The sequence below is a fragment of the Cavia porcellus genome, unplaced genomic scaffold, assembly GCF_034190915.1.
Source record: "Cavia porcellus strain 051 isolate PalLab524CR breed Dunkin Hartley unplaced genomic scaffold, mCavPor4.1 scaffold_6, whole genome shotgun sequence".
In the NCBI taxonomy this organism is placed as follows: domain Eukaryota; kingdom Metazoa; phylum Chordata; class Mammalia; order Rodentia; family Caviidae; genus Cavia; species Cavia porcellus.
The window spans coordinates 27,015,019-27,071,302 of NW_026947489.1; the positions used below are offsets into that span (position 1 = coordinate 27,015,019).

The following is a 56,284-nucleotide window of genomic DNA, read 5'->3' on the forward strand; positions in this document are numbered from 1 at the left end:
AGAGACACCCCCGATCCCATGGGCAAGGCACCCCCGGGGTGGCGATCTCTCTGTGGAACACGTGGAGTGGAGGTATATAAGTAGCCTAGGTTTGGGGTGGAACCTCAGGGGGCATTAGGGATGCACAGGTAGCCCATTGGTCTTTGTTTGGCGCCATAGGTAAATTCCTAGGGGCAGGGAAGATGGAGTCACAGGTAAATTCCTAGGGGTGGGGGAGATAGGAGCTCCTTGGTTCTTCCTCTAAGGCTTCACCAGCTACAGGGTCCTGCTGGGCCAAAACTCTTTCAGTTGGCAATAATCCTCAAGTGGGCCTTCCATACCCAGCACCATCCAGATTTAGTTCAGCTGGTTGTTATAAGTTGACCATTGGTTAATTCACCAAGATTCATACCTGGCCAGCTTGATGAGCAGACATTTCTTTAAACCATAGTCTCCAGATACAAAGATACGTTTATAATTACAGCTATCATGTTATAACTTTCCTGTGTGTAAACAGAAACTAATTCCCTCACCAAAACAGAAGATAAGTTTTCTATGGGTTCCTTTATCATTTTGTAACTTGAACATTACAACACCAGTTTAATAATCCTTAAGAACCAGTATTAAGTTATCAATGTTATATTAAAGTAGAAATATATTAGAAGGAATACCACATTTATAATATCTTCTTGACCTTGGGGTCATAGCTGGTATTTAGAACTACTGTCTTCTACTAGCCATTCTGTGTTCCCTTGGCTTTAAGAGAGCACCTCAGCAGGCCTTGGTTCTTTCCCTGGGGGGGGGGGTGACTCACGGATTAGGTTTTTGTAGTTTCCCAACGACTTTAATAACAGGGCATGGCAACATTAATAGATGCCCCAAGGGAGCTCCTGCATTTCTAATGCACTCTTCCCTTTTAGTGAAAGGCTTTAGGTCACTTTTCATTGTCCTGTTTCTTCTCAACAATCATGTTCTCCTCTGTTTCATCCTTGGAATCTACAGCTCCACTGGAGCCTTCCCTCTTCAAATCACCCTGCTGGCTCTCCACTCTCAATTTTGAACATAGATCTGGCCAAAAGCTCTCAACAGTAACCATAACACTATCCCAACAGTAGACTGAAATTTTTCAGCTACCCAGGCAATATCTCTAAACACAAGTAAAGTACAGGCCAATTTCCTGCCAAAGCACAACATAAACTACCTTTGATCCAGTAGCCTCACAGCAATGATCTCACTCTCATGATATCAGTTAAGACTGAGATTAAGGGTGGTGGCCACTTCATGTTGCAAAATGATGGTAGCATAGAGAATTCATTCTTTGGAATAGGATCAAGGCACTTGACTCCAACAGCCAAGAGAGAAGGAAGCTTGGCTACTGCTCCAGCTGGCAGCAGACCTTGGCATCCTTCATGTAGTAATGGTGTTAGGTGCATGTAGAATAGAAAAGTTGTCAAGGTAGGAAGCCTTCCACCCAGATTTTAGATGGTCTGGGAGGACAGGCAGTGTGTCCCTAAAGAGGGCAGTATATAAAGCTGTGAGTGTGAAACCAAAGATGCAGAAGTTTGGAGAAGCCAGGAATGTGCATTGTCTGAGGAAAACTGCAAGAAGGGAGCACAATAGGCCCAAGCAAGAAGCCATGGGAGCTACAAACATCAGCAGTGCTGTAGGAGAGGAGCCATCCAAGCTATTTGGAGCTCACATCTTGTCACAGATTACCTCAGATGTTTCACATGGAACTACAGGACTTAATGTTTGCCCTGCTGGATTTTGTGTGGGGAACCACAGAGATGACTCTCCTTGAAAAGAAGAGCAACTATCTCCATTTTAGATAAACTTGGCCCTATCTCCATGCATTGATATGTACAGAGCTGGCCAGGCTATTCCTTTGGCCCTTCAGTTAACTTTCAGCAATGTAAATGGGGCTGGCCGAGGAGCTGATGTGCAATCTCTGAAGCAAGGGGACAGGTCAGTGTTAACCCACCCAGTGACTCCCCAGATACATGATTGAGCCTGGTGGGATGGAGAGCCACGCTCCACACTGTCAGCTGGGACTGAGTCTCAAGAAAGAGGTTATGACTTCCCAGGGCAAAAAAGGATTATATGTCAGAACCATGATGCACCTACTGCAAATTATTAGCTACTACCTCATTTGTCATGAAGATTGCTCTCTCTGCATTCCTTGCCCTCTGCATATCACAGAGGTGATCTCAGATAGTAGTCACATATTTCCTACCACTCTCACTGTCACTTTGAGCCACTCCCCTCATGGAAAATTAATAAAACCTGGGAAGGGCTCTGGGTTGAGGCCTTTGTTCCGGTGAGCCACCATCTTGGCTGGACTTAGGACCCTTTGGCTCCCCACAACTGTATATATGTCTCAGTGTTTTTCTTCTCACCATGGGTTGTACTGGAAGTGGTATTGGAATTCCAATGACTTCTCTTTGGGATTACCATTATAAACCTTCCTAGACCTAGACAGGTCAGAAAAGTGTTCTCTATATTTGGTGCTCAACTCTATATTTTGGACTTACTTTGGTCCTGTTCCTTTGTATTTCCTGTTTGTAACTTTTGGAATGGAAATGTCTATCTTATGCCATTGAGTTTTTTTTTTTTTTTTTTGTACCAAGAATTGAACTCAAGGCCTTGTGTTTTCCAGGCAGCCATTGAATGCGGGAAATATTTAACTTTTGTTTTCATTTGTACAGGGACTCACAGCACCTTAAGGTACAGGTGCCTTAAATCTCAGAGGAGACTTGGGGCTTGGACTTTTCAGCAATGCCAAAACTGTTAGGACTTTGGCAACTCTTAGAGACGGACTACATAGCTATATATATATATATCTTTGAGGAGGCCTGGATGGAATCTTATGGTTTGTGTTTATATGTCCCCTCAAGCCTCATGCAGTTTTAGATGCAGCTTTTTTGGAGGTAGCTGAATCTAGAGCATGTGATTGCTTTGTAGTGCAATAGTAGGATTAAGGGTGTGAATGCTACATCTGCCCTCAGGCAGGTAGCCTGCATATAGTATAAGGGACAGAAAGAGGTTTGAACATCATGAACTGTTGCCCCTCTATCATGTGACATTCTGCCCTGGAGTCAGCTGATTATGGACTGAAACCTCTACAAATTGTGAGCTAAATAAACGTTCCCCTCTTTAACTTTGGGTGTTAGGTATTTTGTCCTGGCAATGAGAAAAAAGTAACTAAAACAGCCAGCCTGAACTTCATAGTGAGACCCTGGTTCCAAAAATAAAATAAAATAAAATATGGTAATCAGGGTGTCCTCATTGAAAAGGTAACATGTGAACAAGGACTTGAAGTTGGGGAAGGGACTTTCATGTGGGTATCTCTGGAAATGTCAGAGGCAGAGGAAGAGATGGTGATATATGAAAAATGTAATTCTAGACATGTTAGATGTCAGATGAGCCTAGCTTGCAGTTTCATAATATTGAGGAATGAAGTTATGAGTCAAAGGAGGAAATTAAGAGAGTTTTTTTTTTTGTTTTGTTTTGTTTTTTTTTTTGTTTTTTCATTTTTATCGGTACCAGGGATCGAACTCACGACTGCCTGCTTTCAAGGCAGGTGCTTATGCCGCTGAGCTAAACCTCCAGCCCCAAGAGAGTTTTATTGGAAATAAGGAAAAGAAGAATAATGCCTGGATTTCTAGGAGAGGACCTGAATGGGTAGCCACCAAGGCTCTTTGTGAGGGATAATAAATATGTCAAAATCACAAAGTGAATACAACATGGGTCAAACTATAATCAACCTATAGAATTGCAACTATAGTGGCTTAGCTAATATTAATCCAATAGGGAAATGAGTCATGTAGGAAGGGTACATGGGAAGAATAAAAGCATTTTGGTTAAGAGATGGGTCTAGATGCTCTATTCACCCACCTGGGCATTTGATGCATAACTGGATGTATTGCTTCAGGTGGTGCTAATCACAGTATAATCTCAAGTTGCTGTTTATCTCTTAGGGAAACATGCAGGCCTGGCCACTTTAACTTCATCTTTAGGTCTACTTCCAGCCCAATTCTGATGTCTCTATATCTGTGCTGTCTTAAGAGTGTAACCCCTCAAGGACTGTACACAAATTTCTGTCTAATTTAGCTGTCTATAATACTAGTACAATAGTCCTAAATTGGAAGCTTGCCTGCTGTGTTTGAGAAATAGCAGGGACACCATTGCGCCTGAAACAGAAAGAGATAGGGAATGGTGACAGCAGACGAGGTCAGCAAAGAGTGGAACAGAGACCTGATTTTGTAGAACTGGAACTTAAGCCTTTACTTAGAGGGAAATGGGAAGCAAACCAAGGGGGTGACAGGAAATGTCTTACATTGAAAAGAATTACTAAACGAGTCAGGCTTGGTGGCGCACAGTTGGAACTCCAGCGCCCTGGGAATCAGACGGAAGGATTTGAAGTTCCAGCCCAGCAAGATCTTGTCTCAAAAATAAAGAAAATAGGGGCTGGGGATTTAGCTCAGCGGCATAAGCTCCTGACTTGCAAGCAGGCAGTCGTGAGTTCGATCCCTGGTACCAATAAAAATGAAAAAGACAAAAAAAAAAAAAATTATAAAGAAAAAATAAAGAAAATAAAGTGAGTGTGGAGGGGTTTGGACTGTAGCTCAGTGCAAGAAATGGGTTCAATCCACAGTATCTTTCTGTGTTGAGACCCAGCTATAAAAGAATGAGAGAAGGGCAAGAAATGTCAGTACTCAAGAGACTGAGGCAAGAGAATCACAAAGCTAGCCTGAGCTACATAATGAATTTGAGACCAGTCTGGGCTATCTAGCAAGACCCTACTAAAAAAAAAAAAAAAAAAGGTCAAGGGAAGTATTAGATCAGCAAGGAGCCATGCTGCTGTCCAGAAGAGATTATGAAACTCGGAGACCAGTATCATACCAGTGAATTAGAGAGAAAAAATGTATTTTTTCTGTTTGATTTGTTTTGAGAGAGGGTCTCACTATGGAGCTCAGGCTGGCCTCAAAGTGACAGCAATCCTGATTGTCACCAGAGCTGAATCTAAGAGGTTCCTGAAGCTGCAATAAGGAACCTATTCCACTCTTTTAAAATAAATTTGGAACCAGGCATGGTGGCACATACCTGTACTCCTAGCACTCGGGAGACAGAAAGATCATTACAAGTTCAAAACCAGCCTGGTCTATAAAGTGAGTTCAAGGCCAGTCTGAACTGCATAGCAAGACCCTGTCTCAAACAGATAAATAAATAAATAAAGTTGGAGATTCATTGGTTCCCAGTGTACAAAAAGAATTTTCAGTATTTTTTAAAAAGAGGCATGAGTAGGGTCTATTAGGCAGAGATTGAAGGGCACGCTGAAGAATAGTGTTCAGAGAAGTGAGACAGGTCACAAGCCGGGATGGGGTACACCTCAAGGGAGTCTTTAAGATGATGATCTAGACTGTCAGGTTACAGTACAAGCTGTCTGCATGTCTGAAGTTGAGACCTGCTGCCACCAGTGTTGCTGCTCCTTGGTAGAAAAAGCAGGATTTAGAGATACAAAGGACAGATCTACCTTTGGGGGTGGAGGATGTGCAATTTACAGGTGAAAAAGACACTTAGGAATTTTTTTTTTTTTTGAGTGAGTTTCCGGAAAAAGGATTGCCTAGAGGCTGCAGTTCCTCTTTCTTTGGGGGGGTGGGGCGCAGGTATCAGAAATTGAACTCAGGACCTCACACTTGCCAGGCAAGCATTGTATGACTGAGCTAAAGCCCCAGTACAGTTCTTAATTTTAAAATCACAGTTATCTTTTCTTTTTTTCTATATACTTTCTATTTCTTCTATCCTACTTAACTCCTGCCACAGGTTCCCAAATGCTGGGATTACAAGCACGTGCCACTCCATGAGGCTGAAAAGATGTATTTTGTTTTATTATTTATTTATTTTATTTTAAAGATAGTAACATCCAACAAAACAAGACATAACAAAGCCAATCAAAACAATGCAGCAAAATTGCTACAGAACTTCAAAGCAGGATACCAGGAAAACAACAATAGCTATCATAGTATATCTTGTTATCTTCACAATAGATGTCCATTCCATTAAATAGAGCAAAATCAAACAAAAAACAAAACATAATGAAGCCAGTCAAAACAGACTAGTGAATAAAACAATCAGAACAAAGCATAACAGTGAAAACAATATTGGATTTCAAAGACAAGATAGAAGGAAATCCACCATATTTGCTATATTGCATACCACCATCCTCCCAAGAGATGCTCAGACCGCTGGCCCCAGGCCTGCAAAATCAGCCAGAAAATGCAAGCATGTAGTTGCTTTATGTACCTTAGTTGGCTATCAACTCAGCCTGTCCTCCAAACCATCTGGCTGCTTGAAGGAAGGGGGACGTGGACAGTGTTTGATTCTCATCCTATGTGCTGGGAGGCTCATAGGAGGTGCCATCTGACTTTTCTCTCCCTGGAACCCACACAGCTTTGCACAGCTTACCAGAAAGGCTGGCTAGTTAATTTCTTGATTGGTTCCCCAAGTCCCAGCATGGCCGATTCTTGGGAGATGCTGACTTTTCTCTCCTAAAAAGCTGTATTTTGGGGCTGGGGATTTAGCTCAGTGGCATAAGCACCTGCCTTGCAAGCAGGTGGTCGTGAGTTCAATCCCCAGTACTGATAAAAAAAAAAAAAAAAAAAAAAAAAAAGCTGTATTCTGAAGACAGAGCCAACAGGGTGTCTTGGACTGGATGTGGAAGGAAGAAAATAATTAAGAATGACATAAGGAGCCGGGCATGGTAGCTCATGCCTGTAATCCCAGCACTTGGGAGGCTGAGGCAGGAGGATCGTTGCGAGTTCGAGACCAGCCTGGGCTACAAAGTGAGCTCAAGGCCAGCCTGAATTGCATGGCACGAGACCCTGTCTCAAAAAAGACGAAAAAAAAAAAAAAAAAAAGAATGACATAAGGGATGAGGTTGGAAGTGCTTAATTTTAGAGTGTGGGATTCATTTGGCCTTTATACCTTTAAATCCCAGCTTTAGGAGATGGCCAAGACCAGGACTAGAATAATGAATGAACTAGTCAGATCTTGTAAAGGTGTTTGAAAAAGTAAAAATTTTCCTTTTATTGTTGGAGAAGTTAGTCCACAAAAGGATATCTTTGGACTTTGCAGAAGTTTCTGAAAAAGAGTCTAATAAACACGGTTCTGCTCAAAAGGAGCTGACAGTGTCTTCCAAAACAATAAGAGTCCTTGACAAAAATAAGAGTGAGCAACCTGCCTGCTCTCTGGGTAAGCAGCTGTGGCTTGAGCGAGCAGTGGGCAAGCCAGGAAGAGAACGGGTCAGCGTCCCCTGAGATTCAGCGATGTTGGAACTTAGGGCACTGAACAACTGTGGCTCCAGCGATCGACAAGTGAGCCAGAAAGAGAACCAATCAGCGTCTTCCATGAGCCCTCCACGGAGCTGAGAATCAACATCCCACCCCCACCCCCACCCCCAACCCCACCCGCCCTTAGAAACTAGGAGCCAGAGGTCTGAGCATCTCTTGGGATGATGACCATATGCAATATAGCCATTATGGGGGATTTCCTTCTATCATCTCTTTCAGGCAAATATTGTTCTCACTGTTTTGCTTTGTTCTGATTAATTGTTTTGCTCTATTCAATATTCTGTTTTGATAGGTTTTATAATGTTCTGTTTTTGGTTTGATTTTGCTGTAGCTGATTGGACAACTATTTTGAAGATAGCAGGATATACTATGGTACCTATTACTGTTATCTTGGTATCCTGCTGTGAAGTTCTGTACCAGTTACACTGCATTGTCTCAGTTGGCTTTTTTCTGTCTTGTTCTGTTGTATTTTACTACCTTCAAAATAAAAAAAAAAAATAAAAGAATTTCTGTTTTTCTCTGTACCTCCTCTATATCCTTCTCTTTAAAATCTGGGCATTCTGCCAAGTGTGGTGGCACACTCTTGTGATTGCAGCAGTGAGGAGGCTGAGGCAGGAGGGCTGCTGTAAGTTCAAGGCCAGTCTGGGTTACATAGCGAGTTTAAGGCCAGTTGGAACTACATAGTGAGACCCTGCCTCAAAAAAACCCAAAACACCAACTCAAAAAAGAATAACAAAAAAATCCAGACATTCCAATTGTATTCCAATTATATTGGTAAGTTCCTTTACACTTCATTCAATTCAGACTCTATGAGTAGGCCAGTCCTTTTTTTTTTTTTTTTTTTTTTTTTTGAGACAGATTTTTGCTATGCAAGTCCAGGTTGGTCTTGAACTTATGGTCACCACACCAAGCTGAGAATCTCAATCTTTTTTTTTAACCTTTTTTTTTTTTTTTTTTTTATTAGTACCAGGGATCAAACTCACGACTGCCTGCTTGCAAGGCAGGTGCTTATGCCACTGAGCTAAATCCCCAGCCCCGAGAATCTCAATCTTTAAGAGCAGCTCTCTTGGCATGGTGCATGCCTGTAATCCCAGCACTTGGAAGGCTGAGGATAGGAGGATTGCTTCGAGTTTGAGGCCAGCCTGGACTCCAAAGTGAGTTCAAGGCCAACCTGAACTGCATAAAGAGACCCTGTCTCCAAAACACACACATGTACACACACACACACACACACACACACACACACACACACACACACTAAAAACAAATGAAAGAAAGAAAGAAAACAGTTTCCCCATAATATCTGCACTTGTTTTCTCTACATTTGATTTTCTGATAGCAATACTTTGTGCTTCTCACTTGGCCTAAATACGTGTAAGGCCCTGAGTTCAGTTCCTAGGACCACAAAAATTTTAAAAATAAGTAAAATTTCCCCTTGGATAAATGTAGCTGTAACTCTCGTTGCTCATTGGTAAAAGTAGTCTTCTGGTGACATACCTTTTCCCTCCATTTCCACATTTTCTCTTCCATTGCCACCTTCTACAAATACCATAGAATTTCTCAGCTCTTTTCCAGCTTCTACAAATGTAGACAGGTAAGTTGGACAGGGAGACCTCTGTGTACCAGAATCTACTTGGGCTAATGGAAATGGATTGGGATGCAGTCGTTGTTTGGCCCAGAAATTCACTCTCCCCATAATTTGAGTTACTGAGAAAGCTATAGGATAATCTAGAGAAGTGGAAGGAGTTGCAGTAGTTTGCAGTTCTAGCTTTTAGGGAGTCAGGGTATGTGGAAGCAGCATATATAACTGTGGAGAATTCACTATTGTAGCCCCCCAGCCTCTCAGTTTCTACCTTACAGATAGAAAAGGCAGTTCTGGGCTGGGGATTTAGCTCAGTGGCATAAGTGCCTGCCTGGCAAGCATAAGGTCGTGAGTTTGGTGCCCAACACACACACACACACACACACACACACACACACACACACACACACACACAAAGAGGTGAGAAAAGGCAGTTTCTTGGTTTGGTGCATCATGTTCTAGGCTTAGGTCCTGGAAACACTGCTTCTCCAGCAGGGGACGCCCAAATCCTATGAGGTTGGAGAATCTGTTTCCCAGAACAGTGTCCAATTCCAGTTCCCAGGAATTAGGATGAAGCTGACTCTAGCTGATGTGGGCAGTCCTCTCCCTCTGCGTGCATTCCTTTTCTCTGGAGGTCGAATTTCAGATCTGAGCCGCAAGGTTCTGGCTCCCTTGATTGTGGGGCTCAAACAGGAGTCAGAAAGCCTCCAAGTGCCCACTGCCACAACCCCCAAAGAGGGTTCTGAAATACAGAAGTCTCGGCCTATGAGCCCTCTGTAGATCAGTCTAGGCAGAAAGAAATATGTGATTTAAATAATAGAGTTTGATGTAAAATGAGAACTAACTAGTCAAAATTATACTCTTATCTGGATGTGATGACACATGCCTGTAATCCCAGCATTCTGGGAGGCTGAGGCAGAAGAAGGATCACAAGATCAAGCTTAGCTTGGGAAACTTAGTGACTTAGTGAGACCTTGACTCAAAAATTTAAAAATAATGAAAAAAGGACTGGGGACATAGCTCAGTATAAAGGCCCTGGGTTTAATACCTCTAGCATATATGCGCGCGCGCGCACAAACACACACCCACACCCACACACACCCACACACACACACACCCACACACACACACACGCATCCATACTTTTCACCACTTGGTGGTTAATTTGAATTAATAAAATTCCCCTCTCAATGAAACAAAACAAAGCAAGACACACTGTTATGGGCAAGATTTTTTTTTTTTTTTTTTTTGTCTTTTTCCTTTTTATCAGTACCAGGGATCGAAGTCACAGCCGCACACTTGCAAGAAAGGTGCTTATGCCAGTGAATGGCCCCTGGGCAAGCTTTTTTAAACAGCTTAATATGGATTAGTGTTGTTTGGGTTTTCTTCCTCATACCTTGTTGAAATCAACCTAATGTGAAAATAAGATAGACCTTATGAAAATGTGTGTGAGTGTGTGTGGGTGGGCCCAGGAGGGCAATATATACCACAGGGACATCAGATTTGGGGCAGAATATCAAAGAAATGCTTTGACCACGCCAAAATGTTGCCCGAGTTAATCTTGCTCTTCTTTTCACCTTCCCACTCGTTCTTGGGAATATAGACTAGCAGGGAAGAGAAGAGGAAAATGGCTTCTGTCTAATTTGTTTACTCCAAAGAGAACCAGACTTACATGGCTTAATTTAGAGTAAATATTAGTCCCTGACTCAAACACCAAAACCAAAACCAACGTTGGGCACGGTGGTATGTCTCTATAGTCCCAGCACTTAAGTGGCTAAGGCAGGAGGATTGCAGCAAATTTGAGCCAGCAACATTGTCTCCAAAAAGCAAAACAAAACAAAACATGGCGTGGGAATCTAGAACCCAGAAAAGAAAGATCTTTACCAAACATGTTTATGTTCAAAATATCCTCAGTTCTCTAGTCCCAAAGTCCATTTCTCCACAGCATGGGCTCTGAGGAGCTCTGAAGACAGATAAAGCCCACAGTGGATGGCTTCAAGATCTTTGGGCTCAGCAAGATAATGAAGACAATAGTTAGAAGATTCAAAATAGCAATGTCTAACAAACACTGCTAGTAAATACTGCTACTGAGTAAGTTAACTGATTAAGTCTCTAAGACACAGGTGATACTGAACACCTAAGGTCAGGCAAAAGTTTGCTCTTGTGCCAATGGGGCCTGAACTCCTTGGTTTTCCACCTTCTTCATGGCTAAGTTGGATTTAAAAAAAAAAAAAACTTTGTTGTTTTAAACCATCCCTCTTGCAGTCTCTACTTCTTAATAAAAAGTCATATATATATATATCTTTTTTTTTGTACTGGGAATTGAACCCACCATCTCACGCTTGCCATGCAGGCATTTGTGCCACTGAGCCAAACCCCAACCCTCCAAAGAGTCTTAATTTCACTTTTTCCTCCCTGCTGCAGCCTCTGCAGGTGTCTCTATGCCAGGAAGAAGATCCCGAGAGGCAGTAGTGTGACTAATGGGGCTGGGGATTTAGCTGCTGGGGATTTAGCTCAGTGGCATAAGCGCCTGCCTTGCAAGCAGGCAGTTGTGAGTTTGATCCCTGGTACCGAAAAAGACAAAATTTAAAAAAAAAAAAAAGTGACTTCCCATGGTTTGCACTGCTAAGGTTTGCAGCATGAACTTCGGTGGAACACAATGTATATTGGTCTCTGAGGCCAAAGACAGTTCCTTTCTTTATTCCATTTTTTTGCCAGTGCTCAAGGCAATGTTCAAAACAGTAAGTGTTCTATAGAAACACGCTGTGTGTGTGTGTGTGTGTGTGTGTGTGTGTGTGTGTGTGTCTGACTACGGATTGAACCCATGGTCTCATGGATACTAAGCAAGCTCTGTACCCTGAGCTTCACCCCAACAGGAACACCTTTTAGAACATCACTAAAAGGTGACTATCTAGCTGATGATTACTGTTTGAGGTTACTGGTGACTTACTATCTGAAAGGGAAGCCATTCCACTATTGGATGACTGAAATCTTTAGACTTGCTTATTGGACAAATTCTATCCCAGAGTGCTTGACATGTATGTATTCAGGCCATACCCACATACTGTTATAGTCAGGGTTTACAAGGAAAAAAATGTAATATATGACATTCAATTTATAAGATTATTTTTTATATTAATCACCCAAAGAATCAAATATAAAAAAATGTGAGAGATTTGTCTGTAGATTAGAGACCTAAAGAATCCAGATGAAGGCCTGGATCCCACAGCAAGGTCCTGGGCCAGTCCAGCCAAAGACCTGGAGCCCATGGCAATGTCCTCCATGAGTCCAGCTGAAGCCTAAAGCCCTCGACAATGTCTCATGCAAGTCTGTATCGAGGATCTGTGCTAGGAAGGCCCAAAAGTCAGTTGGGGAAGCTAGAAAGTCTGTACCAGTGGGATGAAGGATCTGTGCTAGCAACCTGAGGGATCTGCACTGGATCCAGGAAGCAATGCTTAAGGTAAGAATCAGAGCTCCCCAAAGGACCACAGCCTTTCTCAGTGACAGTGAGATCCTGAGCTCTTTCAGTGAGGAGAACAGCCAGCATAACAAGCTTCTCCAGGAGAATCAACAGCATCATCTTCCCCTCCAGTTCTTCTATGCCGCTGGCAGTGATTCTCAGGCAAGCCGTCTAATTCAGCACCATGCTAATTCAGTTCATCTGAGTGCTACAAGTTAACCGTTAGTTAATCCACCACACATACTCTCTGTATATGAGATCTGTATTCCATAAATACACAACATATTGAGAAGTTGTTCTCCCATTTTTTAGTGATCAGAAAATAAAAACGTAAAAATGTTTAATTAACTTAAGTTTTTTGCCCAAGGGCATATGCCAAGTAAGAGGCAGAATTGAGGGTCTAATCCAGGTTAAAAACTTTGGTTTGGCAGAAATTAAATTTGAACACTGAAATAGCTTACTGTATTGGCTCTTCAATATAAACTTCACTATTGTAGAAGTTATAGTTTGTCTCTGTACAGTTCTCATGTCTTTGCTTTCCTCTATAGGTCCACATGCTCTCTAGGCTGTTTTCACTAAGGTAGCCAGGCAATTTTCTGAAACTTCTAGGTCTACATACCTATTTACTCACATTCAGGAAAGAGGGACCATAACTCATATCTCAGTTATTTAACAGGACTTCCGAGCTCTGGGTCAGAAGAGTGGTGAGTTTTAGAGTGAAGCCCTGGACAGGGAGGAGGCCCAAGGAACTGGGAATGCTGTAATGTCATAGAACTTGTTCTGCGAGGCGCTCACACAGGTATATGGAGATATAAAATTTAACAAACTGTACATTTATGATTTGGACATTAACTGCAGGTCTTAGTCACCTTTTCAGTAATGGGACAAGCTACCCAACACCCACAATTTAAAGGAGAAGAATTTATTTGGGATTGCGGTTTTTAGAAATTTTAGTCTAGGCCATTTGCAGACTGCAGGGGAAGAGAACAAGAAGTCAAGAAGCAAGCCCTCCCTGCGAATTGGTGTCATGCACAGGCTGCTGGGGGCACAGCCAGACCCCAGCCTTTTCCTGCGAGTCAGCACCATTTACTACAGGGGAAGAGAACAAGAAGTCAACCAGAAGCAAACCTTCCCTGGAACTGGGGGCCATGTGTGGGCTGCTCAGGGAGCAGCCAGATGTCAGGCCCTTTCAGCACACAGGCTGGGAAACAAGAAGAGCCAGTACCCATCCCACCCCCATTCCTGCCACCTTAAGCAACCAGCTGATCTGCAGAAACACAGCTAAGATGATAGCCATTGAGGTAAAATACAATTTAATGCTTGTAGTGTTCAGTGTTTCACTGATTTTGCAAGTCTAAAGCAGATGGTCTGGTCATCTATTCAGAGAATATTACCTAATGTAGCTTCTATGGGGATCTCCTTCTGAAAGTGGTAGCCATTGTTCATTTCCTATTATCTTGTTTTGAAGTCCTATATCATTTTCATTGTTTTGTTAAGCTGAGTTTTATTCTGTTTTGTTTTATTGTGTCCAGCAGCATGGGCAGCTATTTCAAAGATAACAAGATATATTATGGTAGCCATTTTGGATTTACTGTTGTCTTGTTTTGAAGTTCTTTTCAGCACTGTTTTGTTTTTCTTGGTTCTATTCTGTTCTGTTTTGTTTGATCTTACTATGTCTGATGGTATGGGTAGGTATTTTGAAAACAAGAGGCATTATGGTAACCATTGCTGATTTCCTATTGTTTTGAAGTCCTGTGTCACTTACACTGGTTTGTTTTAATTGATTTTATTGTTTTATTTTGCTTGGTTTTATTCTCTTTAAAATTTTTTTTTTTTAAAAAGCAAGTAATTTTAGTCCATAGTCAGTGGGTGTCAAGACAGAAATAGCATGGCAGGGGGCTGAGGAAAGCCGCCCTGTCCTGGCAGGAGCAGCGAGCAGGGGGAGGAGCTGGGATGGGGAGCCACACCCTTCCTGGCCATGCCCCCTGTGACCCACCTCCTTCGGGTATAAACTCCTCTGTACATTAAGCCCCAGTGAGCACAGCGACCCCAGGACCCAGTCACCTCCCAAAAGTCCCGCCTGTGAACACACAAGGGCCATATTGGATTCTAAAATTCCCTAAATTCTGAAATTCTCTAGATCATGTTCTTATCCTCTTTTAAAAGGCTATTACTGGGTCTTCCTAATGAAACATTTGTTGATTAAATTGATAATAGTCTTATTGAGGCTTTGGGGGGACATTCTAGATCTAAACCACAACACTGCATGTGAGTCAAACCATGTGCGTACACTCCCACGACCTAAGCACCACTCCCAACCAAGAAGTTAGAGCTCTCTCCTGGGAGGCTAAGGCAGGAGGATTGCTGTGAGTTCCAGGCCAGGTTACATAAACAAGTTCAAGGCCAGCCTTATGATACCCTGTCTCAATAAATAAATAAATTAATTAAAATAAAATAAATTTAAGGGGGAAGGGATGCATGAATGGCAAGGAGGCAACTATAAAGGCCTCCACAGTAGTAATTACCCAAATGCATGTCTGGCAGAGAGGCCAACAAGGGAAAATGAAAATGAACCTATAGAATAGGCAAATCTATGGACAGAAAGCAGATTAATGATTGCCCAGGGTTTTGGGAGGGAAGAATTGAGACTGACTGCTAATAGGTATGGGGTTTCTTTTTGGAGTGACGAAAATACTCTGGAATTAGATAATGGTGATAGTTGCACAGCATAATGAATATAGTAAAGCCATTGAATTGTGTACTCAACAGTATGTTTTTTGAGACAGAGTCTCAGTATGTAGTACATGCTGGCCTTGAGCTCATTTATGTAGCCCAGACTGGCCTCAACTCATGGCGATCCTTTTGCATCAGCCTCCCAAGTGCTAGAATTACAGGTTTGTGCCACCATGCCTGGCTCTGAACTGTATACTCGAAAGTGGTAAGTTTTATATCTTAACTCAATTTTTAAAATGAAGTATGTAAGGTGAGTGCAGTGCCACACATTTGTAATTCAGCATTCCACTCTTCACTTTTATTTCTTGAATAAACTGTGCCACTGCTGTTTGTTTGGTTGTTTTTGTTTGTTTGTTTGTTTGGAGATGAGGTCTTGCTATGTAGCTCAAACTGGACTTGAACTCACTCTGTAACCCAGGCTGACTTCGAACTCATGGCAATCCTCCTGTGTCAGCCTCCTGAGTGCTGGGACTGTATGTCTGTGCTCCCCTGCTTGGCTTTTTACTCATTTTGTTCAGTTCTTTGTTCAAACCAAGAAGTAAAATAAAACCAAACAAAAGATTTTCTAAGATTAAGAACAAACATTACATTTCAAGGAAAAGAATTTTAGTCATTCCTCATAAAATGAGGAACAAAACAAAAAATATATAAACCTAATATTTAAAACCCATTATCACAAGAATATGGCATACATATTTAGAAAGTGCTAGATATATTCTTTTTTTTTTCTTTCTTTCTTTTTCTTTTCTTTTTTTGGTACCAGGTATCGAACCCATGATCCTGCGCTTGCCAGGCTGGCGTTTATGCCATTGAGCTAAATCCCCAGCCCTAAGATGATCAAATAATAAATTTTTGCCCAAATAATAAATTAAATCTCCCATGGAAATGATTTTATGTCCTCCCCATTACTGCTGTACCTTGAACCCTCCTCCCACATTTTCCCCCAATCTTAGCAGCCCCAAATCACATAATAATAGCTGCAGAAAACCCAGGAAATTTTTGGCCTGTGGCTCTTCTGACTTCCATTTTTCCTCTGTGCCCTCTGGAGCACCCTGCTGTACCTTTACTAGTGTTCTTGAGTGAGGAAGGGATTCAGGCTTGTTGTCAGAATTCGAATGTTCCTCCAGAGCATTTTGGAAGTGAAGTTTAGATTAAAATATTGTTATGAGCCAGGTGTGGTGGCACACGCCTGTAATTGCAGCACTTGGGAGGCTGAGACAGGAGGATCAATAAGAGTTCAAGGCCAGCCTAAACTGCATAGCAAAACCCTGTCTCAGAAAGACCAAAACAAAATATTGTTATGATAAAACTAAATGTTACCTATTTTGGTATAGTTGTGCTAAGATTTTATTTTGGATAAAAAAGGTTTTACCTTGGAATAAAGTTTTCCCCTTTGGGGGCTGGTGATTTAAGCTCAGTGACATGAGCGCCTCCCTGGCAAGAGCAAGGTCATGAGTTCGATTCCCAGTACCAAAATAAATAAATAAATACAGTTTTACCCTTTGATCTTTTATTATTATTTATATTTTCAAGTGCCATGATGGAACATAGCCAGTCTGTTCTCATTTGGTGGCAGAAAAATTAGTATTTGTTTTATTTATCATGATGTAAAAATAATACCTATAATATAATAATATAATTTTCTTTTTGAGACAGAATCTGGCAACACGGTTCAAATTAGGCTTGAATTTACAGTGACTCTCCTGCCTCATTCTCCTGAGTGCTGGGATTACAAGCATTGCTACCAATGCCAAGTGAAAGAGACATTTTATAATTCTATTACCATAAGCTTAACTTTTATATTTAAATGATTATTGTTTATAAATATCTATTAATTTTTTCTTATTATAATTGATCTATGTGTTTTCACTATATTTAAATTTAATATAAAGTTTAAAAGAAGCCAGGTGTGGTGGCACACTCTCGTAATCCCAGTGCTTGGGAGTTTGAGGTAGGAGAATCCTTTGCAAGATCCAGACCAGTCTGGGCTACCAAGTGAACCCAAGGCAGGCCTGAACTGCATAGTGAGACCCTGTTTCAGAAAGACAAAAAAAAAAAAAGTTTAAAAGAATTTGCTTATGAGACATTGAATGATTTCAAATTTCAAATCATCTATAAGACTCATTTCTTATCAATCAGGCCATCAATGTCCAAAAAGGGATCCAATTTTCCACTTGATAAAAGTATTTTTGCTTGTATTCTTTCCTTTTTGGGGTTTTGTTTTGTTTTGTTTTGAGACAGGGTTTCACTATGCAGTTCAGACGGCCTTGAAATTTCTGTGGCGATCCTCCTGCCTCAGCCTCCCAAGTGCTGGGATTACAAGTGTGTGCCACCATGCCTAGCTTGAAATTTTTATTTAAAATTAACTTGCTATTCAAAGTTAAGTTTTTATTTAGGATAAATAAAAATAGGGTGATGTATGCCCACTTAATTCGGAGGCTGAGGCAAGAGGACTAAAAGTTTAAGACCAGGTTGGGTAATTTAGCAAGACTGTCTTTCAAAAATAAAACAATTAAGTTTCACGGTGTGCCTAAAAAAATAAATAAATAAATAAATAAAAATAAAACAAAAGTGCTGGTGTTGTAGCTTAGTGGTTTCTGGGTTCAATTCCAAGTTCCGTAAGGCAAGAAAAATTTGCTAGAAACACAGAAGAGTTACAGAGATGGTTCTCATATGCCTGTCAGCCAGCTTTCTCTGCTATAAGGATCAAAATGAAGCACTTTAAACTGTAAAATACTACCCCCCACAAAACATGCATCCTTTTTCTGTTCTAGAATTCAGTCCAGTGTTAGATATTGCATTTAGTCGCTGTGTCTCCCTTGTGTCCTCTGGCCGTGAGGGTTGTTGCCTCCATCTTTCTTTGTTTTTTATGGCCTTGGTGTATTCAAAGAGTTCTAGTTTGATGGTGTGTAACATGTAGCTCAATTTGGGTTCATTGGATGTTTTCTATGATGATATTGATGCTTTTTGTTCCTAGAGGGTGTGTGTTGTGACATGGCTTGTTAGCAGTGACAAGAATCTTGATCCCTTGGGATAATGTATACTGGGTTTCTCCACTGTGAGGTTAACTATTTTCCCTTTATAATTAATAAATATTTGGGCAGAGATACTTTTGTTTTGTTTTGTTTTTGAGACAGACTCTCACTATGTAGTCTAGGCTGACCTCGAACTTTGGTGATCCTCCTGCCTCAGTCTCCCCAGTGCTGGTATAACAGATGTGTGCCACTATGCTCAGCTGAAAAGACTCTGAGAGTATTTTAGCATCATGTTTCTCCTTAAACTTTTTCCAGCTAATTTTAGCTTTCATCAGTGGGCCTTGTTTGCTGTAATTACTACCGTATGGTTCTATTTCTGCCATTCTTTCAACAATTATTAATTAGAATTATTTTGTAAAGAAGAATTTCCCTTTTTCTGAAACAAATATTTTAGTCGTGGTTAAAGATACATGGAGTAGGTTCAATTTATTATTTAACACAATCTTTGTTCAACACGTGTGCATAATAGTTTTAGGCACAAATCGTAGTATCTGCTCTGAAGTTTGTGGTCTAGGTTAGTCTGAGACAGCATTTAAGTTCTGCACTGAAGACCGGGTAGACTCTTCTGAGGAGTGCATTTCCCTGCAAAAGCCTGCTTACAACAAATTATATGACTGAGTCCCTTCTTGTTTTTCTTCCTGTCTTCAATTAGCACAGACTGAACTTTCTCTACATCCTCTGTGTCTAACCAGAGGTTTTCACTGATTCACCTTTTCCTCCCAAATTCCATACTAATTTTTCTTATTAGTCACCTTATAACACAGAGGCACAAAGGGAAAGGCATCCTGGGGGAGGCAATGCTAGTTAAGTTAAACAGACAAAATTCAAAAATATTAGTTTTTTTAAAATTTGGAGACAAAGTCTTGCTGTGTAGTTCAGGCCTTGAATTTGCTATGTAACCCAGGGTGTCTTCGAACTCATGGCAATCCTCTTGCCTCAGTCTCTGAAGTGCTGAGATTATAGATGTGTACCATCATGCCTGGCATCACAGAATTTTTAATTGTTAGGAATTTTAATCCATATTAGTGATGATGAAATATTAAGTGGTTTGGTTTTCTTAATATTTATTTATTTGTTTTTTTGTTTATTTGGGTTTGTTTTGTCTTTTGGGGGCAGGGTCTTGGTGTATAATTCAGGTTGACCTTGAACTGACCATGCAGCCTAGGCATGATTGAACTGATGGTGATCTTCCTGCCTCAGCCTCCAGAGTGCTGGAATTACGGTGTGTGCCACAGTGTTTGACTTTGTTAAATCTAGTACCAGATCATGACTTCAAAACTGTCAATGTTGACAGTGTGTACAAAAATGTCTATTAACAAAACTGCTCAATAGTGTCAAAAAACAGCACAACACCTGTTTTTCTCTACAGATAACTTTTTTTTTTTTTTTTTTTTGAGACAAGGTCTTGCTCTGTAGTTCAGGCTGGCTTTGGACTCACTATGAAGCCCAGGAAGGCCTCAAACTCCTGTCTTAGCCTCCTGAGTGCTGGGACCACAGATATATGCCACCACACCTGGCCTACAAATATCTTTCTAAATTCATTTTTGATGCATTTTTTCTCTCCCTTTCAGAGAATTAGTTGCACAGGTTGATGAGGTGAAAAAAATTAATTTCTTTAACAACAACAACAAAATACATCAAAATAAAATCTATTTACAAAACATATAGAAAGAAAATTTCACGTAAGGTGTTACCACAGAATTAATTTAAAGGAAATGCAGCTGAAGAATAAAATATACTTTACGTCTACAAATATAGATCTTTTCTCCTACTTTCTGAAAGAATTACATTTTTTAGGGCATAGACTATGAAATACCATACAATGCTGTGGGGAGTTGGCCAGGAGTATGTATGGGATGGGTACATAGAGGTAAGGGACTTTGGAGGATCTATATACTGTACTTAACACATAGAAACACAGACATATTAACCTATACAACATATATACTCTACATTATTAAACTTTAAGGCTTTAATTCCTATGTAAGCCTTGAGCCTGTCAGGGTTTTTTTTTTTTTTTTTTTTTTTTTTTTTGTCTTTTTGAAAAAAGGTCTCATTATGCAGTTTAGGCTGGCCTTGAGCTCACTTCGTAGCCCAGGCTGGTCTCAAATTCCCAACCATTCTTCTGCCTCAGCCTCCCAAGTGCTGGGATTACAGGAGTGTGCCACCATGCCCGGGTTGAGCCTATCAGTCTTTACCTGGAATGTGTTAAGTAAATTTGGCTACCATGAAAATCTATATATGTGGTCTTTCCATGAAAATGTAAAAAAAAAAAAAAAAAAAAAAAACCACAAGAAATAAAAACAAAAACAAATTGTTGAGCTCAGGAATTTTTTTTAAACAAGGCATCTGGGTGCTTTAACCAGTTATTAACACACATTAAACAGACAAACAGACAAAACATCTTTAAACCAGGACATAATCTTAGATACACTGTCCAAGTTGAACTCTCATATTTTCACAATTTTTAGTTTTGTAATTACAAGCAGACTTAGCACAAATAAGGCTTATATTTATTTGACGGACTCTTTTTGTTTTTGTTCCTGTCTTCAGTTAGCACAGACTGAACTTTCCCCACATTCTCTGTGTCTGTCCCTGCCCACATTGTCTGTGTCTACCCCTCCCCCCCACCCAAATTTGGATTTTTTTGGGAAAAATCCAAATTTTTCCCAAAAGTCATAAATTAGCAGAGAGCTCTTATACTAAAGCAACAGCAAGCAGAAATACCAAAAGGACACCCAGGATTTGGAGGCAGGTTTATTTTACATTGACAGGCACTGATTAGGATCATTCCCAAAATATCAGGCCCTGATCTCTGGTGCTCTGGGGCTTACATGGGATAGACAAGCAGAAAGTAGAGAGGCAGAATGGCTTGTCAACTGGGGATTGGTTTATATGATATGCGTCATAGTGACCAGGGCTGTTTCTAAGAGACAGAAGCAACTGGAACAGGAACAGGAACTATTTATTACCTGGGCACCTAAGAAACTGAAGTATGTTGGCTGGGGAGCCATTTTCTGTTACACTTCCCCTCTTTTAGATTCCCAGGCAAATCTCTGCTGGGCATATTACATGTAATCTTCTGAGACATGAAGCAGTGACATCAGGGTTGTCAGTGATCCTAGGATGGGCCCTAATCAAGCACCACAAGATTATCTTATTACAGAGTCTTTCTCTAAATTGTTTTTAGGAAAAGATATAATTTAGGCCTATCTGTTCTGTAACATTATTTTGGCAAGGGAGTGAGGGAGTTAATCTGGTCTAGGAGAGTGTCCAGTGTGTCTTGGATGCTCATCAAATCTTGGTCAAGTATTTGATTGATTGCTCTATTCTTTTGGGACAAGTATCTATAGAGTTTAAGGCATAAAAACCCAACCCAAAGCAAACCAAAACAAACAAACAAAAATCCCAACTGGCAGGGAGTGGGGAAGCAAGAATCCAGGCCAATTAATAAAAACCACAGCTAGATGGAGGCCTGGGAGGAAGGGACTGGGGTAAACAGCCTAAAAAGACACAAAAATCAAAGGGAATAGGTTTGGAACAATCCTGTGAATGATGTCCTCAGGATTCAGCTGTGTGTGGACTGATTGGTGTCCAGAGTGATCAGAGTAGGATTTTTTTTGTCTCTTTGAGACAGGTTCTCTCTATACAGTTCAGGCTGGCCTTGAGCTCATTTGCAACACATACTGGTTTTGAACTCACAACAATCCTCCTGTCTCAGCTTCCTAAATGCTGGAATTATAGCCGTGTGCCACCACGCCTGGCTCAGAGCAAGGTTTTGAGTGCATTGTCTCTTCAAAGTGAGCCTCAGAGGAGCTGTCTGAATACATTTTTTTTTTTTAGCAGATTTAAGGCTGGATTTCTGAAACTTGTAGAGGTAGTTAATATATACCTGGGTTATACGTGTGTGCAGGAGTGTCTACAGATACGACTGGTCTTTTAACTGATTGCAAGCTGTTTCTCTGCCAGTGATCACAGTTAGGTCTTATCTAGGGATGATTTTTTTTTTTATAGCAGGACCCTACAAACTTTCATTGTCTTCTCAATATCAATAGGGAATGGGTGTTTGGGGCTGGTGACACAGATGCTGAAGCCTGAGTTGGCTGCAGGGTTATAAGTGCCAACACAGTAGCTTGAGCTTCCCAAATGTACAGTGGGGGCAGGTCTGGCAGCTGGAATTGGTTTCAGTCAACTGGATCTCCAGAGGGGGCTTAGTCCTCTGGGCTGGATTGTTTTGAGTTGTTGGTGGCAACTTTCCAAACAGGAGCAGGAAGCAGTTTGCTGTGTAGATCATCCCTTCAGGAGAGTTTTGGCCAAAATAGTTTTGTCCAAGGTGACCATAGCATATCTAGCCTGTCAGACTTTATTCCTAACAGACTATTTCCATCTGTAAATAGAGTGATTCAGCATCTGTCAAGGGTCCATTTTTAGAACAGTTCATCCCAGTACAGTGGTGGCACCTGGACTGTCAGGTCTCAGCCTAGGGTGAGTTGTCAGCTTTCTTGATCAGAGGAGAGTGACTGTTTGAGTGCAGAAGCAAAGAAGGAAGCAGCCCTTAGTGACTGGACGCAAGTGTTTGCCCAGGCAGGCCACTAGGCATTCCCAGGGGCTGCCAGTCCAAGTAAACATCATTATTTTAGTGAACTTAAGGATCCAGATTTTATTGAAGCCAGCAGCTCTGAAAAAAATTGCAGAGTTTCTTTTTTATAACCAGTTTCTGCCAGCTATTGTAGCAGAACTTTCGTGTCTTTCTTTTTTTTTTTCGCACCAAAAATGAAGGAATTTTGTGTCTTTCCAATAGACAGTTTGAGTGTCATTAATGAGAAGTGTTTTTCAGAGAGGAAACAAGTTTTGGAACCTCTGAGCAGTTGAGGCCAGGTAAGTTAGCCTTTGCGTTCAGAACAGGGGTTTTTGCAAAGAGGGGCTGGCTGACAGGAGCAGACCGAAGATACACAAAGGCATTCTTCAGGCAGGTGTACCAGCCGGCTGTGGGTGGCAGCAGACTGAGGCGGCGTATATGGAGGACAATCATGGTGGCATTGGCAGTTTGGAGATTTTGAACTGGCTTACTGGCAGGAGAGGTATATTTCAGCAGTCTGGCAGTTTTTAAGACTCATTTTTTTCTTTTTTGGGGGACCATAATGTCTAGGACCTCCTCAAAAATAATGGGAGAAGTCTTAACCCTTTGTGGTAATTGAGTTCAAATGAGCTAGCCTTTTTCCCAGTTGAAAAGGCTTATGGGAGCAACTCACTAGCAGAGGGAGGCGTTTTAAAAATCTAGAACAGTCCAGAAAAGGTGTATGTGTCAGGAACTGCAGAGTGCGAGGTGATAACTGTGTTGTTGATGGCACTGAGATCTTGCCCGAGGTGATTAACAGTCTATCAGGCTTATGTGTGGCTGGATGTCTGTGTTTCCGGTGACTTTGGACAGCAATGGTGGGAGGATCATGGTGAGGCAGCATAGTGGATGGCCAAGCCCAGAGGTGAGTCTTTAGTTCATACTTCTGGGAGGAGAGTTTTCAGAGTTTCAGGATGACAGTTATCCATCTCAGGCTGATGCAAGCCTTGTCTTCCTCTTGAGGAACATTCAGAGTTGAAAGTACAGGATTAAGTGAGAGAGAGGCTGACTGGCTTGGTGCAAAGGAGATGGTTGCTTCTAACTTGAAGAGGAGTTCTCTTTTCAGAAGTGATATGAGGAATGGTTTACAGAGGACAGGTCCTCCCAGGCTGCAAATTTGTGCTTGGCGGAAGGAGCTAGAGGCAAGAGTCCTACTTGCCCAGATGATGGTACTATGGGTTCCCAGTGGCCCAGCTGAAGAAAGAAGCATGTCAGACCAATAAAAGGTTGTCATCTGATCAGAGGGCTTTTGAGAGTTCTTATTTATGTATGTATTTATTTCGGTGTCTCTAGCCCTTATCACTCATAACCAGAAGATACAGTTGTCTATCAGACTGGATTTTCTTGCATACATCAGGTGCTTTTTTTAAAAAAAAAATCAGGTTTCTGGGTAACAGTGGTTGATGAGTTTTTTGCCCCTCCTTTTTGATGTCTTTGAGAAGTGCTCAACTGTGTTGTTTCTAGATGAGGTGATCTTTGGAAAGGCCATCGCAGCTTGTCTGTCAAGGCTGACAGTCCAATTTTTTCCCAAAGTGTGACACTCAGAAGGAATTACTGACAGTCATCTTGGGTGGGTGTCAGATGATGCCCTCTGGCCTGGATAGGCATAGCGGTGGTGGAGCAGAAGGTTTGTGGGGAGGGCCTCCATGGCCAAATGCAGGCAATGGCTAACTGGAATCAGTTCAATAGGCTGGAAGTGGATGAGTCAGGAGAGGAGAGTGAAGCTGCAGGTGTTGTAGCAACTGCGGCAGCTGATTAGGGTGCCAAGGTGGAATTCTCAGGAATAACCGGCCTCTTTTCCTTTTTTGTTGTTATTTTGTTTTGCTTTTCTTGGGGATGTAGGGAGTGGTTTGATTTCACTTTTTTAAAGCACCAAGTACATCTACCAGAAAAGAAAAAAAATGACAAAACACCCCCCACATCTTTCCCTGAGAAATTAAAAATAAAAGACAGAATGAAATAAAAAATGAACAGAAGAAAACAACAAAGACCAGAAAACACCATCCCCTACCAAACCACCAACATCATCCCTCAGGTAGGTTAACTTTTTAATTCTTACATTTCTGTAAAAACAAAAAAGACTCAAAATAGACTGAACAACTTTGATAAAGGGAACAAAATCAGAGCTTCAACCCTCCCCAATCCCATGACTTATCACAAAGTTACACCAATCATGACAAAATGGCATTGATATCAAGATAGACAAACCACCAAAGTATCCATATGAAGTCCCAAAATAGATACTTACATAACAGACATTTGATTTCTGTCAAAGATGCAAAAGCAATTAAGTGGAGAAAGAATTGTAACCTCAATAAATATACTGAAACAATTGGATAGCCACATGCCAAAAACCCAAACCTTATAGTACATCAAAAATTTCTTAAGACATCTAAAAGTCAACTCAGACTGGCTCACCGTGGGTTAAAGTAAAGGCAGGTATGGCCTGAGTTGTTGCGTGGCTGAAGTCAAAATACATGTTTCTTCCTTAACATACCAATGAAACAATGTGATTATTATGCATGCATGACATATTTTTTTCATTCTTTATGGCTGAATTATATTACATTATATAGAAATACCACATCTTTTTTATCCATTCCTCAGTGATGGGCATTTAGGTTGTCTACAAGATCTGGCTGTTATAAGCTGAGCTGATATAAACATGGGTGAACATATATTGCTGTTGTATGATGTTTTTAAATCTTTTGGGAAGATATCTAGAAGGGGATGGCAGTGTCGAATGGGACCTCCAATTCCAGTTTTTTGAGGAATCGTCACAGTTTCCACAGTGATTGCACCAGTTTGCATTCCCACCAACAGTGGAGGAGCTTTCCTTTTCCCTCATAGTCCCTCTAGCGTTTGTTATTGGTTGATTTCTTAATATTAGCCATTCTTTCTGGAGTAAGGTGAAATCTCAGCATTGTTTTAATTTGCATCTCTCGAATGGCCAGTAATGTTGAACATTTTTTCACGTATTTATTTACTGCTTGTACTTCTTCATCTGCGAAGTGTGTGTTCATCTCAGATGCCCATTTTTGAACTGGGTCTTTAAATCTAGGAGGACTGATTTTGTTTTAGTTCTTTTACATTCTTAGTAGTAATCCTTTATCTGAGGAACAGCTGGCAAATATTTTCTCCCACACAGTGGGTTGTCTCGTCACTCTTGGTGGTTTCTCTTGCTGTGCAAAAGCTTTTCAGTAGGATAAGATTCCATTTGTTGATTTTTTCTTTTTTCTTCCATTTGTTGATTTTTTTTGCGATCAGTTCTGTGCAATCTGGGTTTGATTCATAAAGTCTTTGCCTACACCATTGTCTTCAAGAGTTTTACCTACTCTATCTTCCAGAAGATTTAATATTTCTGTTTTAATATTAAGATCTTTAATCCATTTTGATTTTAGCTTGGTACATGGTGAAAGATACGGATCTGGTTTTAATCTTTAGCATGTGGAAAGCCAGTTTTTCCAACACCATTTATTTATTTATTTATTTATTTGTCTTTTTCCTTTTTACTGGTACTGGGGATCAAACTCACAAATGCCTGTTTGCAAGGCAGGCACTTATGCCGCTGAGCTAAATCCCCAGCCCCTCCGACACCATTTATTAAAGAGACCATCTCTTTTCCAATGAATGTGTTTGGCATCTTTGTTAAAGATAAGGTAGTTTATTGCATCTGCAGTTATGTCTGCATCTTCTAATCTATTCCATTGATCTTCAGGTCTATTTTTTTTTTTTTTTGCCAGTACTTCACTGTTTTTATCACAGTAGCTTTGTAGCATAATTTCAAGTCAGGGATTGTGATGCTCCCTGTCTTGTCTTTGCTATTCTACGTCTCTTCTGATTCCAGATGAATTTTAGGGTTGTTTTCTCTAATTCTGTAAGGCATGTTATTGCAATTTTGATTGGAATTGCATTGAATCTGTATAGCAGTTTTGGAAGTATGGCCATTTTTACTACATTGGTTCTTCCTATCCAAGAGCACAGGATATCCCTCCATTTTCTAATATCCTCATCACTCTCCTTTTTCAGAGTACTATAATTTTCAATGTAGAGGTCTTTTACATCTTTCATTAGATTGATGCCTAGGTATTTCATTTTTTGGGATGCTATTGTAAAGGGTATTGTTTCCCTGAGTCCTCTCTTTGTGAGTTTGTTATTTGTATACAAGAAGGCTATTGATTTTTGAATGTTGACTTTATAACCAGTTACATTACTAAATTTACTTATTGCTTTTTTTTTTTTTTTGTCTTTTTTCTTTTTATCGGTACCGGAGATCGCACTCACGTGTGCCTGCTTGCAAGGCAGGCACTTATGCCGCTGAGCTAAATCCCCAGCCCCTACTTATTGCTTATTAAATCTACAAGTCTTTTGGTGGAGTTTTGGGGTCCTCTAAGTAGAGTATCATGTCTTCAGCAAATAATGATAATTTAGCTTCTTCCTTTCCTATCTGTATTCCTTTTATTTCTTTCTCTCTCTTTTTTTTATTGGTACTGGGGATCAAACTCACAACCACACACTTGCAAGGCAGGCATTTATGCTACTGAGCTAAATCCCCAGCCCCTTATTTCTTTCTCTTGTCTAATTGCTCTGGCTAACGTTTCCAAGACTATGTTGAATAGGAATGGAGACAGTGGGCATCCCTGTCTTGTTCCTGATTTTAGAGTGAAAGCTTTTAATTTTTGTCCATTTAGTGTGATGCTGGCTGTTGGTTTGTCATAGATAGCTTTTATCAGATTGAGATAAAGACCATCTATTCCAATTTTTGTAGAATTTTTATCATGATTGGTGTTGGACTTCCTCAAAAGCTTTTTCTGCATCTATTGAGATGATTTTTGTCCTTGGTTCTTTTTTTTTTTTTTTTTTTTTTTTTTTTTTTTTTTTTTGGTGCCAGGGAGCAAACTCATGACCTTGTACTTGCCAGGCGAGCACATACACTGCTGAGCTAAATCCCTGGTCCTGGCTCTGTTAATATGATGTATTACATTTTTGGATTTATGTATGTTGAATCACCCTTACTTCCCTGGGATAAATCCCACTTGATCACGGTGTACAATCTTCTGATGATTTGCTGCAATCTGTTTGCCAGTATCTTATTGAGGATTTTTACATCAATGTTCATTAGGGAGATTGGCTATAATTCTCTTTCTTAGTTGGATCCTTCTCTGGTTTTGGAATCAGAGTAATGCTTGCTTTCAGAAATGAATTTGGGAGTATTGCTTCTTTATCAGTTTCACTGAAGAGTTTGAGAAGTAGTGGTGTTAGGTCTTCTGGAAATTTCTTGTAGAATTCAGCAGTGAATACATCAGGGTCTGGGTTTTCCTTTGTTGATAGGTTTTTAATTACATGTTTAATTTCATTTATTAATATTGGGTTATTTAGGATTTTTGTATCTTCTTGATTCAGTTTTAGTAATTCATATGTATCTAGGAATCTGTTTGTTCCTTCTGTATTTTCCATCTTATTAGAATACAAGTTTTTAAAATAAGTATAGATGATTTTCTGGATTTCTACAGGGTCTTGATTTCATTTTTAACTTGTAAAAACCCTTTTTCCTGCAGTCAGGGACTATGGGTTTTGATTAATTCCCATTTCTGACTTCTTATGTGTGTGTTTTGTAGCCCTGAATGATGGCACAAGAGACAAAGTGTGGGTACCCTTTAGAGAGAGATCATTTAGTTGCCTTTTGGCTATGCCCTTTGTGGGAACTTAGATGCAGCTTAGCTAAGGAGGGTGCTCTGGTCTCCATTATGCTGAATGTGAATTATTGTGGAGCTGCAGGTGAGGGTCCAATCAGCCGTCATGACCAGTGTTTCCCAGTCTTAGGGCACAGACAGAGCAGCCTATTGCTTATACTGTCCATTCCACTCACTCACACAGTCATTCATTAGGCACTCAGAGGTTAAACATTCCAGCCTCCCTTCCCTTGAGGGTGCCCTTAACTAGCAACAGGTGTTCAACTTCTTCTGCTTGAACTGGTGAAGACTGACAGAGTATCTGGGGTTTTACCAAGGGTCTTATCAGAATCAGGCAAACTGGCACATAGACAGATTGCATCCTCCTCCTTTTGGGAACCTATGTGAGCTGCTCAAGTGGGGATCCCCAGGATTAGACCTCTGAGGGGATGCTATGGTGCACCTTCCTATTCCCATTTGGACCCAGAGAGGTCCTTACTCCATCTGTAGGGCCATGACCAGTGACCAAACAAGTCGGCATAGTCAGTCTTCCTGGCTGATGCACCAGATGCAATGGCAAGCAGAAACACTGAAACAACAATGAGGATTTGGAGGCAGATTTATTTACATTGATTGGCACTGATTGGGATCATTCCCAAAATATCAGGCCCTTATCTCTGATGGTCAGGAGCTTATATGCAACAAGCAAGCAGGAAGTACAGACGCAGAATAGCTTGACAATTGGGGATTGGTTTATACAATGTGCATCATAGTGACCAGTTGTTTCCTAGAGACAGGAATAGAAACCATTATCTGAACAACTAAGAAACTGAAGTATACTGCCTTGGGGAGCCATTTGCTGTTACTATAAAGTCAGAAGGAAAAAAACCCTTTTATACCTGTGAAAGCAAAGACTATTATTAAGACGGAATTTAGGTTGATGGTTTGTCTTATTGGAATAGACCTGTTTCTCTTTTAAACTGATAATAAGTTTATAAGGATTCCTAGAAATATTTTTTGTTTTATCAGTGAAACTATCTGTGCTGTAAAAACCAGTCAGTTTCCCTCAGAGCACTCCCAAAGGGTGAGGGAAGTGAATGGAGTTAATTTTCAGTTCTGAAAGGCTGATCAATTTGAATTAAAACATTTACATTTATTGAGTCCATGGGTCAAATTCAGACAAGTTTTTAAGAATATGGTCTAAAGGGTCGAGGATGTAGCTCAGTGGCAAAAGCACCTGCCTGGCAAGCGCAAGGTCTGTAGTTTGATTGCCAGTACCACAAAAAAAGAAAAAGAATATTATCCAGAGATAAATGAAGTCAGCTCTACTCTGGAAGTGTTATAGGGAGGAAGAGCCCTACTATGTCAGAAATATGGTCCCAGAATGCAACCAGAGAAGTGAACTGCCCTGGAGCAAGAGAGCCAAATCACAACCCTGTCATGGGCAAAAGACAACAACAGCCAAAGCTTTTTCAGTATAGATCAAAGCATGCCTCCCAAGACTAAAGCTCTGACTGATTTCAAGCACATTATCAAGCAGCAAATTAAATCACTAATCAAAGTGATTCCTTCTTGACTTTCTGAGAGAGAGCAAGAGGGGGAGAGAAAATTAAAGGACAGATCAGAGATGTTCCTTTAAGCTTCATAGTTTTGAACTCATATTTGTGTGTTCTCGAACCTTTGTAAAAAATACTAATGGGCCCCTTTTTCTGATAATTTTTTCCCAGTTTAGCATAAATTGCTTTGTTGACTTTTGTTTTCTTCAGCTTTGTTTCCCTCTTTATTTTTCCATTTGTATTTTCCTCTTGTTTTCCTATTTCTGTTTTCCCTATTTCCATTTTCTTTTCCTATTTTCCTCTATTTTATTTATTTATTGCCTTTTTGAGACAGGATCTCACTATACATTCAAGCTGGTCTTGGGCTCACTTTGTAGCCCAGGCTGATCTGGAATTTGTCATGACCCTCCTGCTTCAGCCTCCCAAGTGCTGGGATTATAGGTGTGCACTGTCCTGGATATTTTTCTTTATTTTCTTTACTTTTTTTTTCTTTTGGTAAAACAAGTCCAGTTGGCATATGGTGTTATGATTTTAGAGCCACTTCTTCCCCAGTCTGGCCACCTCTCTTGGTTGTGTCTGCCTGCTCAGGGGTGCCCAGGAGATTTCCACAGATGAGGTCCCAAGGTTAAAGAACACACTCGTGCAAGAGCAGAAGATCCACCTGCATTTTTACTGTATAGTCTTATACCTCATATTTCCATTCTTACATAGTGCCATAACTAGAGTGTGCATGTTTGCCTGTGCTGTTGTGGTTATGTAATTGTATCCCACTGTGCATCTACACTAGATGGGGGAGGTGGTGTCACAGGTGTCCTTAGATACCTCTGGGCTTTGAAGCAGTCTGAGTAGCTACCCACATATCAGCCCCTCAAAGGTCAGGTGTGTGTGTATGTGTGTGTGTGTGTGTGCGTAACATTTTATATATAACAGGGCACAAGTACTTGTGGTTAACAAATCAAGAACATGTAGTTTTGCCAAACCACCTTTCTTTCATTTGAAGTTTCATTCATAAGCAACATGAAAGCTTGGCACATAACATTCAGAGCTTGGGCCATACATTGAGCAAGGGCTTCAACCTGAAGGATTTTTATGGTCCTTGTCCTGGTCAGACACTATTCCTGATGGCATCCCATACACTTCTGGGATGGGCCGTTTATGTCCATACCCAACCCTCTATCAGGTATTGTGTCTGTACTTCCACAGGCTGTTGTCCTGTGATCTCTCACAGGCATGCAAAGCAGCATACACTGCTGCCAGCTTTTCTCAGTCAGGGAATATTGGCTCTCAGCTCCCTTCCACAACTGTGACCAAATCCCAACAGGGTGCTTCTTCTTCTCCTGTTTTTGCAATAGGGCCCAGCCAAATCCATCGTCATCCAGACTGACAGTTAGGGTAAATGGTAAGGATAGGGTCCTCTATTTGTAGGGCTTGCATCCATGTGACAACCTTCCCTGAGTCGGGAAAAGCAACTTCTGCTGCATCTTCCCTGTCCCGTGTTGTGCCCCTTTTGGTACTTACATCAAAAACCTAGTAATCCCACATGCACCTGTTAATTGGCATACTGTGGGTTTGGCTTTCCTGACCATGCATCCAAGAATTTGACAGACAGGCCAGTTCCCTGTACCTTGTCTTTGTTCATGGTGCACCACCATGCCAGCAAGGCTTCCTTCAGACTATTGCACAGTGGCTTTTAAATTTGCAAGGCAATCAGAGGTTAACATAATATCATCAATACAAAGCAGTGACACAGGGTATAGCTTGGCCCAGGAGGCCAGTTACTGGGCCACCAGACCATCACACAAAGTTGGGCTATACAGTCATTCTTTTTTTGTTTTTTGAGACAGAGTTTCACTATGCCTCAGACTAGCCTTGAACTCACTTTGTAGCCCAGGCTGGCCTCAAACTCGCAGTGATTCTCCTGCCCCAGCCTCCTGAATGCTGGGATTACAGGCATGTGCCACCATGCCCAGCTGTTGAGCATTCATTCTTTTTTTTTTTTTTTTTTTTTTTGTGGAACCGGGGATCAAACTCACAGCCTTGCACTTGCCAGGCCGGCACTTATGCCGCTGAGCTAAATCCTCAGCCCGAGCATTCATTCTTGTTTTTTTTTTTTTGTCTTTTTCATTTTTATCGGTACCGGAACTCACGACTGCCTGCTTGCCAAGCATTCATTCTTAAGACAATATGCTTTGATCCTACTTGGACTTGTGGCCCTATAGACTATTTTTTTTTTTTAATCTCTAACCATGCATTCTGGGAGGTTTTGGGTCTGTGGCTCCCAAAGTCCCTTACCTCTGCATATCCATCTCATAATACCTCTGGCCAGCACTGCCACAATGCAAAAACAGAAATAAGGTTCATAATGCTTTTTATTTTTGATAGTTGAGACAATGTATTTGAGTGCTGAGGTTAATCCTAGCAATGAAACCAGAGAGAGCTATTAAGCAGCCGGAATGTTTCAGTAATTGAATACATGTTTCTCTTGTAACACATTTTTTATTTCCCTCTTCTAGAAGCATAGACATCCATTTAGTTTGATTATCCATCATCTTAATGAGGGCCAGGGATTTAGCTCAGTGATACAAGTGCCTGCCTGGCAATTGTGAGGGTGTGAGTTTGATTCCTGGTACCAAAAAAATGCTCGATATCTCCATTATCTTAATGGCGCTGTATTTGCAACATCATGTCATTGATGCTCCTTCAACTGTTTCACCTGCTCTTGAAACACCGTATCTGATACTGTTATGACGAGAAATAGAAGTGTAGCAGCAGACCCACCATGCAACACTGGTGCTGTGTAGAATCATTTCTAACTGTTCTCTACCTTGGCAAACAGCTTTTTCACTCATAGAATGCTTTTTTAAGCCTTCCAACTGCAAATTTGTCATTTTGAGGAGTTTGAAGAGGTCTAAGTCCAGAAAATCCAATGGCCTTGCATTTGCTCTAAGTACAAGAGGTAGTGTTTTAATGCCAGAGATTTTTTTTTTTTTTTTTTAGAGGAGGTCTCGCTATGTAGTTCAGGCTGGCCTTGAGCTCCACTTTGTAGCCCAAACTGGTCTCGAACTCGCAACGATCCTCCTGCCTCAGCCTCCCAAGTGAGCCACCATGCCTGTATTGCCAAAGATTTTTAAAAGTTTCAACTGAATGAGGTTAAACTGAATGAGGTCCAGATCTGTCAGTCCTGAAATGAAACGCTGTTGTTACACCCTGCCACTGCCATCCTCTCTGGAACTCCCACTATCACACTAGCATTTGGGATTCTTGTTCCAGGTGAGCATTTGATGGTGCTACTTTTAGTTTTGGGGGTTTTTTTGTTTTTGTTTTTGCTTTTGTTTTGTCTTTTGAGACAGGCTCTCCCTAAGCAGTTCAGGCTGGCCTTGAGCCCACTTTGTAACCCATGCTGATCTCGAATTTGCAATGATCCTCCTGCTTCAACCTCCCAAGTGCTGGGATTACAGGTGTGCGCCATCGTGCCTGGCCAGTATTAGTTTTTTTAACAGTAAAAAAAATTGATTTTGAAACAGGGTCTTGCTAGGTAGTCCATGCTGGCCTGAAACTCATGGGAATCGTCCTACCTCAGCCGCCTGAGTGCTGGGATTTTAGGCATGTACCATGGTGTCCAGCTAAAAATTTTTTTTTGTTATTACATGTTTGTACACATAGTGCTTACATTCTGTGTGGGAAATTGCTACCTGTACATAATACATCTTAATTTCTTTTTATTCTCTTTTCCTTTCCTCCTTGCTCCTTGCTCTTCCATCATTCTCTTGATCCCATTTCTTTTAAAGAAATATCTCATTTATTTTGGTACTGGGAATCAAATTTACAACCTCATGCTTGCCAGGCAGGCACTGAACAATTGAGCTATATCCCCAGTTAAAAATATCTTTTCTGAGCATGGTGGTGCACACCTATAATCCCAGTACTCGGGAGGCTAAAGCAGAAGGATCGTTACAAGTTCAAGACCAGCCTGGGCTACAAAGTAAGCACAAAGCCAGCCTGAACTGCATAGTGAGAACCTGTCTCAAAAAGACAAAAAAAAATCTTTATAGCTGAGAATGTTGGCACACTACTATACTTTCAGCACTCTAGAGGCCAAGACAGGAGGATTACTGAAATTTGAGGTCAACTTGGGCTACATAGTGAGATCCTGTCTCAAAAAACAAAACAAATACATATATTTTTATTAGTACATGGTTATAGTATATAATAATTACAATCATTGTGGGAATTGATACATGTATATATTACATTTCAATTCTTTTTTTCCCTTCCCCTCCACTGCCTTTAAAAGAATTTTTTTGCCAATATCAAATTTACTTATTTTATAAGTTTTTATCAAGTTAATTATCATAAACACAGATTACAGAAGTGAGATTCTTAGTCCAAAACATCCTTATAAGGTACGTAAAACAAGTATACTAATTTGAGGTATACTTTTAGATACATTGGCCATGTTGGATTATTATAAATTTTTGTGTCTTTTTAAAATTGATTTATTTTTGTGCCAGAAATTGAACTGGTGACCTTGCACTTGCCAGGCAGGTGCTGTGCTACTGAGCTATATCCCTGGCCACTGTGTCTAATTTTTTCACTCAGCATTGTGGTCTCACATTTTCCTACAAATAACTGAAATTTACCCTACTTTATCATGTTTTCTTTATCAGTTCATCTGTTCTTTATCAATTTATAGACTGCTACTGAGATTTGACTGTTATGAATTGTGCTGTTATTAATATGGCCATGTATGCATCACTATAATATGATGTCTTCAACTTTTTGGGGACAATATACAGAAGGGAAATAGCTAGAATTTCAAGTTTTAGTTTTTTGAGATATCTTCATCCTGATTTCTATAGTGGCCAGACAGTTTACATTCTCAGCAAGAAAGAAGGATTACACTTTATCTTTGCAGCCTCTCCAGCATTTGTTATTATTTAATTTTTTCTTGAATTCACCTGTAGCTCAGGCTGGCCTTGGACTCATGGTGATTCTCCTGCCTCAGGTCCAGAGTGCTGGGATTATAGGGACGTACCACCATGCCCAGCTTTGGTTTCTTAAGGATAGTCATTCTTTCTGCAGTGAGATGGAATCTCAGTGTTGCCTTAATGTGTATTTCTTGAACAGCCAGAATTGTTGAACTTTCTTTATGTACTTATTGACCATTTATACTTCTTTTTTTTTGTCTTTTTCCTTTTTATCGGTACCAGGGATCGAACTCACGACTGCCTGCTTGCAAAGCAGGCACTTATGCCGCTGAGCTAAATCCCCAGCCCCCATTTATACTTCTTTATCTGAGAATTGTCTATACAGCCTGGTATGGTGGTTCACATCTATAATCCTAACATTTAGGAGACTGAGACAGGAAATTTGTCTCAAATTCAAGGACTGCTTGGGTTTCATAATGAGTTCAAGGCCAGACTGAACTGCATAGGAAGTCTTTATTATATTTTTTAAAAATTCCCTGCTGGAGGGTGTCTCTTCACTGTATTGGTGATTTCCTTTATTGTGCAGAAGTTTTTTAATTTGATTTCTTTTTGATTCTTGGTATTATTCCTTGTACAACCAGGGTCTTGTTCAGAAAATCTTCACCTATGCCTATGTAAGAGTTTTAGGTGTGATGGCACATGGCTGTAATCTCAGCACTTGTGGGGATGAGGTAGGAGGATCACTGAAATTCAAAGTTATCCTGGGCTGCACTGTGAATTCAAGGGCAGCCTGAACTACATGGTGGAACCTTGCGTCAAAAAACAGAACAAAGAAAAAGAGTTTTATCTATTTTGCCTTCCAGTAGATTAGGCGTTTCTGTTTTATCGTTTTTTCTTTTTTCTTTTTTGAGACAGGGTCTCACTATGTAGTTCAGGTTGGGCCTTGAGCTCACTTTGTAGCCCAGACTGGTCTCAAACTCAAAACAGTCCTGCTTTAGCCTCCCCAGTGCTGGGATTACAGGCATGTGCTACCACACCTGGCTTGTTTTTGTGTTTTTTAAAATTTGTTTTTGTTTTTGTTTTGAGACAGTCTTGTGTATAGCTCAGGTTGGCCTTGAACTCACTACATAGCCCAAATTGGCCTCAAACTCTTGTAATCCTTGTGCTTCAGCTTCCCTAGTGCTGGGATTACAGTACCCAGTACCCAGTACTATTGTTAAAGTCACAAAAGTAAACTGAGTGCTGGTTTATAGAGAAAACCCATTAGTATCAACAATGATGCAACCCTGATAAATATCAAACAAATCAGCTACAGTAGTATTGTCCAAGACAAATTGGGTATTAACATACTGTAAGATCCACTTATACTTACAATCCCTGCACCCAGGAGGGCAAAAGGATTGCTGAGTTCCAGCACTTCGTGTAGTTCCTGAGCTACACAGAGAGACCCTGTCTCAAAAAAAAAAGTAACACCCTTAATCCTATGGAAGAAATTCACGATTATGGTGTAAAGATTAAGACACTCCAAATATATTTTTGTAGGGGGGTTGGTACCAGAAATCAAACTCAGGACATTGTGATTGTCGGGCAGGCCACTAAGCTATATTCCTGGCCAGACACTCCAAATATTGACTTACAGCTATTGAAGTGTATTCGTAAGCAATATAGGAATCCAAGTAGCCAAATTGATAAATATGGAATTTAATTAGCGCTCAGCGACCACTCTCGTGGACCTGTTTCATTGTCTAACCAACTGGCCCTGAACTGGAAAATTACAAAGCTTTTTTTTTTTTTTTTTTTTTTTGTCTTTTTCCTTTTTATCAGTACCAGGGATCGAACTCACGACTGCCTACTTGCAAGTAGGCACCTATGTTGCTGAGCTAAATCCCCAGCCCCTGAAAATTACAAAGCTTTTAAACAGAGAACCACAAAAAGACATCTTGTTGGAAACAATTTAGTTAAAATCTTACATTAGTTTTTGGTTGACATCTGTCCCTGCTGCTTTGGTTGAGCCGGCTAATTTTTCTCCTGTGGGTACAGCCCATTCTGCTTTTCTCATGGGACTTATACCCTGAGTAATTTTCCATTTTCCTGGGTCAAATACAGGAGGACACTAGTTAAGTGCAAGGCTCAAGATGGCATCAGTTATGCCAAGCTACAACAAATATATACTAAATGCAACAGCTATATTTCTGCTAATGGAACAAAAGAGTTCAACGGTAATTTTAATAGAGTTAACTGTCTAAAGATTAATAAAACTTTATGGTTATCCTATTAACTACTTAAATGTTACGTGGGCAGCATGTTTGTTTGCATACTCTCCTAAGCATCTCTCAGGGAGCTGTCATTCCATCCACTCAATTCTTGTATTGAATAAATTCAATAAATTGTTGTTTTTATATTTCCTGTTATATTATCTTATAAAAATTAATGAAAAATATGCACCTTTTGGTCAGCCTGCATTTAAATAATTGGACTGGCAAGTGGCTACAGAGATAGGGGATGGAGAATGGGGACTACAAGAAGAAAAATCTGGAACTTTAAACTACATGACGTGAGAAGAAGGAGGCAGAAATGGTACAAAGGATCCTACTGGGGAGCAGAAGGATGATTATAGCATTAAGAAAAGGTAAGAGCAAAAACAGATGAGAAATAGAGAATAAAAGAAAAAAGGGAGGAAAAAAGAATTATATGAGGAGTAAAAATAACAGAAAAGTTAGAGGAAGAAAATTAAAAGGCAAAAAAAAAAAAAAATTAAAAGGCAGAAGAGGAAAAATGAAGTAAGAAAATGGGGTAAGAAGCCAGGAAAAAAAGGCAAGAAAATTCCCCAAACTCCAGTAAAATGGTGAAGAAGAAAGGAGGAAAGGAAAGAAGAAAAATGAAGAGCAAAACAAAACCACAGCCAGGCATGGTGGGCATCCCGTAATACTAGTGTTTGGAAGGTTGAGACAGCAGGATCACCATGAATAACAGACCAGCCTGTACTACACAGTGAGACCCTGTCTCAAAACAAATAAAATGCTCACATTCAAAAAGAAAAATGTCAGGGCTGTGGGTTTACTCAGTGGCCTAAGTGCCTGCTTGGCAAATGCCAGGTTGTGAGTTTGATCCCCAGCACCAAAAAAATAAAAGACTTAAAAAAAACCCCACTATACTACAAAAAGAAAAATGTCTCTGAATATGTGATTTTCTTCTGGGATCTACCATTTTGGGGTGGTATCTAAGTAAGACATGTCCCTGCTCATGCTGGTAGATGAGGCAGATCTGTGCTGGATGCAGGCACCAGCAGGCAGTAGGATTAGGGTGGAGGCACCAGTGCAGTGACTTCAAATCCAGAGCTACTCAGGCTGAGCGTGGCCTCTGGCCGTGGGAGTGAGGTCTGTGTTATCTAGCTCCAGCCCCTCCGGGTGTCTCCTTCCAGCCTGCTCCCTGACTGAGGTCTCCGCTGGTTACCTCTTGCCCAGCCACTTTTGGAACATAGAACTGAGAGCCCTGAAGTGAAGCTGCTCTGAGCCCCGGGTTTAAGCATCAGCCCTTTGGCTGAGCACCCAGCTGTCTGTTTCACCACATTTCACCTCTGAAGCTCTGGCCTTCTGTCCCCAGCTCTCACTTTGTCTCTGTAGCTTCAGTGTCCCTTTCCTGTGAGCCACTAACCCAGCCCGGAGCCAGGCGGAAAGTGCAGACTGTCCCTTCCCTTCTCCAAATTGTGTTTCGTCTCTTCAGTTTCTCTGTAGGTTTTAATTTTCCCGTCAGATCCTTCTTAGTTCCTGGAAATCTTGCTTCTATCTTTTCTTTTTTCCCCAAAATTGTTATTTTTCAGTGTCTGGGCTCTGAATCACAGCGAGGCTGCGTTCTCACATACCTCTACCGTCTTCCAAGCCCTCACATTGGTTACCAGATCTCTCTTCAGGTTTTCCTTTCAATGACTTTTCTCCATTTTCTTTCTTCCTTCTTTTCTTTTCTTCTCTTTCTTTCCTTTTGAGAAGAGGTCTTACTATGTAGTCCTGGCTGGTCTTGTACTCACTATGTAGCTCAGGCTGGCCTCAAACTCACCTGCCTCAGCCTCCCAGTGCTGGGATTACAGGGCTGTGTCACTATGCCTGGCTCCCTCTATTTTGTTGCTGGTCATCTTTCCAAGCTTTAAATGTATGGCTCTCAGTTATTTTTGCTCTTATTCTACAACTCTCACTAGGTTCATCCATTTTTATTGTTTCAAACTACCATGTGATGTATGCTAAGGACTTTAAAATCCATTTTCAGCCCAGACCGCTCTTTAAAACTTCAGGGAGTGCCGGGCGTGGTGGCACATTCCTATAATCCCAGTATTATAGACAGCTAAATTAGGTAGAAATATTGTAGGCAGTCAGACAGGGTTGGGCCCTAGAGAGATCACTACAGAAGACAACGGTGGTTGGAGGCATATTCACTAAAAGCCAGGCTTCAGGAAAAAGAGAAACTACTCACCCATATACTTCCTCTAGGGATGGTATTCTAGACATCAGTCACTTTGGGGTGGAGGACCAAACCTCCTTAACCCACCCCTTCCAAGAATGTCAATGTGCATCCCATGTGTGCTTGCTATGTGACTTGCTACCCTATTTGACCCCCAGTTTAATCATCATTACACAAGTGACTTATAACCCTATTAATCGACCATAGTTTTGTCCCACCTCAGAGCCATCCTATTATTTTCCTTTGGATCAGTATTACCTAAGCAATGCTCCTAATCTTATTGATTGATTATAGTTCTGTCCCACTTTAAACCTACCTCACCTTGTGGCTTGAGAAGCAGGGTTGGTGGGCAACTCACTTTCCTGGCCCCCTTCTGCCCCTCTTCCACAGAAGCTTGCTTTCTCTCAATAAATCCTTCCTACTCTTAGCCTGTTTTTCCTAGAGTTTATTCCTCAATTTTAGAGAACATGAACTCAGTGTTTTGAACATCTAGCAGGTTGGGAGTTATATTTCGCCTATAAAAGAGGTTGAGACCGGAGGACTGCTGAGTTGAAGGCCAGCCTGGGCTACAAAGTGAGTTCAAGGCCAGCCTGAACTGCCTAGTGAAACCCTGTTTCAAAAAGACACATGACATAAATGCCTGCCTGGCAAGTCTGAGGTCATGAGTTCAATCCCTGGTATGGAAAAAAAGGCACACGAAGCCTGGCATGGTAGAGCATGCCTGTAATCCCAGCACTTGGGAGGCGAAGGCAGGAGGATTGTTTTGACTTTGAGACCAGTCTCAGTTACAAAGTGAATTCAAGGCCAGCATGAACTTCATAGTGAGACTCTTCTCAAAAAGACAAACAAACAAAAAAGACACAAAAAGTTCCAGGAGAACTACAATATCCAGCTCCCTACTAGACATCTCCATTTGCCCAGCCACATTTTTAGCAAATGATCATACATAACCTTGTTTTTGTGTGTTTCTTTTTATAGACACCTGTTTAATATATGTTATTTAAACTGGGCATGGTGCTGCATGCCTGTAATTGTAGACCTCAGGAGGCTGAGGCAGGAGGATTGCTACAGAAAGTTTGAGGTAGCTGGGATATATAGGGAGTTCAAGTCCAGCCTGGACTACACAGTGAGATCCTGCCTCATAAATACACTTAAACACACACATACACATTTACAGTATATGTTTTTTATTGACATTGAACTTGTGGCCATCAGCCCATTAGGAAGATCATACAGCCCTTTAGCCTTAAGTTTGAGGGCCTTTTTTTTTTGAGATGAGGTCTCATTATGTAGCCCAGTTGGCTTAGACTTGTGGTGATCCTCCTGCCTCAGCTTTTGAAGTGTTGAGATTACAGGCGTGTGCTACCACATCCAACTGACGGTCATTTTTGGCAGGGCAGGACGCGTACTTGGGATCGAACTCATGACCTTGTGCCGCTGAGCTAATTCCCTGGCATGAGGGCCATTTTTTTTTTTTTTTTTTTTTTTTTTTTTGTCTTTTTCCTTTGTATCGGTACCGGGGATCAAACTCACGACTGCCTGCTTTCAAGGCAGGCGCTTATGCCGCTGAGCTAAACCCCCAGCCCCATGAGGGCCATTTTTAAGCAGTGAGATTTCCAACAAAACGTGTAAAAGTCCAAAAAGTGTGACACGAGGCTGCAAAAGGCCACCAACAAGAGCTGAAACAGGAAGAGTGGAACACCACTTTGTTGGACCTCACCTGGGAATGTGTATGCCAAACGGCTCAAACTTTCCAGGGTTTTGCACATCTGGTTTATTTTTGCTTTGTCTTGTTTTTGTTTTTGCCTTTTCGCTTTTTGAGACAGGGTCTGGCTAATAATACAGGCTGGCCTTGAACTTGTAGCGATCCTCTTGCTTCAGCCTCCCGAGTGCTGGGGTTACAGGCCTGTGCCACAATGCCTGGCTCACATGTCTGTTATTTAGCTCAAATCCCTCCAGGTGATTTTTAAAAATGCTGCAAGTATTGATTTTGGGGTTACAATAAAGTTAGTGCTTAGGCAAATTCACAATACAGAGCTTACACACAATGAGGGTCCACTATAAATATTGTGAGGTTATTTGGAACTTCAGGCTACTTTAGCCTTGTGACACCATCATGTCAACATGCAGTGTCCCAAGTGCCTCGACAGAGAGAGCCTGTCAGAGAGAAATTCGCAAGGTCTTCAAGTCTGTGGTCAGTTATCATTCACTGGACACAGCCAATCGCCTGAGCTCACCTTCCTGCAAGGGACCTGGAAATTGTGGAAAATACTTAGCTAGTAAGCAATAAATATCTCAGTTACAAAAGGCAAACCAGAAAGAAAGAAAGAAACAAACAAACAAAAAACAAAAAACAAAATCAACCAACCAAACAGTCAATCAGGCATTACCAAGAGAGGCCTCTCTTCTTGTCGGATGGAGAGTGTGCCATGAGAGGTTTTGGAAATGTTTCAGTGCTGTCGACCCCTTTGGCTTTCCTAGGACTCCATCCATTCTCATTGTCAGATCAGAAAATTCTGACCATCCCTCCAGGCTCACCTGTTTCATGTATCCTAGGCACATGATGAGTTTTTTGTTCTGGATCCTGTAGTTTCAGTGTGCTGCTCTGTTTTTCTCTGCTTTTATGGCATTCCTAGGTTGGAACTTGTCTTTTCCTTGTTGAATCTTACACAACTAAAAGCAGTAACCAAGCAGTAACCACAAGAACTCAAATAGCCTGATGCCTTGGCCTGAAACCCTAAGTGCTCAGTTAGCACATTCTCCGAATCCTTGGCAGCAAAAGAATCACTTAATCAACTGCTTGGCGAGGCATCGTGTGGGCTGCCAAGAAATTTCTCATGCTCGTTTTGGGAATCCTCATTGTTCCCACTGCTGTCTGACTCAATGTGTTCTGCCATCAATCCCTTATCCTAGGGCTCCACAACTGCAGATTCAATCAACTATAAGTCAAACAGATTTGTCAAAAGTATACAACTTATAATTTGGATTTTTTGTTTGTTTGTTTGAGACAGGTTCTCACTATGTAGTGCAGCTAGTCTTGAATTCACTTATGCAGCTCAGGCTGGTCTCAAACTCATGGCAATCTTCCTGCCTCAGCCTCCTGAGTGCTGGGATTACACTAGGCTCTGCTGCAACTTATAATTTTACAGACCTAATTTGGATGGGCTTTGGGAAAGCCCAGCACTATCCCCAACTATCTTGGTGGTTGGGGCTTTCAATTTCCTTGTAGATCAAATGGAAGGTTTTTTTCCCCAAAGAATTTTTTGTGTTCTTTTCTTTTCCTTTCTTTTGGAGGGGGAGGGTTACTGGGAATTGAACTTGGGACCTTGCCCTTGCCAGGCAGGCACTGTGCTGCTGAACCATATCCCTGGTCCTTTGTGTCCATTCTATCTCTAAAATTCTGTGATCCTAAATGACTCTTCTAGGGCAATAGTGTTGAACATGTTGGCCTCAGGGAGAGAATGAAAAAGGGTTCTAAGGAAAGAGGGCCCGGAAAATAGGGTTAGGTGGTGCCTCAGTGCAAATTACTGTGTGGAGCTGGAGTGAAATAAAGGCCTTGAATGGTTTGTCTATGTGCTCTCCAGGGTCCTGCCCAGATGTTCACATTTTGGGGTTCTAGGTAGCGAATCTAAAGCAGCTCCTTTTTTTTAAATGCTCCATCACTGGACCGGGCCTTTGTCTTCATTATTCCTCTGCTTATACCTGACTGCCAAGTTATTTTCTGTTGGGCTTTTTTCTTCTCAGTTTCCTAAATCCTACTTGCTTCTTGGGCTTCTTTGTACACTCTTCGTCTTCTTACATTTTTCTGCAGACACTATATATGAGTTAGGATTCTCTAGAGGAACAGAATCAATGAAATCTAGTGTATGATTGTGCGAGGGGATTCTTACGTGTGCTCACAGGATCAGAGGCAGGACAGTCCACACCATGCCTGCAAACTGGAGAGCCAGAAGAGCCAGCAGCTGCTCAGGCCTAGGAAACTGCAGAATAAGAAGGATCAAGGATACAGCACCAGTCCAAGGTTAAAGGCCTGAGAGGTCTCTATAGCGTCACTGGTGTCTTCTAAAAGGCTGAAGAAAATGGAGACTGATATCCAAGGCAGCGGCAAAAAATGGAGCTCTTCCAAAGCAGGAAACTTTCTTCTTTCTTTTTTTATGCCATCCAGGCTATAAGCCTCTAAATTGGGGCCACCCACATTCAGGCTGGTTCTTCCTCAGTATGCTGGCCTGCAGGTCAGTCATCCAGACACACCCAGAACTCTGCTCCGTTGATCTGCCAGGTGTTTGCAATCTATCTGAGTTGACATGATGGTCACTATATGACACCATGGTCTCCAATTCTCCATCTCCATGTCTGCCTCTTTCTTTTTGCATCCCAGGTTCCCAACTCAAACCCTTCTGCCCCTCACCCCCATAGAAGCACACTCTTCTCCAGAGCCAAAGGATCAGATATTCAGTGGCTCAGGTAACAAACTTATTGTCAGGTTATCATATAGTTTCCTGATGGACCATGCTACAGCTTTGGTGGAACCTCAGGCTGCCTGCAGTCCCCTGCCCTCTCCTAGCTGTCCCTCAGGAGGCAAGAATACCAGAGCTCAATTCTAGTTCCTACACTGGAAACCTGGTTCTGGTTCCTCTTGCTGCTGTTGCTACTGCGGCTGCACAGGTGAGAGGAGAGGTGAGCAGGTTTGGGGGGCGGGAGGGTTGCTGGAAAAGAGACTTAAGAAGGTGGAAGATATGCAGCTAGAGAAAAGCTAAAGGCATAAGGAGGGACAGACCCATACTACTGGCTACAGTGAGGGCTAAGAAAGTAGGCTATGACTTATTACAGGCCAATGAGTGGGGCTCAGCTGACCATGATCTCTCTTCACCTTTAGATCCAGACAGACAATTGTGCTCAGAGGCAGGGCCCTGGGTCTCTACCCTCTAGTGGCCACTGGATTTCTCTGCTTACAGTGACTGGCTCCTACTGGATCATAGTCCCTGGGCTCTGGTCTGTCCTTCCTGAAGTTTTCCCTCCACTCTGGACCAAGCTCCCTAGTGTTCCAACTGCTTACCACCATTTCTTCTTCCTTTGAGCCTGGGAGAATGGAGCAAGGACTAGTGTGAAAGTGCCCACCTCTCCAGCTCCCTGACCTCCAGCTCCATGATTTCCTAGTGACCCTGGCAGGTAGTCTGGAATGGGAGCCAATACTAGGGCTACTAGAGGATGTGCTGGCATTGCTGGGACAGAAGCAGACTTCCTAGGACTTCCTGGCACGTCAGACAGGTGTTCTGGATGGACTCATGGAGGTGCTGTTCCTGGGGATGAATGACACTGTCCTAACATAGCCCCCATGTGCCCAGATGGGCCCTCTGACTACACCCTGGCTGCTGACTGGTCGTTTCCTCTGCTACTACAGCTGCTGTTAGAGAGCACTGCAGGCAGCAGAGAGTCTGGTGTGGCACAGGTCTGTAGGGGAGGGAGCTACCCCTTACTTTTTGCAGGGTTTGTTGAGCCTGCTTACCCCGCCAAGGGAGCTGGGCTCTAAGGATGCTCTTTGAGGTGGTCTGCTATGCACAGGGGAAAGTCCCTCTCCACACTGCCTTCCAGGAAGGGCGGATCTGAGTTACTCCTTGCAAGATGAACTCTCTCCACTCTAGACAAGCAAGAGCCTGGTGCCAATGAGCAACATCAAGGGGGTGAGTGATGCTGAGGCTGGGGCTGGGCAGTGACGGGACAAGAAGGGTGAGACTGAGGTAGTCCTCTTCCTCTTTTTCTCCTAGGTAACATTTATTTATTTATTGTGGTACGGGGATTGAACTCAGGATTTTGCACTTGTCAGGCAGTTGCTTATGTCGCTGAGCTAAATCTCCAGCCCTCTCCTAGATAACCTTTAACAGCTGCTCCTTTTTTTTTTTTTTTCTTTTTGACTTTTTGGGTTCTTGACAGTGTCTCACTGTGTAGTATAGGCTGGCCTTGGACTCTCTCTATAGTCCTGGCTGACCTCAAACTCACAGCAATTCTCCAGCCTCAGCCTTTCAAGTGCTGAGATTACAGATGTGTACCAGCACATCTGGCTTGCTCTTTTTTTTTTTTTAATTTGTTTTTCTACCTTGTGGTAAAATACACATGACATAAAACTTCCCAACAGCTGCCCTTAAGGAAGTAACAAAAGACCAGTTCTGAGGGTGTGGGCTTGGGAAATCTGGAGGTGGAGAGCTGAAAGCAGCAGGCTCCAGAGCCAAAGAGAAATCTGATGAAAGGAGGAGTGTGGTTCAGGAGTCTTGGAGCGTGGCTTCTGTGTAAGTGTTTTGGTTTCTGTGCTTTTCTGTGACCCCATTTGTGAAATAAAATGGTAATAGTAGCTACTATAGAGGTACAAGGGATTAAATGAGTTGATAACCACATGTGTAAATTACTCAGAACAGTGCCTCGAACATAGGGTTTAATAAATGTTAGCTAACAAAATTGGGCTATGGAAAAAAACTATCAAGAGTAGATTTCTCTCCTACTTGGATAACTGGTAAAAAAAAAAAAAAAAAAAAAAAAGACTAGATTTCTCCACCCTGTCACTAATTCAGTACAACAGTACCAGAGCAGACATTTTCAACTGCCAGGGGGATTTCCTTATATGGGGCCAATCAAAAATTGTTTAAACAATCTAAAACCAGATGAAGGCCGGTGTGGTGGCACATGCCTGTAATCCCAGAACTGGAGAGGCTGCAGCAGGAGGATTGCTGTGAGTTTGAGGCCAGCTTGAACTACATGGTGAGACCCTGTTTCGAAAACACCCAAAACAAAACAACAGATAAAAAAAGAGAGAAAGGAGGGGAGCTAGTGGATAGAGGGAATCCAGCTGGGGCTGCTCCAGGTGGCTTTGTGTCTTGGTAGCACAGAACTCTCTCTCGTCTCCCCCATCTCAGTATTTATACCAATAAAATCTAAACTTGCAGATGTCTCACTTTTGAGACATCTCTCAGTATGGTTGCCACACCCTTCAGGACTATGAGCAAGGGTCAGAATCTTCAGCTGGAAGAAGCCTATACTGACCAGATCCTGCCTGTTTCTCCCTCCTCACTAAGGACACCAGCACACCCTTCCCTGGGATGTGCAGGCACTGGGCTTTCTGTCCAGACCTCTGTCCTGCTCCACTACCTGAGCACTGGCGTGCCTCTGCCAGGGCCTTCCAGACAATGGTGAGCCACCTCTGCTGAAACCCTCTGTGAGAACCACTTGGGCCCAGCACCACCCTACAGCATGGCCAACTTCTCCATCTGCTTGCTTGGCCAGCACACCACGCCTGCCAGCCCACCCCCACCCTTCATTGCTGCCATCTGCCTGACAGCTGTGTGATATATAGTCTTCTGAGCGCCAGGTGCCGGACGCTGGCTGTGGGCTTGCCGTGACCAGTTTTCTGGTTGGTTTCTGGATGCAGTCTGTAATAATCTCTCCTTTTCAGCCGTGGCTGGTCCCAACTGACACCTGGTAAAACAGCTCTGTACTGATCCTTTTCCACCCCCACCAGCACCCTCAGCCACCTCCTCCTTATCCTGCCCTGGCCTGCCTTTATGCCTTTCGCTCTAGAGATCTCCTGGGATTGATTCTTGGAGAATATGACTGTGAGGGCCAAGTGGCTGTGCGTGGAGGCATCTGCAGGTTGTGCCCCCAGTAACCAGGAAAGTGCATGTATGCCAGGCACTGTGAGGAATGCTGCCCAGATGGGGACAGCTGATGATCTCTTCAGTGACACCACATACCAGGCTATGGAGCCCTTCTGGCCTTGGCTAACAAGCTAGAGCAGGATAAGTTTTGGAGACAATGACATTTGCTTTCTGGAAGAGCTTCTGGCACCCTTCTACCTTCTCTGCCACCTCTGAGGCCATCCCCACTCTGCATGAGCCCTGGCACCTTCCTGCTGGGCATACCATTCTAGTTACCATGCTGCCAGTCCTCTGTGCCAGCCTTTGCCTGCCCTACATACCTGTGCCTGCTGACCTGTCTCGAGTCCAAGGGGTGGAGGGGTCAAGGCTCAGGATGTCATGTCAGGTTCTGCTGCTCTGCAGTCTCCCAGACAACTGCTCCTCCTGCAGTGCCTTCCTCTCAGTTGGCTGTGAATGGTCAGGAAGACTTGAGAAGCAGCATTCAGCTTCAGTGGGCTTTCACCCATGGTCAGCTTCAGCTCTGCAGAGCTCCTGCTTCTGTGTGAGTGATCTTCTTGGGGAAAAGCTCTGGGCCTTGCAGATTCTAGTGCTGCTAACAAGTAAAGAGGCCACATGTGAGCTAGGTGACAGCTATGTCTTGAGGTCCCAGATCACTATGACCTCCTGTTCCCAGGTTCACTGCATACATCCCCCAAAATCACCAGCAGCTAGTGCTTTCAGCAGAGATGGAGGCCATGCAGGGCTTCTTGACACTCATGCATCATTCCTGGGCCCAGTACAAGTGGGCATAGGAGTAGAGGTGAAAAAGTGGGCAAGGGTACCTGCAGTCTAGTGTTCAGGGGGCTTGCCTTGGTGGGAGGAGGAACTCCAGAGAAGAGGTGGCAAGATACTGTGTGTCTCCAGAACCCACATCCATTCCTGAGCCCCTGCCCCAGGTACTACCAAGTACTAGCAGATCATGGGTCACCTGAGAGCCCTGATGCTCTTTGGTACCTGTGTCTCACCTCCCAGGTCTTTGCTGACCATCATTACTCACCTCTTCTTGGCTGTCTCTGACATGAGGCACTTCCCACCATCCCTGTTTGTAAATGACAGTGTGCAAGCACTACTCCACCTGCCCCTGAGGGTTGGGCCAACCTTGAGCAGCCCCTTCCCGAGCTCCTCTCTATTAAACCAGGGAGAGTTCCCTTCCTGCCTGTGAGCAGACTGCAGTGGGCTAGGGGACAACAGCTGGGGCAAGGCAAAGAAAGAAGACCTACCACTCTCCCCAGCCTAGCTGGCACTGGGGACCACAGCACAGGAACGAAGCCTGAGCAGTAGGAGGCCCTGGCAAAATGATTGTTGGCCCCTGAGGAAGCCCTGCCTGGCCCCAGAGCTGCTGAGGGTAGTGCTGTCCCAGTCCCCCACCTCCCTCTGGAGACCTTTTCTGGAACTCATCCCCCGGAGCTTCTGGTCTGTTCCCCTGTCTTCCCTGGCTGGGCCTCCACTTCTTGCAAGAGCAGTCACAGCCCCAGTTTAGAGCTGTGCTTCCTGCCCTTCAGAGAACCAGTGCCAGCCCTGCCCAGGTGGGTCTATCTCGCTCTCTGGCATCCATTCCCTGGAGCTCCAGGCAAGACGATCACATTTAGAGATATCATCAGGCCCTGCTTTTGCTCAGTGAGCACAAGAAGTGAACCCTGTGATTAGATCTCCCTTATTCACCTTGTTTAGATCGAGCAAGTTGCCGAGTGAGATTGGTTGCTGGGAGTGTTTTAGAGGAAACTGGAGCTTAGCAGGTCAGGCCCTAGGGACCTCTTTAGGACTTGGTTGCTGGGACCTGAGAATTGTTACTTCCTGTCTCATTTCATCACAGGCTTCCTGGCTCTTCCCAAGTAGGAAATGTGAGTCACAGAAGCTTCCCAACACATCCCCCCAGGCTTACGCTGCTCTCCCCCTGGCTCCTACATCTACTCTCCCTCTCTCGCCTCTCAGCTCCTCTCATTCACTGTTGTGATGCACTGAGTCTGTTGCCTTCCCACCACCTTTCCCTCCTCTGCAGGCCTGTCTGTTCTGGAGGAACTCTGTTCCTTGCACCCTCTGCTGCCCAGCCTCAGCCCCTACCCACCCTAGGCCATCCCCAAGTGAGTGCTGGTTGGGGTTTGCCACTGCTTAGTCCCCTGGCTGTTGCTTCTCTTAGCCTTTCAGATCATAGAGCACTGCTGCAGACCTGCCAGGTGTGGGAAGAGCAGGGTGAGGCCATCAGAAACACAGGCATCAGGTGGGAGAAGGACATCTTCCTTGTGGCCAGGAAGGCTCTCCCATTGCTAGGGTTGCCTTGCATAACCCTTTTGCAGATGAATCTGAAAGTTCAGGGGGTCTCTGTGGCCATCTACGTGTTAGCAGCTCCCCTCAGTGTCAGAGCCAGAAGTGTGGGAGAAACCTGCCAGCTAACCACCCTACATTCACAAAAGACCAAGGTTCATCCAGTGTCCACCCTGAAGCCACTTGACCACAGTAAGTGAGGGCACTTAGATGTCCACCGCTATGTGGCATTCCACTCCATCCTGCTCCCATGGCTCCTCTCCTCTGAGGGCAGAGTGTGTAAACCCTCACTGTCACTCTACTGCCCCAGCCATCACTGCCAGCACCCATGCCCACCACTTGGCCTTTTATCCCTTCCCTTCGCTTACCTTCCCCTCTCTTCCCCTCTCTACCAATCTGACCCTCAGGAATCCGCAGTGAGTAACTTGTGCTGAACAGTCAAGTTTAGTTGGACCTTTTGTGTTTGTTTGTTTTGTGGTGCTGAGGGTTGAACCAGGGCCTCAGAATTCTAGGCAACTGTTCTACCATGGAGCTACACCCCTAGCCTCTGACTTTCTGGATGCTTACCGCTGCAGGCCAGGATAGTCTCCAGTCTCCTCCTTGTTCCTCAGACTCCCTTCCCTTGCTCACCTGCTCTTCTGCCTCTCCTGTCACTACCTATCCCGACTGGTGTTGACTCAGAAGAGCTGGCAGGTCCCAGTTCTGTTACCTTTACCTGTGCCCTTGAGCAAGTCATGTAACCTCTCTAAGCTTCAGTTTTCTCTTCTGTAAAGTGAGAATTAAGACGATACTTACCTCATAGGTAGTTATTGCTTAAATGAGGTAAAGTGTGTAAGACATTTAACACAAACTGGGCCCTGTGGTGCACACCTATAATCCCAACTACTCAGGAGGTGGAGGCAAGTGGTCACAAGTTCAAGGATAGTCTGGGCAACATAGCAGGATCTGTCTCAAAATACTGTAAAAGGTGGGAGGAAAAAAGGTTGACAATGGATCTCATCTGCTTAGCATTCTTAAGACCTTGAGTTCAGTCCTCAGCAGTGGGGGGAAAAAATTAACATGGTGCCTTCCCTTATGTAAATTTCCAGCAGACATTAGCTGTTACTAGTTTAATTCACTGAGTCACTGGCCAAGCAAGAATAAACACAGATAATTACATATAACCTCCCCTGTACTCATTCTACAAGAACCAGGGGCTTCAGAACCTGAAGACTTGGCTCTTGTCTCAGTTTGCCACACTGTTAGGAGATTGATGGGAATGTCACTCGGCCTCTGTAAGTCTTTATTTTCTTCTCTGATAAATAGCGATGGTGTTATGGGAGCTAAGGAAAATGTCTATGTATAAACATTTCTCAAAGTATAAATGACCATAAATGAACACCTTGTATCGGGAGCGCTGATACAGGGAGCAGACAGGCTGTGGCATGCATGGAAGAGCACCTACCCACTCTGGGAGCTCAGGGATTCCTGGCAGGGGCACATCCTGTGACTTCTACTGCAGATCAGCTCAGTGGCAGACTTCCTTGAGGTGGCGCACATATCCCTGGGGCATAGGGAGCTAGGAGGGTACTTGGGCAGGAGTGGGGGCAGGCAGGCCTGGGTACAGAGTCCCACCCAACTCCTGCTCAGCACTGTCCTAACCCACAAGGATCCCGCATCTGAGTGGAACTGCAGCAAAGCATGACAGTGCCAGAGATAGAATTGAGCACCTGGGGCCCCCGAACTGAGTGGGCTCCACCCCAGTCTGCTCAGGATTTAATTAAATGCTAGAGATACTGGATCCTCATTAAGCTCAGTTTGGAGCAGATCTGCCCTAGAGGAGTCAGTTCTCTGGTTGTTTCTGGATATCATTTCTGGCCCAAAGCAGGGGCTTCTATTCAGCTGGCCCCAGAAGAGGCTAGCTGGGGTAGCAACACTGGTATAGCCTGCACAGTCATCTTTATATAGCCTAGGCCACATGGATAGAGTAGGAAATGAGAGAGGCAGTGGTACAGTTCTGCCCTGAAGAACTGTAGTCTGCTTGAAGCACAAGGATCTCAGCATGTTCAGAGGAGTGACTAGAGAGAAAATTGTGAAGACGATGTGATAAATGGATTCAAATCCCCATGGGGATCTCAAGTAGCCAGCATATGGGCATATTTCTGAATGGTTCCACAGGGCACGATTAGGATTAATAAGTTAAAACTGGAGTTTTGCACAATATAAAGAAAATGGAGAGAGTGAGCTCCTGATCATCGGAGCATCCAGACCTAAGGTTGATGGCCCCGTGGCAGGAATGTTGTAGAGCGGATTAATGTACGGGCTGTGGGGAGGAAAGATCTAAGGCTTCTCCATTCCAGAGATTCTCGTTTATGGATGTCTGTCTCACTCCTGCGCTGCTTTTCCCATTTCTACTCCACCCACCCCATTGCCGTCTAAACGGTAGGTCAAGCAGGAAAAGGCTGGCGTTGCCGTCTTCCTGTCATGATGGTAAACGCAGTTGACTCCATCCTTAATTTTTATGGGCTTTTATGTGGAGTTTGTCTCCCGTATAACTTGACCCAATTCCAGAATTGACAACTCCATAGAGCCTACGTTAAGTCACTTTTGATTTGTAGGCAGAAAGACTTTTTTTGTTTGTTCATTTTTCTAATACCATTTATTATTTTTCTTTTCTAATGCCATTTAAATCCACTTAATATCTTGCTTCTCTGAGATATGTTTTAGTATTTCAAAAAATTTTGGAGATTTTTATTTCATAGAGAGTCAGCAAGGCATTTTGTTCTTTAAAATATCACACTTTCTAGGGCTAGGGATTTAGCTCAGTGGTATAAGTGCCTGCCTGGCAGTATAAGGTCATGAGCTTGATCCCCGGTACAAAGAATAAAAGAAAAAAATCTCTTTTTCTCACAGAAACAATTTCTAGTTTTTAACGAATTTGTAAGTAAAAAAGCTATCATTTCAAATTAAAAATAAAATCTCGGGTCATATAGATATTTATAGTGGTTACATTTATCTAAGTAACATACATACATGTTCAGTTGTAAGGTGTTAACTAAATTTTCTGTGACAAATACGCTTTTTTTAAATATCAAGATCATTATAAAAATAAAGAAGCTGGGCGTGGTGGCACACACCTCTAATTCCGGTACTCAGGAGGCCGAGGCAAAAGGATTGCTTTGTGTTCAAGGCCAGCCTGGGATATGTAGCAAGTTCAAGGCCAGTCTGAACTACACAGTGAGACCCTGCCTCAAAAACAAACAAAACCAAACAAAAAGAATAAAGATTAGTCAAGATTTATGTGGGAGCCAGGTGTATAATCCCAGCATTTAGGACTGAGGCAAGAAGATGACTGCAAATTTGAGGCCAGCCTAGGCAACACGGGGTGTTCAAAGCTAGCATAAACTACATGGCAAGACTGTCTCAAAAACTAAAACCAAACAAATGAACATAAGAACATTATAGACTTAATGTAGAGTCGTAAGAGTAATCTACCAGTCTCCAAGTTTTCTTAAGTTTTCACTTTAACTGCTCTTATTTCAGCATAATTAAACAGACAATCTTTCCCATACTCTGACACTGGAATCCTTGGTTGCTGCCATATCAGCTGGTTTGCAAACAAAAGCCAACCATTTAAAGAATTTTTTCATAAAAGAATTTTTTATAAAAGAATATAAATTTATTTGAATGTGGGAAAAGGGAGAAGAGAGACGATAGATAGCTACTCTGGACAAATAGGAAGTATTTGAAATACTCCTGGGTGTCTTATCTACAGCTCCTTTTATTTTTTTATTTTTTATTTTTCCTTCACTAGTTTGTCAACAGTGCCTTTTATTGAGGTTCTCCTCATGTAGGCTCCTGAATCTGGTTGCCTCCCTGGTTGTTTTTCATCCTAACCTTGGATTCTTTTCTTTCCTTTTTTCTTTTCTTTTCTTTTCTTTTCTTTTCTTTTCTTTTCTTTTCTTTTCTTTTCTTTTCTTTTCTTTTCAGGCAGGGATTTAGCTCAGGGGCACAGTGCCTATCTTGTAAGTATGAGGTCATGAGTTTGACTCCTGACACCAAAAAAAAAGCATGATTGTAAGTACTTACAACCATTACAACTGTGACTAAAGAATGTCCAGCCATTCTTCTAAAATGAGATCTATCCAGGTGTGGTAGCCATGCCTGTAAGACCAATAGGAAGCTGAAGCTGGAGGACTGGCAAGAGTTTGAGGTCAGCCTGCCCTACATAGTGAGTTCAAGGCCAGCCTTGAATACATAGTGAAATTCTGTCTTAAAATACAAAGAAACAGAGATCTCAAAACAGTAGAGTCCAAAATAAAAGGTTTTAACCAAAAATTGGCATATGCAGAATTTCTTCACCAATTTGGGTGCATGCCAACCATTTACTTAGCTTTCCCTTGTGAAAATATGCAATAATAAACCCGCTCGGGACCCCTTCTGTCTCTCTTCAGACAGAAGCTTTCTTTCTCTCAATAAATATATTCTACTCTTAAAAAAAAGAAACCATGCAATAACAACCTAGATACTATGTTTCATTATCTCAGTTACTATTCAGCATTATAGTGGCTATGACTCAGGATATAGCGTCAATGCTGCTAAAAGCCAGCATGTTTTGAAATTTTGGGTTTTTTTTTGTTGTTGTTGTTGTTGATAACCTCTCACTATGTATTTCAGGTAGGCTTTGAACTTATATGTAGCCCAGGCTGGGCTCAGACTTATACTGATCCTCAGCCTCCCCAGGACTACAAGTGTGTGTCACCAGTCCTGGCCTGAAATTAAGTTTTGTTTTTTTTTTTTTTTTTTTGTCTTTTTCCTTTTTACCGGTACCAGGGATCGAACTCACGACTGCCTGCTTGCAAGGCAGGCACTTATGCCGCTGAGCTAAATCCCCAGCCCCTGAAATTAAGTTTTTTACACCAAGTATATTGTTGTCTACCACCACTGGCTGGTATGCATCTGAAGTAAAAATTTTTAGGTTAGGGGAGAAACTACCACTCCCATCATCTGCTCTGCTTCTTCCCTTCCTCAATTCATGCTGGGAAATCTTTGCATTCCTTTGGGTTTCATCACTTTGCTTGTCCCGGTGTGGGTTTGGGCCCTCGGGGAACAGCCTGCTTGCTGTGCTGCTTTCTGTTTTAACTGTGTCCAATCAAAGGTGTGGCCGGGTATAGGCAACTACTTTGAAGGCAATAAGATTCACTAAGATGCCCATTCTGGTTTGACTATTGTCTCCTTTGGAAGTCCTGTAATGCTTACAATGCTTAAGTCTTAATTGGTCTTGTTCTCTACTGTTTTGTTCAACCTTATAATATCTAATGAGATAGACAATTCTTTTTAAGGAAACAAGAGACATTGTTGATAACCATTGTTGATAACCTTGTACTCTGTTTTACATCATGTGCTATGTCTATCCTTGGTTTTGACTGACAGCTTTGTTTTGCCATATTTGACTTTATTCTCCCGCCCGCCAAAAAAAGTAATAAGAACTAAGGAGTAATAAAACCCAAAATGTGTAAATTTTGTTGCAAAAAAGAGAGGGAAAAAAAGTGCTCTAAAGGATACAACAGCAAGTGTGTTTAGGGGTGTTAAATAGCTGACCATATTAATGTTTTTGGTTGGATCATTGAACACAACTGTTTGCAGTCTCACTTTTTGAATGTCCACTTTGTATGCTTTGATACTGTGATTTGAGTAACTATCTCTAAGATGATAATATGTAATGTATTAAATGGTGATTTCTTACTGTTTTTTTTTTTTTGTAGTTCTGTATTACTTGTACCCTTACACAGCTTTGTTTTGTTTTGTTTTTTCTCTTTTTCCTTTTAAATAAAATTTAAAAAAAAAAGGTGTGGCCACATTGGTGGGTGAGGGTCTTGAAAAGCATGCAGAATCAGTGCCTCAGGGATGTGGTTTGGGACTTCCTCAAAGTAGAGCCATAGCAACAGTTCAAGCACTTGGAATTCTCTAGGGAACCACTTATACAAAACTTTAACAGGAGTGGACACTTGTTTTCACTGATCTTTTCATAGTCTTGCTTTTTTGTCCTTGCCGTGTCAGGCTGGCTCTATTAAAATACATAAATAATATTCTAATGGTTCCATATCATCCTGGTAATTCTACCCAATATAAAAACATGTATTGAACTAGCTCATGGGGCAGTGTAGTGAGATTCTTGTCTTCTCTGTCAGTATAGTGTACACTGGTTTGTCCTGTAGTCTCTGTACTTCTGGACCAAACCAAAATCGGTAAGGAATAATTTGTTACAGCAACACTCAGGATACATTAGGAAGTTATCTCTGTGTGTAAAATTCTTCCTATGTACATTTTCAGTTCTGTTAATCATATGGTCAGCTAACATAAATAGTGGGCATAGTGGCACACATCTGAAATTCCAAAACTGGGGAGGCTAAGGCAGGAGGACAACCTGAACTACATAATGAGACCCTAGCGCAAACGTTCCCACTCCAACCCAATACAGTGTCCACTCTAAATCTTGTTTAAAAAAAAAACAAAAACTGAAAAGGTCTTCATGGCTGAGTCCCAGAAGTTCCATGACCAGCATGTTATAGTCTTTCTCCAGATCACATTAGCCTATTCAGAGGATACCAGCCCCACCTCGAATCTCAGAGTTTGCAAAAGGGACGGCTGACCCTCTGAGAGTACAGCTATACTGCCACTTGCTCCTTGTCGATGATGTTAAAGACCTGGTAAATGTCCCCAAAGGAACCATCCTTGCTGGGCATCCTGAGAGGGAAACAGGAGCTTGGGCCAATCTGGTGTTCCCTGAGCATAGCTTAAGGTGGCGCAGGAACTAGAAATGAGGCCTCCCCGAGTTGCAGGCTGAGTGCCTTCCAGGGAAGTGCAGCCACAGGCACCACCACTGCTCAGTCAGGTTGTTTTTGGCCAGGCTGTTGTGTGTGAGGCAGCCCTCTGAATGTAACACAGGTCAGGCTGTTTGTTTCCCAGCTGGATCTGGGTGCTGAGAGCTAGGGCA

At 42.3% G+C, this 56,284-nt stretch overlaps 1 protein-coding gene across 1 annotated transcript; it reads left to right on the plus strand.

Moving 5' to 3' along the window:
- Nucleotides 1–7,304: 7,304 nt before the first annotated feature.
- Nucleotides 7,305–46,502, plus strand: Strc (stereocilin). The gene is given in 6 exon segments (XM_023567492.2): nucleotides 7,305–7,352; nucleotides 43,929–44,029; nucleotides 44,397–44,704; nucleotides 44,707–44,815; nucleotides 44,817–44,992; nucleotides 44,995–46,502. Coding segments are annotated over 6 exon segments (801 nt in total). The 3' UTR covers nucleotides 45,054–46,502.
- The last annotated feature ends 9,782 nt before the right edge of the window (nucleotides 46,503–56,284 follow it).